Raw genomic sequence first — 72,089 nt, 5'->3', positions numbered from 1 at the left:
GTACCCGTAGTCGTTAGCTAACCCTATCTTAGTTAAAAAGGCCAATGGAAAATACAGGATGTGTATAGATTTTACTGATCTAAACCAAGCCTGCCTTAAAGATTGTTATCCTCTTTCCGATATAAATAAAATGGTCGATTCTACAGCCAGTTTCAATTATATGTCATCCCTTGATGCTATGTCTGGATATCACCAAATTCCTATGGACAAGTCGGATGAAGAGAATACCTCATTTATAACTGAGGATGGGACATACTGTTATAAGGCCATGCCCTTTGGGCTAAAAAATGCAGGGACGACATATCAACTACTGATGAATAAGATCTTTGAAAGCCAGATAAGGAGGAATGTAGAAGTGTACGTCGATGACATGGTGGTAAAGAGCCAAACCTTCCAGCAATACTTGGCTGACCTGAAAGAAGTACAGCAGTACAGAATGAGGCTAAACCCGGCGAAGTATGCCTTCTTTATCAGGAGAGGAAAGTTCTTGGGCTATGTGGTTAGTGGAAAAGGCACTGAGCCGAACCCAGAGAGGGTGGAGGCCATAATGAGAATGCCAGAGCCGACCTGCGTAAGGGATGTGCAGAAGCTAATAGGAAGGGTGGTGGCACTTAATCGATTTATGTCAAAGTCTGCAGAAAGGTGCCTGCCATTCTTCGAGAAACTGAGGAAGGTTCCAAACTTCAAATGGACAGAGGATTGCCAAAAAGCCTTCAAAAACCTCAAGCGATACCTCAGTTCACCATATGTACTCAGCAGTCCTCTAGCCGGGGAAGAACTCTTGATATACTTAGCAGCCTCAAAACAAGCCATAAGTGTTGTGCTGGTGAGAGAGGAAGCAGGGGAGTAGAAGTGATAGAGCATATTTTAGTCCATATTTTCATGATCTTATTGATGTTTATTTGCACCTATTCTATCTAATTTTGTGGTTTTAATCATGTTTTGCAAATATTAGGTGTGAAGAAACAATTTGAAGAAAATGCTCTTAAAAGTGCCAAAGAATGCCCAAAAACAGCCACTTTCGGAAGCACCTTCGGAAGCACTTTCGGAAGCCAAAACTCAACCACTTTCGGGGGCACCTTCGGAAGCACTTTCGGAAGCCGAAAGTCACCCACTTTCGGGGGCACTTTCGGCGGCCTAAAGTCCAGTCCAGAGGCGAAAGTCACCCACCTTCGGGGGCACCTTCGGCCGCCGAACCTTGGCTCCAGAGACGAAAGTCCTGCCCCCGAAACTTAACTTAGGCAGCCGAACTTGCCCCCGAACATGCTCTTCCCTACTTAATGAGCCAAATCTTAAAGATCACATGTTTCCTACATAGTGCTATGCTCATTTAAAATTCAAATCAAGGCTCCACCTTCCTCTTTAGTGCATGAATCTTCTTGGACACACCTTGGACATCAATTAAAAGACCAAAAAGGACTTGCAATTCCACACATGCACAAAGGAGACTCAAGGGCACTATGGGGCAATCACTCAAAGATGCATGGACACTAAAAAGGAAAAAGCAGCCTCTCAAGACCTATTTAAAGGCCTCAAGAAGACCAAGAATCACAATCTTCCATCAAGGGATTGATCAAGGCTCTCCAAAGGCTCCTCCACCTTAGTTCTTCATCTTTTCTTCTTCTTTTCTTTTATTTTCTGTTTTGGTTCAGCCATGAGTGGCTGAAACCCTATTTCTAGTTGAAGTTTGGTTGAAACTAAGGTTGTTTAAAAGGTTGTGAGATCTGAACATAAAGTATTATCTTTGATTTTATTCAATATTCATGCAATTGTGCTTAATTATAAAGATTGCTTTGTTGTTTTGATCAAATTGGCCACTTGATTCTTGATTGCAAAGTTAATTGATTGTTGATTAGGATATTTGTTAGTCCGTAATTGTTGGAAATATTCTGATCTAAGAACACTTGGTGTAAAAACCAAGAAATTGCATGATCTAGCAACATCTCATGCGTTTGAGTAGTTAGGGTTTGGATCTTTCTTGTTCTTCATGCAATTGGCAATTGTTTTGATGCCTATGGCCCAAGGACGTTCCTTGGTAATTTGTTGATTAGTAATTGGTTAGAGGACGTTCCCTAATCAATTTGTTCATAAGGAAAGACATGGTGGTGAGAAGCGTCTTCCACCCCCATAACCAACCTATTGAGTTAATCAAGATTACCATGTTTCAATGATCAACCCAAACAACCAAAGTGGATCCATATCTTCAACTAGACCTTTCTCTTATTGATTTCCTCTTTTTATTTTTATTACTTGCTGTTTTAATTACTTTCATTAGTTGTTAATCAAATCATCTCAAAACCCCCCTTTTTACTTTCCTTGCACTTTACTTTTGTTCTATTTGCAATCACTTGCTTTCACTTGTGCTTTCAATTGGTTTGATTGGTCTTGATTAAGATAAATAAATAGGTAATCAATTCTCTGTGGATACGATCCTTCACCACTGTCTACAGTTGTATTTGTAGGTAACCAAGAAGGTTATTTTTGACCGGCTTCGACAACCGCTCCTGTCAAGAAGCCTATCTTTTATGTTAGCAAAGTGCTCAAGGATGCTAAGGTCAAGTACATGAAAATAGAGAAATTGACATTTGCCTTGTTGCTAGCAGTAAGAAAATTTAGAGTATACCTACAGTGCCATTAAGGAGTTGTAATGATAGACCAACCCTTGAAGAAAATCCTGCACAGACCTGAAACTTCAGGACGGATGCTGTCTTGGTCTGTAAAAATCAGCTAGTACTGTCTCATATACTAACCTTGAATGGCCATCAAAGCCCAAGCCCTAGCTGACTTCATAACATGCTCTTTTAGCTCAGATCAACAAGAACAAAGTGAGGGTTTACTGAGCTCAACTGAAGGAAGGGATGGGGACCAAAAACCGTAGGAGTTCAGTTGGAACTTATTTATAGATAGGGCATCCAGTGCCGAGGGCAATGGAGCAAGAATACTTTTGAAAGGCCTGGAGAGATTCAGGGTCTGCTATGCCCTACGCTTGGAGTTTGCAACATCTAATAACATAGCTGAGTACGAAGCCCTCATAAACAGGATGCAAATAGCATTGGAAGTAGGGGCAACCGACCTCAAAATAAACAATGACTCCCGGCTGGTAATTAATCAAATAACAGGGGCATATCAGGCAAGGGACCCCAGGCAAGGGACCCCATCATGCAAAAGTATATGGCCAGGGTACAAGCTGTGGAAGTCGAGCTCGGTGAACAGAAGATTGCTGTACAATATCAGAGGATATCCAGGGAAGAAAATGAAGAAGCAAACCTGTAATACCCGGCTCGAGTCCGGCATCGGAATTCCTGTAGTCCGGTGGAATCTCGGGTGTCGGAACCCTCGAGAAGGGTAATACATATGTTTTCTAAGGGCATTTCACTTGTTTTCATGTTTTGAAGTGTTCAAAGCATTGAGTTTTGAAAGAAAAGCAACAAGGGAGAAATGCAAAGGTTCGGCCGCCGAAGGTCACTTTCGGCCGCTGAACATTGCATGGTTTCGGCTTCACGTTCGGCTGCCGAAGGTGGTCTGGCCAGCCACCTATAAAAGGGCCAAGGGTCGGTGGAAGGAGGTTATTTCTCCGCCACTTGCAGCCAGAGGTGAGTTCCAGCCTCTCCCACGTTGACTTTCATGTTTTCCATGATTTTCATCAAATCTTTCAAGAGTTTTAAGAGTTTTGGTGACTTTTGAAGGTTTTGAGCAAAAGAACCAAGTTTTGAAGCTTGGAGCTTTGGAAGAGCTTTTCTTCATATCTCCACGTTAGGATCCTTCATCCTCAAGTTGTTTAAGAGGTAAGTGAAGATCCTGAGCTTCTTTGATGATTTTGAAAGGTTTTATGAAGTTTGTATGGGTAGTATGTATGTTTAGGTTTAGGTGAGGTTTTTGGTGATTTGTGGTGTTCAAGCATGTTTAAGTGTTATGTGCTATGTTTGTTTGGGGTTTTAGGGTAGTTTTAGACCCCTTTGTGCATATCTATGTGTATATGCTAGGTGGGAGTAGTTGCTATGCATGTTTGTAGGTTTCTGGGCAAAGGTTGCATGAAACAGAGCAGGGTTCTGCCCTTCGGGCAAAACCAGGTTCGGCCGCCGAAGGAAGGTTCGGCCGCCGAACCCCTTGTGAAGGCAGTTTCGGCTACCAAAACTTGCCCCCGAAAGCTAGGCTTTCGGTTTAGAAAGAGACTTTCGGCCGCCGAAAGAGGGAGTTTGGCCGCCGAAAGTGTGTGAGTTTCGTCTCTAGACGAGACCTTCGGCCGCCGAAGGTGCCGCCGAACATGCATGAGTTTCGTCTCTGGAGTGGGGTTTCGGCCGCCGAACCTACCGCCGAAAGTGCCCTGTCCAGCTTTCTTTTGCATGTTTTATGTGATGGTTTTAGGATCGTGATAAAGCCAAAATTAGACCCATTTTCTATGTTTATATTTATGTCAATTTACACATTTTCTACCTAACTTTGTGGTTTTTGTCTTATTTTGTAGGAAATGGAGCAAAATGGTAATTTGGCAAAAATGGCTCTAAATCTGCCCAAAAGAGAGTAAAGATGCACAAGCATGGTTTGCCCAACTTGTTTGCCCAAACCAAAGTGAAGCTGAGATGAAGAGGAAAAATGATAAGCTGGCTGTCCAGACTGTTTGCCCAAACAGCACTGGGCAAACAGCGAAGCAAGGCAGAATGTAGGCAGAAACTGATCCCAGACAGCCTGTTTGCCCAAACAGCGTCGGGCAAACAGCACCAGCAGGCAGAAACCAGCAGAAATCTGCCAAACTTGCTGACCAGGTCAACACGAATCCCCACGCACTTCAAACACGTGGGACAGCTCAGAAACACCTGTGTACACCTCAGCAAGCTCTCCTACATATTCAGGAAGCCAAGAAATAAAAAGACAAGAATGCCCTTCAAGAATTCAAGACTAAATAGGAAAAAAGAGTCCCAAACTAAAAAGGAAACTTGGGGCAGCCTCTTCAGCTATAAAAAGGGATGCAAACCAGCAAAGAAGACATCCAGAAATTCGGGGGGACTATCCTTGGATCAAGAAACCTTCGGCAGAATCACCACAGCAGCTGCGCCCTTGCGCCAGCCCTTGTTTTCTTTATTTCTTGTTTTCTTTCCTTACTTTTATGTTAGTTTCAGCCATGAGTGGCTGAAACCCTTTAATCTAGTTGAAGTTTGGTGAAACTAAGGTTGTTCAAAGGGTTGTGAGATCTGAACAGAAAGTTTTGTCTTTGATTTTATTCAATATTCATGCAATTGTGCTTAATTCTAAGATTGCTTTGTTGTTTTGATCAAATTGGCCACTTGACTCTTAATTGCAAAGGTAATTGACTGTTGATTAGGATATTTGTTAGTCCGTAATTGCTGGAAATATTCTGATCTAAGAACACTTGGTGTAAAAACCAAGAAATTGCATGATCTAACATCATCTCATACGTTTGAGTAGTTAGGGTTTGGGTCTTTCTTGTTCTTCATGCAATTGGCAATTGTTTTGATGCCTTTGGCCCAAGGACGTTCCTTGGCAATTTGTTGATTAGTAATTGGTTAGAGGACGTTCCCTAATCAATTTGTTCATAAGGAAAGACATGGTGGTGAGAAGCGTCTTCCACCTCCATAACCAACCTATTGAATCAATCAAGGTAACCTTGTTTCAATGATCAACCCAAACAACCAAAGTGGATCCATATCTTCAACTAGACTTTTCTCATATTGATTTCCCTCTTATTTTAGATTACTTGCTGTTCAAATTACTTTTAATAGATATTAGTTGAATCAAATCTTTAAAACCCCCAATTTTACTTTTATTGTTTCTTTATTGTTTCTTTGTTTACTTGGTCTTGATAAGGAGAATAAATAGTATTGATTCCCTGTGGATACGATCCCTTTACCACTATCTACAAGTTATTAAGTTGTTGGTAACCAAAAGGGTTATTTTTGACCGGCCTCGACAACCGACTGTCAAAAATTGGCGCCGTTGCCGGGGAATTCAATTTAACTAATCTATTTTTCTTTCATGACCAGGTCTGGACGCAAGGACATCCAGCCTTACGATCCAGAAATTGAGCGCACATCAAGACAACTAAGAAAGAGGAACCAAGCCTCAAAAGCATCCACATCAGCAGCTGCTGACCAAACCACCGAAGCACAGACAGCCACTGCTGTCAACTCTGCCGAAGACTCTGCTGTGAACAGTACCAAACCAGCAACAGTCTCAGGTCAGTCTGCTTTCCCTGCTACTGCCCAAGCTGCTGTAACAGACCCAGAAATTTTTCCAGCACAGCCAGTTGCTAAACCAGCAACTTCAGATACTCACACTACAGAAACAGCATCTGCTGTTCATACACCAGCAACATCTGAACCTGCCACTATCACACCTATTATTGCTGACCTTACAAAACCAGCAACTACTTTGTCTGCCCAACCATCATCTTCTGTCCAAAAACCAGCAACTGTTCTGTCTGCCCAAACAGGACAGTCACCTGCTGAAATTACTGAAACAGCACAGCCCACTGCTGTGTTTGCCCAAACAGCGGCTGAGATGGCAGAATATAACATACAACCTGCTGCACCTCAACCTGCTGTATATGCTGGAATTCATCCAGAAAATCGGCCAAACTTTGCACCAATGGCTGAACCTCAAGTACCAGCTGCTCCCCATAACGGACATGCTGCCCAAGGCCAAATAATTCAGGAAAATCCAGTAATTAGGCCCCAAGTGCAAAGAGAAAGAACCATGAGAGAATTAGCAACACCTATAGGTGATCCAGCACCTCTCTGCATCACCTATCCACCTCTTACAGTTCCCTTTGAACTCAAGACAGGTTTGATTCACCTTCTTCCTAAATTCAGAGGTAGAGAGGATGAAAATCCACACAAGCACTTGAAAGAATTTAGTATTGTTTGTTCATCCAAGATACCTCAAGGGATCTCTGAAGATCAGGTTAAATTGAGAGCTTTTCCCTTTTCATTAGATGACTATGCTAAAGATTGGTTATTTTATTTGCCACCTGGATCTATAACTTCTTGGGGTGATATGGTCCAAACCTTTTTGGACAAATACTTCCCACCATCTAAATCAATTGGCATAATAAGAGAAATCACTAACATAAGACAAAAACAAAATGAGGACTTATATGATTATTGGGAAAGGTTTGAAAGACTATGTACAGGATGTCCACAACACGATATGTCAGACAAGGCTCTCATACAGTTCTTCTATGGAGGATTGATTCCATCAGAAAGAAAACTCATAAATGTAGCTTGTGGAGGATCCATCCTAGACAAGTCACCAAGGGAGATGAAAGAGCTGATTTCTACTCTTGCAGCCTCTTCTAGGCAGTATGGAGAAGAAAGGCAACTACAAGGGGCCAATGAGGTAAGTTTCCCCACCATGTCTGAACTAACTTCTGTTATGAAAAATTTTGCCATAGAAATAGTTCAACAGATTCAAGCAACCCAGCCATCTAGGCCATGTGGGATCTGCTCATATGTAGGACATCCAACTGATCAATGTCCTGCCCTCCAAGAAGACAATCATCAAGTCAATGCAATTGGGAGATACAACAACCAGCCTAAATATGATCCATATTCAAATGCATACAATCCAAGTTGGAGAGACCACCCCAATTTCAGCTGTGGAAAGGCCAACAATGATCAGAATTACCAAAATTACCAAAGAAATCAAGCCCAACCAGCAACCTCAAGCTCCAATCCGAACCTCGAAAAGATGATGGAGACACTGATAAACACCATGCAAGGCTTGCGACAAGACTTTGGACAAATGGCCACCTCCCTAAATAGGCCGGAAGCCCAAGGTAAGCTCCCTTCTCAAACCGAGGCAAATCCCAAACAAAATGTAAGTGCCATAATGTTGAGAAGTGGAAAAGAACTTCAAGAAGTCGAGGCTGATGATGGAGGTTCGAAATTGCAAAGACATCTAGCTGAAGAAAAACTGCCAGAAACTGAGACAGACTGCTGTTTGCCCAAACAGACTGGGCAAACAAGCAGACAGAATGAAGGCAGAGACAGTCTGCCTAAGCAAACAGAGCATTGTTTGCCCAAACAGACTGGGCAAACAACACCAGCATACCAGCAGCAGAATACGAAACAGCAGCCAAGCTTCAAGATTCCTCCTCCCTTTCCAAAAAGGTTTGAAAAATCACAAAAAGAAAAAGAAGAAAGAGAGATCCTTGAAACCTTTAGGAAGGTGGAGATTAACATACCCTTGCTTGACGCGGTTAAACAAATACCAAGGTACGCAAAATTCTTGAAAGAATTGTGCACCAACCGAAGGAAGCTTGCTGAGAAAGAGAAAGTGAGCGTGGGAGAGGTAGTTACTGCTGTCATAAAAAGAAAAATACCAGCCAAGTGCAAGGATCGAGGAATGTTTGCTATATCTTGCAAAATTGGCAATGTTGGCATAAAGAAAGCCATGTGTGACTTAGGAGCATCAATTAACGTTATGCCTCTTTCTATCTATAACTCTTTGAATGCAGGTACACTTAAAGACACAAGAGTGGTTATTCAATTGGCTGATAGATCCGTGGTATATCCCAAAGGCGTTCTCGAAGATGTTCTAGTCCAAGTGGACCAACTTGTCTTTCCAGCTGATTTCTATGTGATTGACATGGAGGAAGACAATAGCAACACCACTTCAGACATATTGCTTGGACGACCCTTCTTGAGCACGGCCAGAACTAAGATCAATGTGCATGATGGCACATTAACCATGGAATTTGAAGGGGAAGTAATAAAATTCAATGTTTATGATGCTATGAAATATCCCCATGACATGTCCCCCGTTTATGGTTTAGACATCATTGATTGCTTAAGTCAAGAAATTTTTGATATGGATCAAAATGATATGCTAACCAATGATTTTTGTAGGGAAGACAGCCAAGAAGATGAAAGAAGCCAAGTGGAGCTGAACCGGACAGCAATGGACTGCTACATGCAGAAGACAGATTGCTGTCTGCCCAAACAGACTGGACAAACAAGCAGACAGGAGGAAGAAAAGGCATACTGCTGTTTGCCCAAACCGCCAGCAAAGGCAAAGAAGGCAAACCTCTGTTTGCCCAAACAGGTTCAGCAGCCAACTAAGACAGAATGCAGACCACCCAAGTCCATCCAGCAAGAAAAACTCAGCTTGCCCACACCAGTTGCCCAAACAGCAAAAACAGAACACTGTTCACCTGGGAAAACAGCAGAAAAGCAACCAGCAGATCACTGTTTGCCCAAACAGTATGAAAGGGGAGAATCCAGCACAGCAAGATTTCTGGCACAAGTGAGTTGCTGTTTCAGCAAACCACCAGCAGAGGAAAAGGAGGCAGAAGCTTGTTTGCCCAAACAAGCTATGCAGATTGTACAAAAAAATTGCTATTTGCCCAAACAGCAAGAGAAGACAGACTCCTGTTTGCCCAAACAGCATCCAGCAGAACAGAAAGGTGCAGAACCAGATTTGAAACCCCTTCCTGGACACTTGAAATACATGTACCTTGGAGCCAAAAAGACACATCCAGTAATAGTGTCAAATCAATTAAGTCCACATGAAGAAGAGAGCCTCCTACAAGTACTTAGAAAGCATAAAGGAGCCATTGGATGGACCATAGATGACATAAAAGGAATTTCGCCTGCCACATGTATGCATAAGATACACATGGAAGAAGATTGCAAGCCTGTCCGAGATGCTCAACGGAGGCTGAACCCCCCCATGATGGAGGTGGTGAAAAAGGAGATAATCAAGCTCCTTGATGCAGGAATCATCTACCCAATCTCTGATAGCAAATGGGTAAGTCCTGTACATGTAGTCCCGAAGAAAACTGGAATCACCATTGTTCCAAACTCCGAGGGAGAACTCGTTCCAACTCGTGTTCAGAATGGGTGGAGAGTATGCATGGACTATAGGAAGCTAAATGCAGCAACAAGGAAGGACCACTTCCCTTTACCTTTCATTGACCAGATGCTAGAGAGGCTTGCAGGAAAGTCACACTATTGCTGTTTGGATGGGTATTCAGGATTTTATCAGATTCCAGTGGCCCCAGAAGACCAAGAAAAGACTACCTTCACTTGTCCTTTTGGCACCTTTGCATTTAGAAGGATGCCATTCGGACTATGCAATGCACCTGCCACCTTCCAACGCTGTATGATGAGCATATTTTCTGATTATGTGGAGAAAATCATTGAAGTCTTCATGGATGACTTCACGGTGTATGGTAACTCCTTCGAAGAATGCCTTGCCAATCTGGAAAAGATCCTACAGAGATGCCTTGAATCAAATCTTGTGCTTAACTATGAAAAATGCCACTTCATGGTTAACCAAGGGTTGATCCTAGGCCATGTTGTTTCAGCCAAAGGAATTGAAGTGGACAAAGCCAAGGTGGACACCATAAAAAATCTACCTTACCCCACAAATGTTAGAGACATCCGCTCCTTCCTTGGCCATGCAGGATTCTATAGAAGATTTATAAAGGATTTCTCCAAAATCACACAACCATTATGCAGATTGCTCCAACAAGATGTACCATTTGATTTTGATGCAGATTGCAAGACAGCGTTTGATCTGATCAAGGAATTACTGGTGACTGCCCCAATCATTCAAGCACCAGATTGGAACTTGCCCTTTGAAATCATGTGCGATGCAAGCAACTACGCTGTGGGGGCAGTCTTGGGACAACGAGTGGGCAACACACCCCATGTTATTCACTATGCATCCCGAACTCTAGACGCTGCCCAAAGCAACTACTCAACAACAGAAAAGGAGCTCCTAGCCGTTGTCTTTGCTTTAGAAAAATTCAGACCATACCTCCTAGGGACCAAAGTCATAATCTACTCAGATCATGCTGCTTTGAGATACTTGATCAAGAAAAAGGAGGCAAAACCGAGACTCATTCGGTGGATCTTACTATTACAAGAATTCGACCTAGAGATTCGAGACAAAAGAGGGAAGGAAAACCTCGTGGCTGACCACCTAAGCCGAATTCTTGATTCTGAACCTTGTGCAATTAAGGAAGACTTTCCTGACGAACATCTGTTCGCTTAAAAAAAAAAAAAAAAAAAAACCCAGAGATATGTGACCGTTTGCCCAAACTGTCAGGGCAAACAAGCCAGGTGTACAGAAATCAGTGTCATAACTCATTTCCAGGTATTAACTATTTTGCAGGTAAAGGCTAGATACCCAACCTGTTTGCCCACACAAGCTGGGCAAACAGCAGAGATGACTCAGAAAAAGATTGGCAGACTTCCAGACAGCACCACAAAATCACTGTTCGACCAGCCTGTTTGCCCAAACAGACTGGGCAAACACCCAAGGCAGCAAAAGCAACAAAGAAGAAATCCTAAATAGGGCAGTACCTTCTTCATCTTTATTCAATGTTCCATTATGCCCTTCCCATAACAACTCTTCTTCTTCTCAAAACTTCTTGTTGCTGCACAAAATGGACAAAACTTTTGCATTTTCTACTGTCCCACTACATGACAGCATGTTTGGGCATCACACAAACAGCACCAGTGGGCCAATCAACAGCATACCAAGCTGTTTGCCCACACAAGCTGGGCAAACACCTGCGACAGTCCAACACAAGAGCAGCACCCCAGCCTGCCCAGCAAGCCGACCCACAGCACGTCCCACCTCCAGCAACTGAGCACGCAGAGGCAGATCGCTTGAACAGAATCGAGGCCAGGCTCACACACATAGAAAGCATGTTGGAACTACTGGTGCAGCACATTCTGCCACCTGCACGCAGAGACAGCTAGTTCACCCAGCTGTTTGCCCAAACAGCACTGGGCAAACAGCCACACCAGGGAAGTACCAGTTTTTCTTTTTGAACTTTAATTTTTCCATACATTGAGGACAATGCATGAGCTAGGTGTGGGGGTGCACATCTCTGAATTTTGATGCTTCATGCATTCTTTTTGATTTTTTTTTTTTAGTTCATTTATGCTTTAATTTTTAATTAGCACACATTAGGCAAAATTTTTTCATTTTTATGCTTTCAATAATACACACACAACCACAACCAACCTTCTTCTTCTTTTTTTTGGTTTGCTTTACTCAAATACATAGGCTATGTTGGAGGAGCCTTCTTTCCATGACCCCATTGATGTGATGACTCTTTAAACCTAAGTTGAATCACTTGTAGTGAGTTGCATTCATTTTTGGGAATTTCCTTTTGAATTGAATCCTTGAGCTTGCCATGGTGAAAAATATATTGATGACCCTCAATCGATTGAGAAAAAATTAAATTTGTGTGAATGAACTTAATGTGACTTGATTTAGCAATTGGTGTTGATTTGCCCAAATCATTGAGAGAAAGAAAATTCAGCAAAGGCAAAGACCTCAAAAGCACAAATTGAAAATTGTTCTAATGGTCAAAAGACTATGAACAAGGCTAGTGGCCACTTGGATAGGTAATCAACTGAAAATCTAAACCTTCAAATCAAAAATAGGTTGGTGACCTTTCCAAGCAAGATCTAAAGTGCAAAAGCCTGAATAAAGTACTTCAAGGTAAAGGCAAGTCAATCCAAAAGCTAGAAAAAGTCTTAACATATAATGTGCATGATCTCTCTTGAGGAAAACAAATCCTAGCCATGGTAAGTAAAGGGAGACAAGGAAAAGAGGAAAGTAACCTTGGTGCATGCACACTTCACTACAATGCTTCAAAGTAGGGGTATAGGGTATGAGCTTAAGTGGTAATAAGGATCAAGTGGAAAAAGAAGCTTGTTTGACTAAACCTATTTGCTTGAGGACAAGCAAAGGGCTAGGTGTGGGGGTATTTGATAAAGCCAAAATTAGACCCATTTTCTATGTTTATATTTATGTCAATTTACACATTTTCTACCTAACTTTGTGGTTTTTGTCTTATTTTGTAGGAAATGGAGCAAAATGGTAATTTGGCAAAAATGGCTCTAAATCTGCCCAAAAGAGAGTAAAGATGCACAAGCATGGTTTGCCCAACTTGTTTGCCCAAACCAAAGTGAAGCTGAGATGAAGAGGAAAAATGATAAGCTGGCTGTCCAGACTGTTTGCCCAAACAGCACTGGGCAAACAGCGAAGCAAGGCAGAATGTAGGCAGAAACTGATCCCAGACAGCCTGTTTGCCCAAACAGCGTCGGGCAAACAGCACCAGCAGGCAGAAACCAGCAGAAATCTGCCAAACTTGCTGACCAGGTCAACACGAATCCCCACGCACTCCAAACACGTGGGACAGCTCAGAAACACCTGTGTACACCTCAGCAAGCTCTCCTACATATTCAGGAAGCCAAGAAATAAAAAGACAAGAATGCCCTTCAAGAATTCAAGACTAAATAGGAAAAAAGAGTCCCAAACTAAAAAGGAAACTTGGGGCAGCCTCTTCAGCTATAAAAAGGGATGCAAACCAGCAAAGAAGACATCCAGAAATTCGGGGGGACTATCTTTGGATCAAGAAACCTTCGGCAGAATCACCACAGCAGCTGCGCCCTTGCGCCAGCCCTTGTTTTCTTTATTTCTTGTTTTCTTTCCTTACTTTTATGTTAGTTTCAGCCATGAGTGGCTGAAACCCTTTAATCTAGTTGAAGTTTGGTGAAACTAAGGTTGTTCAAAGGGTTGTGAGATCTGAACAGAAAGTTTTGTCTTTGATTTTATTCAATATTCATGCAATTGTGCTTAATTCTAAGATTGCTTTGTTGTTTTGATCAAATTGGCCACTTGACTCTTAATTGCAAAGGTAATTGACTGTTGATTAGGATATTTGTTAGTCCGTAATTGCTGGAAATATTCTGATCTAAGAACACTTGGTGTAAAAACCAAGAAATTGCATGATCTAACATCATCTCATACGTTTGAGTAGTTAGGGTTTGGGTCTTTCTTGTTCTTCATGCAATTGGCAATTGTTTTGATGCCTTTGGCCCAAGGACGTTCCTTGGCAATTTATTGATTAGTAATTGGTTAGAGGACGTTCCCTAATCAATTTGTTCATAAGAAAAGACATGGTGGTGAGAAGCGTCTTCCACCTCCATAACCAACCTATTGAATCAATCAAGGTAACCTTGTTTCAATGATCAACCCAAACAACCAAAGTGGATCCATATCTTCAACTAGACTTTTCTCATATTGATTTCCCTCTTATTTTAGATTACTTGCTGTTCAAATTACTTTTAATAGATATTAGTTGAATCAAATCTTTAAAACCCCCAATTTTACTTTTATTGTTTCTTTATTGTTTCTTTGTTTACTTGGTCTTGATAAGGAGAATAAATAGTATTGATTCCCTGTGGATACGATCCCTTTACCACTATCTACAAGTTATTAAGTTGTTGGTAACCAAAAGGGTTATTTTTGACCGGCCTCGACAACCGACTGTCAGATCGTTTAGAGGGGTTTTGGGGAGTTTCTTAGAGATGTTCTTGAGTAAGTTTGGTCCCTCATTTGAGTCCACCTGTGTAGGTACGGACCAGAGGAATCAGGGAAGTCAACAGTGAGTCCAGTGTCAAAACCTGCAGAGTCAGTTCAGAGATAACTAAAGGTGAGTGGACCTTAACTTAATGTTTTAATATGAGAACTGAATCTTTTATCATGCTTCATGCATCATGAATATGCTATAGGGTGAGTGCATTAGTGTACACGAATATGACGCATTGCATCTATCCTTGTACTTGGCATGGCTCCTTGTACATTGCTTATGTGAGACGGCACGGACTTCGTGAGGATTCATTAGCCCTCAGAGGAAAGACCTGGAACAGCCCTACGGGGACCAGGCACATGGTACTCTGGTACCCCAGATGAGATAGAGGGAGTTTTGATCCGTCCGGCCGAGGTGATGTGATTACTTGTGATGTGATGCATTCCATGAGAGCATGTTTTATCACCTGTTATTTGATTACTATTCTACTCACTGGGCTATAGTAGCTCATCCCTCTCCCCTAACTCCAGTTGTGCAGGTTCAGAGGTCAGAGAGAGGTCAGAAAGAACTCAGCAGGGTACAGGAAGAGTACAGAGTATTGTAATAGCTAGTGTGGACATGTAAATGTAAAGAGATAAGGTTTATGTATAGTGTATAGAATGGTGCTTGACTATAAGAGTTGTAATCCCTTGTTCTTTTCACATGATCAGTTTATGTTTACATATATGTGTTGTATATATGGAAGAACCAGACTTAACATAGATGAGTTGAGCTGCCTTGAGCATAGAGGAGAGCTCTGGCTGGCGTTTTGTAGTACCGTGACAGTATTTGCACAGGTTAAGCCTTGGTATGAGAAAAGTATTCATTTTTACAGAAAATGTTTGATCATGTATGGGATTTCACAGGTACACAGAGTTCATAGCAGGCTTACTACGGGTCCCGGCGACCTTAAGTCGATCTGGATCCTAGTGCCGGTAGCAGTTCGGTTTCCGGGCTGTTACAGATTGGTATCAGAGCCCTAGGTTCACATGGTCGGACCTATAGAGAGAGAGTTGGGCTCATAGAGAGGTTTAGCAGGTCAAGCATCATAGGAAAACATGTCCACGAGGATAGGATGTTAGTCCTGTCTATATACTGATGTGCAATGCCATGATTTCTGCATGTGCATTTTTTTGATGTGTTGCTTATGTGTTCTGTGATTTGTTGTTTTTCCGGCGAGTGAAGATGCGAGGAACTCGTCGATCCGCGAGATTGACTGGAGTCCCACCTGTAAGTGAGGGTACAGCTGCTCGTCCACCTGCCTTGCCAAGGGCAAGATCTCACAGGTCAAGTAGGGAAGGAACGTCACGAGACCCTAGAAGGTCTTCTGACGAGAGTAGGAGAGGAGTAAGCAGAGGGGGAAGGTCAGTAGAAGAAAGAGGTGTGATGGAAGAGGATCAGAGTAGAGATGTAAGCATGGGTGTAGGAAGGTCAGAAGAAGGTATGGGGGAGTCCCAGGGAGGCGCACAGGCCTCGGGGTTTGGCTATCCACCCTTTCCTCAGGGCCCAGAGTATCCGATGGGAGGCACGTCGGATTACTCCAGCTTTGCCCCATATCCACCCTACATGCCATATATGCCCTATCCTTCCTTCTATCCACCATATCACATGTATCCACCCCCACCTGTTCATCCAAGTCCAGTACAACCTGAAGTGAGGGAACCAGTTCCTCCACCACCACCTCCTGAACCAGTAGCCCCTGTTGTGGAAGCACAGCAACCCAGTTCTTCAGGGGGAAGTAAGGTGAAGATGACCGAGTACTTAAAGTTGGATGCTCCTAAATTCAATACAGGAGATGATCCCTTTGAGTATCTCAGTGCAGTCAGAATGATAACAAGTGAGTTGGGAGCAGATGATGGTAGAGCCATTGAGATGGCAGGGTTCACATTAAAGTGCAAGAAAGCTAGAGAATGGTTCAAGAACTATGTGGACCCGAGACTTGAGAGTATGACATGGGAAGAGTTCGCCAACGAATTTGCTGGATGGGCTTTTCTTGACAGTTCCAGGGAACTAAAGGTTGTGGAGTTTGAGTAGTTGCGACAGACGGAGGAGATGAGTGTTGATGAATATACAGATAAGTTCCTGGAATTGTTGCCATATGTCGGTCAGGCATATGATACAGATCAGAAGAAGGCAAAGAGATATGCCACACGGCTTCATCCCAGGTATTTCTCTTTGATTCTTCATGCGGAGAAGGAAAGTTTCCACTCTATTGTGGATGCTGCTAGAAAGATGGAGGCCAGTGCCATAAGTCAGGGAGTAGTCAAGCAAGCAAAGACACAGGCTTCTGGAACGGCAAGTGCGAGTAAGAAGAGATGGGAGAAATTTAGAGGAAAGCGAGGCAAGTTCTGGAACAGGCTGAAGTTGGGTCTGCGAATGAGTAGTGGCTCCAGTTCTGGCGCAGATTTTCCAGTGTGCAAGAGGTGTGGCAAACAGCATAGAGGAGCTTGTGAGTTGGGATCCACAGCCTGCTATAGATGTGGGCAGGAGGGACATTATGCACGGGAATGTCCTCAGGCGACTTTAGTTGCACCATCCCAGCAGATGACCGCAGGTAGTGTTGTCCAGTCTGCAGCTTCAGTTCGACCACCAAGCAGTGGCAGAGGAAGAGGAAGAGGGGCAGCCTCTTCATCAGGGATGGGTTCCCGAGGTGCAGGTCCGTCAGCCCCAGCACGGATTTTCACCCTGACTCAGCAGGAGGCAGACACTTCGAACACGGTGGTGTCAGGTAATCTCATCATTGGGTGTGCAGAGGTGTATGCTTTAATGGACCCCGGTGCTTCTCACTCTTTCATTTCTTCTAGAGCTACAGAGAGGTTGGGTCTGATGGTGTCTGAGTTAGAGTGTCCTCTTTGGGTCAGTGGACCCAAATGTGATCCATCTTTGGCAGAGTCAGTCTGTCGGTTCAGTCCAGTGTGCATAGATGGTAGATACCTTCCAGCTGACCTGGTGGTTCTAGAGTTGACAGATTTTGATGTCATTCTAGGGATGGACTGGTTATCTACGTATGATGCTACCCTGAACTGTAGAGACAAGGTAGTCAGTGTCAGAGACCAGGATGGGTCAGAGTGTGTCTTCAGAGGAGACAGGAGAGGGACACCTAGGGGTTTGATATCAGCCCTCCAGGCTCGTAGGATGTTAAGGAAGGGGTGTCAGGGGTTCCTAGCTTATGTGAGAGAGCTAGACAGTCAGGTTAGGGAACCATCCTCAGTACCAGTTGTTCGAGACTTCCCAGATGTGTTTCCTGAAGAGCTTCCAGGACTACCACCTGATAGGGAAATAGAGTTCGAGATTGAGTTGATGCCCAGTGCCAGACCGATCTCTATTCCTCCCTACAGGATGGCACCAGCAGAGTTGAGAGAGTTGAAAGAGCAGTTACAGGATTTGGTAGCTAAGGGTTTCATCCGCCCGAGTACCTCACCCTGGGGTGCTCCAGTATTATTTGTCAGAAAGAAGGATGGACCTCTGAGACTTTGTGTCGACTACAGACAGTTGAACAAAGTCACTATCAAAAACAAGTATCCTTTACCCAGGATCGATGATCTATTCGACCAGCTGGCAGGAGCAGGTTGTTTTTCTAAAATAGATCTGAGATCCGAATACCACCAGTTGAAGATCAGGGAAGGAGATGTATCCAAGACTGCTTTCAGAACCAGATATGGGCATTATGAGTTCCTTGTGATGCCGTTTGGGTTGACTAACGCCCATGCAGCATTCATGGATCTCATAAACAGGGTTTTCAGGGAGTACTTGGATCGTTTTGTGATCGTCTTTATTGATGATATCTTGGTGTACTCCAGGAATGCAGAGGAGCATGCCCAGCATCTGCGTCTAGTGCTTCAAACCTTGAGAGAGCATGGCTTGTATGCCAAGGTCTCCAAGTGCGAGTTCTGGCTAAGGAGCATTTCCTTTTTGGGACATGTTGTATCAGAGGAAGGTATAGCAGTAGATCCCAAAAAGGTAGAGGCAGTAGCCAACTGGCCTACACCCACTACAGTAACAGAGATCAAGAGTTTTCTGGGTTTGGCAGGCTACTATCGGAGGTTTGTTCAGGACTTCTCGAAGATAGCTGCTCCTATGACCAGACTGACCAGAAAGAATCAGAAGTTTGTGTGGTCAGAGGACTGTGAGGAGAGTTTTGCAGAGTTGAAGAGACGGTTGACTTCAGCACCGGTGTTAGCTCTGCCAATCAGTGATGAAGATTTCACAGTGTTCTGTGATGCATCCCGAGTGGGATTAGGTTGTGTGTTGATGCAGAATGACAGAGTGATAGCTTATGCTTCTAGACAGCTGAAGAAGCACGAGCTGAACTACCCGACACACGATCTTGAGATGGCAGCTGTTATCTTTGCACTTAAGATGTGGAGGCATTACCTCTATGGGGTAAAGTGTGAGATCTATACAGATCATAAGAGCCTACAGCACATCTTAAGTCAGAGAGAGTTAAACTTGAGGCAGAGACGGTGGGTAGAATTGCTCAGTGATTACGATTGTAAGATCCAGTATCATCCGGGCAAGGCTAATGTTGTCGCTGATGCCTTAAGCCGAAAGTCACTTGGCAGTTTATCCCACATTGTAGTAGAGAGAAGACCGGTGGTGAAGGATTTCTACAAGCTCGTGGAAGAAGGGTTACAGTTGCAGTTGTCTGGTACAGGTGCTTTGATCGCACAGATGAAAGTGACACCAGTGTTTCTCGAGCAAGTGGCTCTGAAACAGCACGAAGACCCCGAGTTAGTGAAGATTGCCAGGACTGTTCAGTCTGGCAACAGTGCAGAGTTCAGATTTGATGGTGAGGGGATTCTTCGGCACGGTAAGAGGTTATGTGTACCAGATGATAGCCGTTTGAAGGCAGACATTATGAGGGAAGCTCATAATGCGAGGTATAGCGTTCACCCTGGAGCCACCAAGATGTATCAAGATCTGAGAAGGGTGTATTGGTGGCCAGCAATGAAGAGAGAAGTGGCACAGTTCGTGTCAGCCTGCGAGACATGTCAAAGGGTGAAGCTAGAGCACCAGAAGCCAACTGGAATGCTTAACCCACTGCCGATTCCAGAATGGAAATGGGAGAACATAGCTATGGATTTTGTAGTGGGGTTACCGGCGACGTCTAACAGACTAGACTCTATATGGGTGATTGTGGATAGACTCACTAAATCTGCTCACTTCATTCCAGTCAGGAGTAACTACTCTATGGACAAGTTGGCGCAGGTGTATGTAGACGAGATAGTAAGGTTGCATGGAGTTCCAGTGTCGATAGTCTCAGATCGAGGACCTCAGTTCACCTCCAGGTTTTGGCGGAGTCTGCAGAATGAAATGGGCACAAGGTTGGATTTCAGCACTGCTTTCCATCCACAGACAGACGGTCAGTCAGAGAGGACCATCCAGACCATCGAAGATATGCTGAGAATGTGTGTGTTAGACTTTGGCGGTTCTTGGAGGCAGCATCTACCTCTGGTGAAGTTTGCCTACAACAACAGCCATCATGCTAGAATAGGGATGGCCCCATATGAAGCTTTGTATGGGAGGAAGTGCCGAACACCTGTTTGCTGGGAAGAAGTAGGAGAGAAGACTCTTGCAGGGCCAGAGTTAGTTGAGATCACCAGCAAGTTAGTGCCTATCATCAGAGAGAGGATCAGAACGGCTGTAAGCAGACAGAAAAGCTATGCAGACATCCGTAGGAAGCAGATAGAGTTCCAAGGTTCGGTTTGGAAAGAAGGGTAAACTGGCCCCACGGTACATTGGTCCCTTTGAGATCTTGCAGAAGATCGGGCCTGTGTCGTATAAGCTAGATTTACCGGCTTCTATGGCACGAATTTACCCGGTATTCCATGTTTCTATGTTGAGGAAGTTTGTGTCAGATCCAGAGAAGGTTCTTAGTGAACCTGAGATGGAAATCTTAAGTGATCTCACCTATGTAGAGCAGCCAGTGCAGATCCTTGACACCCAGATCAGAAAGCTGAGAAACAAGGAGATACCAATGGTGAAAGTTCTGTGGAACCACCACAACCTAGAAGAGTGCACCTGGGAGACTCGGGAGTCCATGCTCCAGCAATACCCATATCTGTTTTAAGGTTAGTTTTTCCCCTTTTCTATGTGTTTATGTTGTGTTAGGGACATTCGGGGACGAATGTTCTTAAGGGGGGGAGAATGTAATACCCGGCTCGAGTCCGGCATCGGAATTCCTGTAGTCCGGTGGAATCTCGGGTGTCGGAACCCTCGAGAAGGGTAATACATATGTTTTCTAAGGGCATTTCACTTGTTTTCATGTTTTGAAGTGTTCAAAGCATTGAGTTTTGAAAGAAAAGCAACAAGGGAGAAATGCAAAGGTTCGGCCGCCGAAGGTCACTTTCGGCCGCCGAACATTGCATGGTTTCGGCTTCACGTTCGGCTGCCGAAGGTGGTCTGGCCAGCCACCTATAAAAGGGCCAAGGGTCGGTGGAAGGAGGTTATTTCTCCGCCACTTGCAGCCAGAGGTGAGTTCCAGCCTCTCCCACGTTGACTTTCATGTTTTCCATGATTTTCATCAAATCTTTCAAGAGTTTTAAGAGTTTTGGTGACTTTTGAAGGTTTTGAGCAAAAGAACCAAGTTTTGAAGCTTGGAGCTTTGGAAGAGCTTTTCTTCATATCTCCACGTTAGGATCCTTCATCCTCAAGTTGTTTAAGAGGTAAGTGAAGATCCTGAGCTTCTTTGATGATTTTGAAAGGTTTTATGAAGTTTGTATGGGTAGTATGCATGTTTAGGTTTAGGTGAGGTTTTTGGTGATTTGTGGTGTTCAAGCATGTTTAAGTGTTATGTGCTATGTTTGTTTGGGGTTTTAGGGTAGTTTTAGACCCCTTTGTGCATATCTATGTGTATATGCTAGGTGGGAGTAGTTGCTATGCATGTTTGTAGGTTTTTGGGCAAAGGTTGCATGAAACAGAGCAGGGTTCTGCCCTTCGGGCAAAACCAGGTTCGGCCGCCGAAGGAAGGTTCGGCCGCCGAACCCCTTGTGGAGGCAGTTTCGGCTGCCAAAACTTGCCCCCGAAAGTTAGGCTTTCGGTTTAGAAAGAGACTTTCGGCCGCCGAAAGAGGGAGTTCGGCCGCCGAAAGTGTGTGAGTTTCGTCTCTGGACGAGACCTTCGGCCGCCGAAGGTGCCGCCGAACATGCATGAGTTTCGTCTCTGGAGTGGGGTTTCGGCCGCCGAACCTGCCGCCGAAAGTGCCCTGTCCAGCTTTCTTTTGCATGTTTTATGTGATGGTTTTAGGATCGTTTAGAGGGGTTTTGGGGAGTTTCTTAGAGATGTTCTTGAGTAAGTTTGGTCCCTCATTTGAGTCCACCTGTGTAGGTACGGATCAGAGGAATCAGGGAAGTCAGCAGTGAGTCCAATGTCAGAACCTGCAGAGTCAGTTCAGAGATAACTAAAGGTGAGTGGACCTTAACTTAATGTTTTAATATGAGAATTGAATCTTTTATCATGCTTCATGCATCATGAATATGCTATAGGGTGAGTGCATTAGTGTACATGAATATGACGCATTGCATCTATCCTTGTACTTGGCATGGCTCCTTGTACATTGCTTATGTGAGACGGCACGGACTTCGTGAGGATTCATTAGCCCTCAGAGGAAAGACCTGGAATAGCCCTACGGGGACCAGGCACATGGTACTCTGGTACCCCAGATGAGATAGAGGGAGTTTTGATCCGTCCGGCCGAGGTGATGTGATTACTTGTGATGTGATGCATTCCATGAGAGCATGTTTTATCACCTGTTATTTGATTACTATTCTAATCACTGGGCTATAGTAGCTCATCCCTCTCCCCTAACTCCAGTTGTGCAGGTTCATAGGTCAGAGAGAGGTCAAAGAGAACTCAGCAGGGTACAGGAAGAGTATAGAGTATTGTAATAGCTAGTGTGGACATGTAAATGTAAAGAGATAAGGTTTATGTATAGTGTATAGAATGGTGCTTGACTATAAGAGTTGTAATCCCTTGTTCTTTTCACATGATCAGTTTATGTTTACATATATGTGTTGTATATATGGAAGAACCAGACTTAACATAGATGAGTTGAGCCGCCTTGAGCATAGAGGAGAGCTCTGGCTGGCGTTTTGTAGTACCGTGACAGTATTTGCACAGGTTAAGCCTTGGTATGAGAAAAGTATTCATTTTTACAGAAAATGTTTGATCATGTATGGGATTTCACAGGTACACAGAGTTCATAGCAGGCTTACTACGGGTCCCGGCGACCTTAAGTCGATCTGGATCCTAGTGCCGGTAGCAGTTCGGTTTTCGGGCTGTTACAAAACCTACTCAGCAGATTGTCCGAAGAAGAACTAGAACAGCTCCTAGTCAAAGTGTACATACAGCACATTAATGTCCCTACTTTTGAGATTAAAGTTTTTCACACTCTTTCTCTCTCTATACCTTGAGCCATAGCATTAATTTCTTGAAAGTTTATTTTGAGTTGTAATTAGTTTATGTTTTAAGATTGAGTTAAAGTTGTTGAGTGAATTTATTATAGTGGGTGTGATTTTAAGCAAATGATTGCTCTCGTGAGAAAAAGAGAATTATAAAGAGTAAGCGTTTTGCTCTAGAATTGTAAGAGATTTTAATGTTCACCCAAAGAAGATTTGATAGTGGAGTTGAACTCTCAATGAGTGCCTTAAAGAGAGGATGGAGGCTTGGGATAGTTGAACCTTTATAAATCATTGTGTTCATTATTACTATTCATTTTCTTTTCTTTCTAATCCCTTAATTTGTACTTTTAGCTTTTAATTTTTTATAAACCCAATTCACCCCCCTCTTAAGTTGCTTCAAAGGACAACAAGTGGTATCAGAGTTAGTCTCCTTTTCTAGAAGATTTAATCATTTTGGCGTAAAGATCAAATGGTAACCCTCAATGCTAAAGATGGTCAATTGATTTTGAGACCACCCTTTTTTGATGGGAATGAATTTCTATAATTGAAAATTAGAATGTACCATTTTCTCCAATCGAAAGGAGTTGATTTGTAGGATATTGTAGAGAATGATCCTTTATTTCCAACAAAAGCAGTAGAGGGAAAGTAAGAGCAAAAATCTAAGAGTGAATGAAGTGAACTAGAGAAGAGAATGGTAGCCCATGATAAAACCACTCACATTTTATTGTGTACTCTTAGTAGAAGTGAGTAAAACAAAGTATGCATGAAGTCTACTGTCAAGGAGATTTGGGATGCTTTGATTGTCACTCATAAAGGTACCAATCGAGTCAAAGAAAACAAGATGGAATCTCTCATCTACTAATATAAGTTGTTCTAAATGAAATCCGATGAAACTATTAGCCAAATGTATGATAGGTTCATTGAGATCATTGAAGGGATAAAATCTCTTGGGAAGACATTCACAAATGATGAATTGGTGAAAAAAAAAATCTTAGATTTCTATCTAAGGAATGGCTACCAAAGGTGACCTCCTTAAAGGATGCTAAAGACTTGAGTAAGTACAATTGCATGAACTTTTGGAGAATCTCATTGATTATGAGATGACTCTAAAGAGAGAGCGGATAAAATCTCTTGGAAAGACATTCACAAATGATGAATTGGTGAAAAAAAAAATTCTTAGATTTCTATCTAAGGAATGGCTACCAAAGGTGACCTCCTTAAAGGATGCTAAAGAGTTGAGTAAGTACAATTGGATGAACTTTTGGAGAATCTCATTGATTATGAGATGACTCTAAAGAGAGAGCAAGTGGAGAAACCTAGTAAAGTGGAAAAAAAAAACATTGCTCTAAGGGTATCCTCCGAAGACACTAGTGAAAAAGAAGAAGAACTAAATGAAGAAGAATTAGCCTTGGTGACTAAGAGGATAAGAAAGTTGCTCTTTCAAAATAAAAAGTTCATCCCAAAGAAGAGTTTTAAAAAGGAGAAAGGTGAATCAAGCAAGAAGAAAGTGGTTATTTGTTATGAATATAATAAATCGGGTCACTACAAAGTAGATTGTCCCAAGTTGAAGAATCCCATCAAAAAGTTCAAGAAGAAGGCTTTTAAAGCAACATGGGATGAGTCAAGTGATACTAAAGAGGAGGACGTTAGTGACGAAGTTGTCAACATGTGCTTCATGGCTTTAGAGAAAAGCTCCGATGAGGTAACTACACTTGATGATATTACTATATGTGATTATTTTATTGAATTTTCATATAATGAACTTATTTGTAACGACCCGAAAACCGGACCGCTACCGGCGCTAGGATCCAGATCGACTTAAGGTCGTCGGGACCCATAGCAAGCCTAACATACATCCTGTATACCTGTTAAATCTCATACATGATCATACATATACATAAAAACTTTAAACTTTTTCTTTCATCACCAAGCTTAATCTGTGCATGCACATAACCATAAACATAAAACCCCACACTGGAGCCCTCATCAAATGCTCCAATGGGTACATATCATACATTAAGCTTGGTTTAACATAAAACATCATTAAAACATTACATAAATCATGTATAAAAGGGATTAACTATAACTCTAGGGTCAAGCACAATGCTAATCCTCAAAGACATTATTACATTACATTACATCATGATACTTTACATTACATCATATCTCATGTCCACAACTACTCTATTACATTCTAGACTTTTTTACTCTTGTTGACTTTCTGATCTATCCCGAACCTGCAAACCTGGGGGTTACGGGAAAGGGGTGAGCTACTAGAGCCCAGTGAGCAGAATAGAAAAACATATATTAAATACATGCTTTCATGAAATGCATCACATCACAAACAAATCACATCAAGGATGGACTTGTCACCAATAGCCCTCTACATAGTCCAACTGTGCCAGGGCGTAGAATGGGCCACTAGTCCTTCCCTTAACATAACATAACATAACATTCCAATGTGCTAAGGGCGTAGAATGGGCCTCGACCTGAACTTTCTCTCAACATTGTGCCAGGGGCGTAGAATGGGCCTCGACCTGGACTTCCATACCATACCGCATCATATCATATCATATCATATGAGGGCTAATGGATCATCCAACACCCATCCACATCCACATTATATTATGCAATGCAACATATTCATGAATTCTAATGCAAACAACCTAGTATATCACATGGCATTCGTGATGCATGAACATGCTCAAATTTATTTATTTGCTTTGAAACATAAAGATCCTGTAATACCCGGCTAGACTCCGGTATCGGAATTCCTACCGTCCGGTAGAATCTCGGATGTCGGAAACCTCTAGAAGGATAAAACCATGTTTTTATAAAATGTTTTAATGTATTTTATGGTTTTAAGCAAGAAAGGAAATTGAGTTTTGAATGAAAAAGACCAGGGAGGCATTTCCAGGTTCGGCCGCCGAACATTGGATAGTTTAGGGGGGGCAAGTTAGGCTTCCGAAAGTTTTAAAGGTTCGGCCGCCGAACCTCATGTTCGGCCGCCGAACTTGCATGAGTTTTGGAGGCACTTTAGGCTGCCGAAAGGTGGTCTGGCAGCCCCTATAAAAGGGCTCCATGGCCGAAACGGGCGAGTTTTCTCCCCATTTTTAGCCATGGTGAGTTCCTGCTCTCCCATGGTTGATCTTTGATGTTTTTCCTCCGATCTTTCATGTTTTAACAAGCTTTATGTTGATTTATAGATATTTGAACAAAAAGAGCAAGTTTTGAAGCTTGGAGACCAAAGAGTGGATTTCTCCCCATCTCCGAGCTAGGATCGTCTCTGCTCTCGTTCTTCAAGAGGTAAGAGTAGATCCATAGTTCATTTCATGTTTTAAGCAAGTTTTATGAAGTTTCTTGGGGTAGAAATGCATGTGTAGGTTTATGATGAATTTTTGGTTAAATGTGTGTTATGAACAATGTATGTTGAATATACATGTTTGATGTGTTGTAGTTGGGGTTTGAGATAGTTTGAAGCCCCTAGGAGCTTATATGCTTGAGTATGCATGTTGTAGAATAGGAAAATGCATGATTGAATGAGTTGGGAGGCGTTTATGCATGAGAAAGGCTGGGTTCTGCCACTTTGGGAGGACCCAGGTTCGGCAGCCGAAGGCTCTTTCGGCAGCCGAACCTGCCTGTGGAGGCCAACTTTTGGCTGCCGAACCCTGCCCCCGAAAGTGGACTTTCGGCTCTGGAAGGGACTTTCGGCAGCCGAAGGTGCCGCCGAACATGCATGAGTTTCGTCTCTGGAGGGAACCTTCGGCCGCCGAAAGTGCCGCCAAAGGTGCATGACTTTCGGCTCTGGAGGGACTTTCGGCCGCCGAACCTGCCGCCGAAAGTGCCATATTCAGCCCTCCTTTGCATGATTTCTATGATTGTTTTAAGATGTTTTAGGGGGTTTTTGGGAGTATTTTAGAGTCATGTTTATGTATGTTTGGTCCCTCATTTGAGTCCACCTGTGTAGGTTCGGACCCGAGGAACCGAGGACCCCAGCAGTGAGTCAGCTGCTTCAATGTCTTGTCAGAGCTAGCCAGAGGTGAGTGGAATAACTTTTTATGTTTCAAACAAATAAGGAAAGTTTTAGCATGATTCACGCATCATGAATGCCATGAGATATATTAGGGTGCTTGCATTAGAATTCACGAATATGTGCATTGCATATTATGTTGTTAATGTGGATGAATGTTGAATGATTCATTAGCCCTCATATGTTATGACATGATGATAGGATATGGAAGTCCAGGCGTGCCTGCTCTACGCCCCTGGCACTATGTAAGGGAAAGTCCGAGCGTGCCTGCACTACGCCCCCGGCACTATTGGATATGTATGTTATGATATAGAAGTCCAGGCGTGCCTGCTCTACGCCCTTGGCATGATTAGACTGTATAGAGGGCTAAATGGTGACAAGTTCATCCGTGATGTGAATTGTTTGTGCGGTGATGCATTTCATGATATCACATGTTTTAAATACAATGTTTTATTATTCTGCTCACTGGGCTCTAGTAGCTCACCCCACTCCCTAATTTCCCCAGGTTTGCAGGTACGAGATAGACCAGGAGGTCAGCTAGAGTAAAGTCATGTCTATAATAGTTAGAAGTGGACATGAAAATGATGTAATGTAAAGTATAATTCAGTAATATAATGTAATGATGTTAATGAGGATAGAATTGTGCTTGACCCTAGTATGTTGTTAATCCCTTTTTTATTACATGATCTTTTAATGAAATGTTTTATGATGTTTATGTAAACCAAACTTAATATATGTTGTCACCCCATTGGAGCATTAATGAGGACTCCAAAGAGGGGTTAATGTTTATGAATAGTGCATGCTCAAGTTGAGTTTGGTGAATGAATGAAAAGAAAAGTTCAAAATTTTTATGTATGTGTTGATCATGTATGGGATTAAACAGGTTTACAGGATGTATGTCAGGCTTGCTACGGGTCCCGGCGGCCTTATGCTGATCTGGATCCTAGCGCCGATAGCGATTCAATTTCCAGGTCGTTACAGATCCATTCTACTCATCTCAGGCTGACTCAGAAGCAGCTATCTCACTGCTGGGGTCCTCGGTTCCTCGGGTCCGTTCCTACACAGGTGGACTCAAATGAGGGACCAAACATAGACTAACATGACTCTAAATAACTCCCCAAAAACCCCCTAAAACATCACAAAACATGCATTGAAAACAGGCAAAGGAAGGCTGGACAGGGCACCTTCGGCGGCACCTTCGGCGGCCGAACCCCCCTCCAAATCCGAAAGTCATGCACCTTCGGCGGCCGAAAGTTCCCTCCAGATTCGAAACTCATGCATGTTCGGCGGTAGGTTTGGTGGCCGAAACTCCCCTCCAGAGCCGAAAGTCCAACTTTCGGGGGCAGGGTTCGGCAGCCAAAACATGCCACCACAAGCAGGTTCGGTGGCCAAACATGGCTTCGGCTGCCGAACCTGAGTTCTTCCAGAAATGGCAGAACTCAGCCTTCTATGCATAAATACCTCCCAAACTTTCCAAACTCACATCTAACACTCCCAAATCATGCATACACACATACATAAGCATATAGGGATCTCAAACTAGCCTAAACCCCAACAACAACACATCTAGCAACACATATAACATACATTATCCATAGAACTCACATAAACCCTAACATCATGCATATACTCTAATCATACAATAAACCCTCTTAAAACCCCTCAAAACTTTCATAAAATATACAAGAAGGGTAGGATCTAAGCTTACCTCTTGAAGATCGAGAGGAGATGCGATCCTTAACTTGGAGATGGGAGAAATCTAGCTCCTTGGGTCTCCAAGCTCTAAAACTTGATCTTTAGCTCAAAAACTTCAAACACCAAGTTAAAACTTGTTAAAACTTGAAAGATTTGAAGAAAATCATCAAAACTAACCATGGGAGGGCATGGATTCACCTTGGACCGAAAATAGGGAAGAAAACTCACCCATTTTCGGACATGGGGCCTTTTATAAGTGGCTGGCCAGACCACCTTCGGAGGCCAAAGGTGCTCCCTAAACTGCACCATGTTCGGCGGCCAAACCTGGATTTCCTCCCTTGGTCTTTTTCATTCAAAACTCAATTTCTTTCTTACTTAAAACCATAAAATACATGAAAATATTTTATAAAAACATGGTTTTATCCTTCTAGAGAGTTCCGACATCCGAGATTCCACCGGACGGTAGGAATTCCGATACCGGAGTCTAGCTGGGTATTACATTAGTGCTTTAAAAATGATGAATGATAAACTTGAAAAGAGTCATAATAAAAATAATTTTTTGAAAAGTGAGTTAGTTAGCTTAAAAAAGGAAAGTGAGAACTCACCTAAGGAATCTTTACCCTCAAATAATCATGTACAAAAATTCTTAGATGAGCTCTCATTAGAAAATAAAAATTTTAAAAATGAAATCCTTGAGTTGAAAAATTCTCTTTCAAAAATTTTAAAAGGTAGGGACAAACTTGATGAAATATTAGACTCTCAAAGGTCTCCTAGCATTAAGTATGACATTGTCTATAGTAAATCAACTCAAGTAAATCCCTCTAAAACTATTTTTATTAAAGCTACTAACTTGAATGCACGTAACGTGTCTAACTCAAATGAAAAACATACCTAAAGCTTCTAGTAGTAATGCACCTAAAAAGAATGCATATATACACTAATCCACTAGTCACAATGTTTATATAAGATATACATCTAGGCAATTTTCATATAAAAGAAATTATCATTGTAGAGCACATATTTCTAGTTCACATAATCATCACACTCATCATACCTCTTACTCACATGCTTATAATAGACAAAGGAGAAATAGCTATATGAGAACACAATAACACTCATTCACCTATGGACCTGGAATAAGAAGGTTCAATGGTTATTGTCACCATTGTGGAAAGTTTGGTCAAACCAATTATAGGTTTACTATTAGAAAAGTATATCTTGGATATGGAAGTATATGGAAATCGAAAAATAAAATGACTACCCCCTAAGGACCCAAGTAGATTTGGGTACTTAAAGTTATTTGAATCTCTTTTTTTAGGTGTGCTTGAAATCTTTGAAACTTAAAAGCAAATGGTATTTAGATAGTGAATGTTCAAGGCACATGACCTGAAATTCAAATCACTTCATCTTACTTAAAAAGAAGGATGGTAGTGGTCAAGTAATCTTTGGAGATAATGGAAAAGGTATAATTATGGGAATATATAAGGTTGGTAAGGAAAACTCTCCTATTTTTGATAAAGTTCTCTTAGTCGATGGTTTAGAGTATAATCTGTTAAGTGTAAGTTAATTATGTAATAAAAGTTGTAGAGTCATCTTTGAACCAAAATCATAATTTGTCTCTAGAATGTTAGATAACATAATATTGTTTGTTGGTGAAATAGTTGAAAATATTTATGTTATTGATTTACAAGCTATGTCTAACCAAAATATGAAGTGTTTTGTTTCTATTAGTGATAATTATTGGATTTGGCATAGAAAGCTTTCTCATACTGGTATGGATCTTCTTAAAAATTTGAGCAAAGATGAGCTAGTTGATGGCTTTCCAAAAATTAAATATGAAAATGATAAAGTATGTGATGCATGTCAAATGGGTAAGCAAGTTAAAAGCTCTTTTAAATCCATTAACAAGGTAATCACTTCTAAGTTTTTACAGCTTTTGCATATGAATTTGTTTGGTCTAACTAGAGTAGCTAGTCTTGGTGGCTTGCATTATGGTTTTTTCGCAGTAGATGACTACTCTAGGTATACTAGGATTGTGTTTCTTACTCAGAAGGATGGTTGTTTTGATAGTTTTAAAAGTTTTATAAAGAAATTTCAAAATAAAAAAGGTTTTCAAATTTCTTCAATAAGGAGTGGTCATGATAGAGAATTTGAAAATGAGAAGTTTGAAATTTTGTATAATAAGTTAGAAATCACTCATAATTTTTCATCTCATAGGACTTCTCAACAAAATGGTGTTATTGAAAAAAAAATAGAACCCTTTTAAATATAAAGAGGACTATGTTAAGAGAATATAATTTACCTACCTATTTTTGGGCGAAAGCCATTAATACAGCTTATTATATTTTAAATCGAATTTTAATGAAATCTTTTAAATAAAATTGCCTATAAGCTTTGGAATGGAAGACAACCTAAAATTAGTTATTTTAGAGTTTTTTGTTATAAATACTTTATCTTAAACAAAAAAGATAATTTGGATAAATTTGATGCTAAAATCGATGAATGTATCTTCTTAGTATACTCTACATTAGTAAATCATATAGAGTATTTAATAAGAGAACATTGATAGTTGAAGAGTCAATGCATATTGTTTTTTATGAATCTAATTCCTTTGCTCCTAGAAAGGAGATGGTTTGTGATGATGATCTTGCAGGTAACCTTGATGAGTTGACCATTAAAGATTCTCAACCTCATGGAGATCAAAGTCAACCCAAAGAGAATTCTATGGAGGCAAAGGAAGATAAGATTGGACTCCAAGAGCAACAAATACAAATTACACAAAGCCATGAAGTCCAACATGACTTGCCAAAGGATTGGACCTATAAAAGGGTTCATCCAAAGGATTAAATAATTGGTGATGCATCACAAGGGATATCAATTAGATTCTCTATTAGACATATATCTAATAATATTTTTTATTCATATCTCACATAGAAACCAAGTCCATAGATGAGGCCATTAGTGATGAGAGTTGTGTTATTGCTATGCAAGAAGAACTCAATCAATTTGAAAGGAATAAGGTTTGGATCTTAGTTCCTGTACCTAAACATCACCCTACCACAGGCACCAAATAGGTATTTAGAAATAAGTTTGATGAAGATGCAATATCACTAGGAACAAAACTAGGTTGGTAACTAAAGGCTATAACCAAGAGAAAGGCATAGACTATGATAAGACGTTTGCCTCTGTAGCTAGATTAGAAACCATTAGAATTTTGCTTGCATATACATCTTACATGAATTTTAAGTTTTTTCAAATGGATGTGAAAAGTGCCTTTTTAAATAGTTTTATTGAGGAGGAAATTTATGTTGAGCAACCTTCCAGTTTTGAAAATTATGATTTTTCAAGTTATGTTTTTAAATTTTCAAAAGTTTTATATAGTTTAAGACAAGTTCCAAGAGTTTGGTATGAAAGATCAAATAATTTTCTTTTACAAAATACTTTTTCAAAAGGCAAGTTAGATACAAACCTTTTTATAAAAAATTATGAAAATGATATCCTTGTAGTGCAAATATATGTTGATAATATTATATTTGGTGCTAATAATGTTTGTTTGTATGAAGGGCTTTCAAAAGTAATGAAAAGTGAGTTTGAGATGAGCATGATAGGAGAACTCAAATTTTTTTTTAGACTTCAAATCAAACAAGCTAAGGATAACTTCTTCATTAACCAAGCTAAGTACACAAAGGAGCTAATTAAAAGATTTGAGATGGAGAATAGCAAGCCTAGTAGAACTCCAATGAGCACAAACACCAAGTTTGACAAGGATGAAAAGGGTAAATCAGTTAATGAAAAACTCTATAGAGGTATGATTGAAAGCCTTTTATGTCTCACTGCATCTAGACCGAATATTATGTTTTTCATATGCGTATGTGCATATTTTCAATCATATCCTAAAAAGTTACATTTGTATGCTGTTAAACACATTCTTAAGTATTTGAATGGTACATTGCATTTGGGGTTATGATATCCTAGAAGTGCATTTTTTTATTTGTGTTCTTACTCAGATACCGACTTTGTCGATAGTATTATTGATAGGAAAAGTACCTCAGGTACTTATAAACTTCTAGAACAATCTTTTATTTTTTGGTATAGCAAGAAATAAAATTCGATTGCACTTTCAATCGCTGAAGCTGAATATGTGGTGATGGGTTTTTGTTGTAGTCAAATTCTTTAGATTAAATAATAATTGAGAGATTTTAAAATGTCTCTTGATCACATTCCTATTAAATGTTATAATACAAGTGCAATCCATTTGACTAAAAATCTCATTTAACATTCTAGAACTAAGTATATTGATATTAGACGTCTTTTCATTCGTGATCATGTGTTAAATAATGATATTATTTTTGAGTTTATGGATATAAGCAACCAATTAGCTAATATTTTTATCAAACTTTTAAATGAAGAAAGATTTAATTCATTAAAAGGGAATTGAAAATGTTAGATGGTATTGTCTGTTGAGCATGTAATTTTTTTGGTATTTTTGATGTCTTTATTCGTTTTAGCTTGTCTTAAAGCTTGACAAACGTGTTTGATATCTTTTTTATTATTATAAAATGCGAGATTATCATAGTTTATGTGCTTTAATGAATAGTAGTGTAAATAGTGCTCTACCTTGATAAATTTTTTGTTTTAAGGATTTTGGTTAGTTTTGAAAATATTTTGTCTTTTATCAAGTTTAAACATTATATATAAAATATTACCAAATTATTTTTTTCTAAAATACGAGCTTATTAGGGTTTTTGTATTTGTTGTGAATAATATTGTGAATAGTATTTTAGAATTGTCAAATTTCATTTCAAAGTTTTTGATACAATTTTACTATACTTAAAGTTTTTTCTTAAGATCATTTAATTTATTCTATATATATATATGAAGTTTTTGAAAGTATATTTGGAATAAAACTCTATGTTAAAATACATATTAGTTGAATATCAAAACTTTATAAATAGTATAGTAAATAGTATTTTAAAAATTGATAATTTTGCTTTAAACATTTTGGTTTATTTTTACAAATACCTTGTATTATTTTCAAGTTTATATTGATTATCTCAAATGATTTTAAAGTTAGTATTATTAAAAATAAATAAATAAATGCTTTTTAATTTGAAAAAAGTGAACGATTTTAAATTTTTGAAATGTTGATTTTGCAAAAAAAAATTTAATTTTGGAGACACTTTCGGCCCCTAACTAACTTTTGAAGGCACTTTAAACCCTTTAACTTCAATTTCGGGGCCATTATGAACTATGCAAGAAAATTCAGTTTTTGACATTTTTTGACATTCACATTTGAATACTTTATGTTTTTATCATTTTCTCTTTGTTTTTAGATATCTCTTATAATTTTTTTCTCTTATATTTGAATAATTTTTTAATTTTACTCTTTAATTAAAATTTTTTATTAATATATTTTTTTTACTTCTTCTTTATACCTTTTTGATACTTTTAGTTTTTTATGATGTCAAAAGGTGGATATATACATATTGGTTGATGATTGAGGAGTGAGTTGATACATATACGGTTAATGCTTACTTTGCTCTTTTGACTCTTTTAAGTCATAATATTTTTTTTGTAAACGTTTTTTTATTTTTCTTTTATAGTTATAATTCTCATAGTTCTCCTTGAATTGCTTTATTATATCTTTTTCATAGGTTCATTTATTCATATAGGATCTATTACATCTCATTTCATTGAGTGAAAATCTCCTTTATATGTCTCATAAAATTTTAAATATTGCATAAATTATTTTTGAAAGAGAGAGTAATTTTCTAAAATTCATACATTACACTTATTATTATCTTATCATCCACCAATTATTTGTCATCATAAAAAAAGGGGAGATTGTTAGACATAAGCGTTCTAATCCTTATTTTGATGACTAATAAATAATTGGTGTGCTACTAATTATTTTTAGAAGTGTTCATGTAAGTTTGTAGGTTCTTAATTTAAATAAATAGAATTCCTTCATTTTCAAGAATAAAAGTGTCAGGATTAGAAATATACTACAAGCAAGGGTTCAAAATGTAATTTTTAATTTATGCATTGTGAATATCAATTAATTATGTTGGCTCAAGTTTCTTTTTTAAATTCTAAAACTTATAAATATGGCCAATTTTTAAGAAATTATTTTTGGGATCAAAATAAAATTTGATATATGGAGCCTTTTTGAAAATACTTTTGTATCAAATAAGAGATTTCAAATTATAGGTTATAAAAATTCAAATAGAATAAAAATTGAAAATTTGTAATTTAAGTTTTTATTTCATAACTCTTTGAAAAACTAAAATAAAAATTTTTAAATGGAGTGCTTTTAAAATTATTTTTTATGAAACTAAAAGATTTTAAAATATAAATTACAAGAATTCAAATGGATTGAAAATTATAGTTTTATAGGCTAAGTTATAATTTTTTTAAATATTTAATTAAATAATTTTTGTGCTCCTAAACTCAATATTAAACTTTCAAAAATAAAGAAGGAGAGATAAAACTTTTAATGTTCAACTGCCGAAATCAGAACTATATACTGAAATTTGATTTGGGCTTTAGTTTAAAAAAAATTTAAATAACAGACTTTCAATTCTAATTCTGATTCTTATAAGGAAGTTCCCGAAATGGGAATCGCACACCTCTAGTCCTGAGTGCTACTATAGATTGCTGTTATCCATTATAATTTTATATTAATAAAATTCTTTTCTTATAATCAAGGACTGAATAAAAACTTGTAAGGTTATGTTCCTTAAAATAGCATATCGTACAATATGAAAAATTTTGATCATGTGCAGATATATAAACATCCCATCAATAAAAAAAAATCTCGAACATGCATTTTTATATAAAATTAGTTTTCTTTTGGCACACATATTGCACGTGTATATATGTAATTTTATATATTTATTATTTTAATGATAAAATTTTAATTTTATTTTTTACATGATCGACGAATCTATAAAAATTTATAAAAATAAAAATTTTATTGAATAAAATTTTAAATTATTATTATAAATAAATCGATTTATTAATTATATTAAAATATAATTTATCTTAAAATATAACATCAACGAAGTAAAATGAAAATTATGTAGAAAAAAGTAAATTAAAAGGGTGAGTCCCAAAAATCCAATAGGTAATTCTAAAATGAAATGATAAATTAATTATAGTTGAACATGTTTAAACACATTCCTAAATAAGTGAAACTTAAAAAAATAATTAATTTCGTACATATCTCTTCATCCTATGGAATTACCACATCAACTCAGAATTATATATAGTTGATATTGCTGTGATAGTGTATTAATTTCCATAACCATGCAAGGGTTCATGATCTAGTAATCATGATGTCAGTTCTTAAAAAATCAATAATGATTTGAAACTTAATAAATTCTTTTAAAATTATTGAAAGATATTCAAATTGGTTCAGTGCCCATAATTAAGTTTGAACTTCAAAGTTCAAATGAAGGATTTTTTTAAGAACGTAATTGTTAATACTTATTTTATAGCTAAAATCTTTACAAACTGTAAATAGATAATTGAAAAAAAAATTAAAAAAAAGTGTTAAAAACTATGAAAAATATATATTGATTTATATTAATTATCTCTAGTGATAAATTTAATGATAATAGTAAATCAAGCACTGCACTCAGATTTAGTCCGGTAATAAATGTATTTTAGTCCAATAATAAGTGTATAAATCTAAAAGATATTAGATTTTACTCTCCTAATTCTCCAATCCTCATTTCAAAAAAAATAATAATAATAAACTAAGCCGTCAATTCCTATATATTCTAATTACTTTCCTTTCTGATTCAATATTAAAAAAATTAAAGGGCTGTCCAATGTACTGATAGCCAATAATCCATAACATAACATAATTTTGTATTTTATATTCACTCAGATAAAAAAATAATTAAATTAAACAAACAATTTTATATTTTTAATTAATAGAAATTTTATTATATTTTCTTTACTATTATTATTAGGTCAGCGTCACAATGAAGAAAGTCATTCACTCCTGCATTTACTCAAACGTAACCAAAATTGGTAGGAGAGCTTCTTTTCTGCTACTTTTTCTTCTTGCCTTATTCATCACCCTATACTTTTTCCTTCCTTTTTTCAACCGACTTTTTCTTTTCTAAGAAAATAATGATTTATTGATAAAAGGAGTTGAGGCCCAATACAAGTAGAAGATCTAAAGATTCAATGCTATAAATACATGTCATGGCCGAAACACAAATCTAAACACAGGCTTAGTCTGACTTCATTAGCATAGAGAACAATAATTATAACAGAGAAAAGCAACAAATCTTTCAATAACAGATAGGAAGTCTTTTAACATTTCATTCGTGCCTTCCGAATTATTTAATCCAATGCAAATATAATCAAAATAAATCGGAAAAGAAAATGGAGGCCTAATATAAATCTAATCAACCAAAAGTCTCCGACTAGGTAAAGGCACATTAAGTACGGCCTCCGACAACCAAGCTTCCAGAAGTGGTGGAGAAAGTCTCACACACATATATAACAAAGTTTACATAATCGTGTGCAGTTGAAATTAACTTTTTGCATATATATAATATGATCACTAACAATATTATATGACAAATTTCCGGTGTATGGATAAATGACTCCGTCCATATTTTATATCATTGACAAAGCCAGCATGCATTATTTTTTAATTATTATAAAATTTATTAATTTCCAAATAGATATTTAGAAGCAAAATATACGTAAAACCCTTTTTGTATTTTATTATTTTTTTTACATTTCTTCTTATTTTAATTATAAATCAAATAAATTGGTGCCTTAAGCAAATAGTAAACAAGAGTATTAAAATATAGGGCCTGAACTTTTTAAAAATTTAATAGGATATTTATATAATTTTTATTAATTAAAAAAATTATCATTCCATCTCTAAATTTTTTAAAAAAATTATTAATTTATTCTATTTAAAAATTATTTAATTAAAATATTTTTATATTTTATAAAATAAATTTTTTTATTTTTATAAATTCATTTAATTATATGTATCATTTAATACTTATATATTTAAATATTTATACTATTTATTGTTTTTGATCAAACATAAAATAAGTTAACTAACCAAATTAAACAATTTGATTTAATAAAATACATAAACCTGATTTTGTTTAAAAAAAATACTAAAATTTTTAAAAATTCAGAAATCTAATAATAATTTTTTATAAATAAAATCTCAATACCAATATAATTGAAAAGCAGCTATCCTAATCTATATCTCTTCTCTTTTCTTATCTACTTTTTTTTTATTTAAAAAATTTATATTTAATTTTTGAGAGTTTAATTTCACTACTTAAATTTTTTAAACTATTTATAAGGTAAATTATTCACTAATTAACTTAATATATACGTAGATTTCATAAGAAACTAATCCATTTAATATTTAAAATTATTAAAATTATAATAATTAAATACAAATTAACCATTTATTAAAAAAATACTAAATTGATCACATATATTATTAATTTTGCTTTAAATTTATTAATTGTGTTTTAAATTTTTATGAATTGAAAAAATTAAACTTTAATAATTTATTATTTCGTGAAATTTAGAGCACAATTAACACCACTATTTAGTAAAAATAAAAAATAAATTTAATAATTCACAGTTATATTTTAAATTTAAAAAATCTTAAATATAAATTAAAATATTAAAATTAAATAATATTTTTAATATATAATAGTTTAGACAACTTATATTAAAAAATTCTAATTAATATTTAATGTGAGTAAATTAATTTAATTTATAAAATTTCATACATATGATATTTTTTTCTCTACTTAAAATTAAATTTTATTTTAAAAACTTTATGCATGTAAATAAATATTTTTTATAAATTAAGTGAAATTGAAGTCGTCACTAATAAGTATTTTTACAAATTAAATGTAATTAAAATTATCACTGCAAAAATAAAATTGAGTCGATTTAAATTTCTGCATTCTAGACATATATCAATAAATAAATTATTAATTAAAAAAATAATATATAGTCATACAAAAGATAATTGTTTCATATACTTTAACATAACAGAATTTTCTTTTTTAATTTCAAAGGAAATAATAGTAATATTAATTAAAGATAGTGATAGACATATAAACTAAAGATTTAACATTTACAAATGTAAGGAAAACCAATTGAACACACTGTCGAGGGACCTGAAAGCACGAAATTAACAATAACTCAAATGTCTTCCACTACAACGAAGATTTTATTTTTGGTACTGATTAAAGTTCACAGTTCACACTAGAGGCTCATAAATATATACCACCTTTTAGGAGTAGTAGATTAATAATGGAGCTTAATGAATCGGAGAAGATGGTGGCAATGGAGGCCATTTTCCGAACATGGGGTGGTGGAAAGGCTTCGGAGGAATCTTTGGGAAAGGAGGAAGCTTAGGAAGAGGAGGACATGGCTTCTTGTAAAATGGAGGGATCTTCGGGATAGGAGGGAGTGGCTTATAAAATATTGGTGGTGTTGGCTTGTAGATTGGAACTGGAGGAGGGTTATATATTGGTGGCTTTGGTTCAGGCTTGTACACTGGCACTGGAGGAGGCTCGTATACTGGTGGCTTTGGTTCAGGCTTGTAGACTGGCACTGGAGGAGGCTTGTATACTGGTGGCTTTGGTTCAGGCTTGTAGACTGGCACTGGAGGAGGCTTGTAAACTGGTGGTTTGGGCTTGTAGATTGGAACTGGAGGAGGCTTTGGTTTTGGCTTGTAGATGGGAATAGGAGGATGCTTAAAGATTGGTGGCTTCGGCTTGTAGATAGGAACAGGAGGAGGCTTGAAGATTGGTGGCTTTGGCTTGTAGATGGGAACAGGAGGAGGCTTAAAGACTGGTGGTTTTGGCTTGTAGATTGGGACAGGAGGAGGCTCGAAAACTGGTGGTTTAGGTGGAGGCTTATAAACTGGTACTGGTGGTGGGAGAGGCTTTGGAGGGAAGACCTTTGGTGGGAGTGGATGAAATATCTTAGGAGGTAGAGGAGGAAACACCTTAGGAGGGAATAGAAATGGATGACCATGGCCAAAGCTTTTCAATGGAGGAAGCTTCCATTTAGGCATTGGTGGTAATTTGGGTAGTGGTGGGTGCTTGAAGTGAGGCCACAAGAAAGCTGAAGTGCAAGTTACAGGAGAAACTTTCAGTTTCCCTGCAAGCCCAAATGTTTGTTTTCCGTTGCTTTTGGACTTAAAGATAATCTTGGAAGACTCTAGACCACTGTGAGTAGGGCATGGTGTGGCTGAAGCACTGTGAAGTTGAGCATAGCATTCTTCCTTTAATTTTCCTTCTTCTACAATATCATTAGGAAGGCTTACTTTGAACTTTCCTTCTTCGTCCAGCTCTCCAGTTCCTCTTGTTTTGAACTTCCCATTCTCTGGCTTGCAATCGATTGTCACTCGAAGCCCTGCACAAGCCGATAGTAAGCTTAAGAATTCGAGCCCAGTTATCATCCATGCCAGAGCTTATGATCCTAAAAGGAGCTGACATATAAGAAACAAATGAAAATGAACGTACCCGAAAGTGCCTGGCTGGTCTTAAAGTTGCTTGCTGCGCAGTCTGCACATTCTCCAATCCCAACAACTTCCACTGCGCTGCTCTTATCATCTTCACCAAAGCAAAACGTTGCGTAAAAGAGTAAAGATACATAGAAGCACAGAAGTGCTCCTCGAAAGAGGGGAAGAATCCGCATTGGGAACCACACCAGGGGGCTCCTCAAGATAAGAAAAATCAAGAACACCCAATAAAAAAAGAAAGCTAACTTATTAAAAGCTTAGAGCTTCTACTTTGTGTTGATCTGAGGCATGAAAGAGTGGAGGGTTTATTATATAATGAGGCAAAGGGGAAGTGAAGGCACACAACCGACACCCAATTAAGGGGATCACATGCTGCTGTGGTCATAGAGACCTCTGAGATAAGCTTAGTTTTAAGGGTTTGAAAATGAAAGTAACGTATGGATAGCAGCTGCTTCAAACCAAAGGTGGCATTACCTTTCATTCAATGAGCTTTCAACTGCACAAATCTAGATCTTTCTATGCTCTTCCCACCTGTTAAGCCTACTTACCAGCTGCTCATTAATTATTTTCCTTCATTCTACCATGAAATGCTCGTATTTGAGGCCTGAACAAATGTATACAAATATCGATTGCTCGGTTGCTTCTTCTTTTGGATTATTTATCATATATATCATTTACGTTCAGGTTAAGATTATAAAAGAATTAATACTTTTATGGTCCAACTTTTTAGTAGAGTGATTAGATATGAATATGATTTAATTGTAATTTCATTACTAAGCTATCTCGATTTGAATAAGATTTAATTGTAATTCGGAAATATCGGTAGTTAAAATTAAAAAAAAATTACTAAACTGTAAAATGAATATTTTTATATTAAAATTAAAAATATATATATATATATTTTATAGTTTTATCAATTTTTTATTTTAAAATTTATAATTTAATTTGTATTAAAATAATATTTTATAGCATCATATCGTTAATAAATAATAACTTTTAAATATAATCAGAAAATATTAATATATAAATTATATCACAATATAATATTTTAATATAAATTAAAATTATAAATCTTGAAAGTGAAAATGATGGAAATCATATAATATTTATTTTTAATTTTTTATTTAAAAATATTTAAAATTTTAATTAATAATTATATTTTATTTATTATTTCAATATTTTTTATAGTATTTAGAAATTTATATTACTTACAAGATGTTATTTTAATATAAATTGAATAAATAAAAATGGGTTAAATTATATGTTTTTTTTTAAACTTCCCCTAAAATTAATGTTAAGTTTCATGTTTTATTGCATTGTGTAGTTAGGTAAAAGGAGCTGTTCATGTGAAGCAGACAAGCTAAGATTGATGGGTTAATCGATCACGTCTGCAATCTGCATGCATGATTGATGAGCTTCACAACTTTTAGATCCCTCCACAAATTAATCTCTAAACCTATAAAATTCCAATGTTTGGAATTCACACATTACAACTTTGGCTGCTGCTTTGTTTCACACTAATTAAAGCAAAAGTCCAGCAGAGCTACATTCTAGGTCTAATTATAAGTCTGATAAATAGTTAATTAGAAATCAATAAGGTAAGTTCGAACCGTTGGATTTCATGAATGGCGTAAATATATTTATTAAAATATATATATTATTTTTTAATAAATTAATTTAATACAAAAATGATAAAATTACATATTATATATATATATATATATATATATAAAAATTCCAATTGCAAGAAAGCGACATATATGTAAAACTAAAATGGGAGGTTGTGAACTTGAGAAAATCAAATCAAGGTTAGTGATGTTGATTAGTATAAGAAATTAAGAGCGATTATTAAATGTGTTTTTGCTGTGTATGAGGATGCAATATCTAGACTAAATCTCTTATGTTTCATGTCTTTTTTAATAATAATAATAATAATAATAATAATAATAATAATAATAATAATAATAATAATAATAATAATATTAAAATTTTTTAAATAAATATCTCCATCCAACAACCTTCGAATGGTAATGGCTATAAATGTGTGAGATTTTTTAAATAAATCTCTTATGTTTCATGTCTTTATTCACAACTGTTACCTATTAATTATGATAAAATTTTATATATGATTTATTATAACCAGTTTTTATAATATAATTATTACATATATCACGATTATATTATAATTTTTTTATAATTATTAAATTTGTTTTATCGGTCGTTTATTTATAAAAATTAAAAAATATTTTATAAAATTTATTGGATAAAAATATTAGAAATAATTTAAAATTAAAATTAATAAATTTATTAAAATATTAAAATAATAAAACAACTTGTTTTTTAAAAAAAAAAAAACTTTTAAGAGGGTTTAAAATAATATATTTAAAAAATAATAATTTTGACTGCAGAAAAAAAAAAAAAGAAATTATAATAAATATAAAACAGCATGATTGTGGGATATTTAGTATAGTGTCGTGGAGATAGAGATAGAAGCAAAATTAAGAGACGCTATCATTACCATTATGACGCCGATAATACAGCCTTTTGGCAACTCCATTCATTAATTCATTTCCACAACCGATAAATTCTATTTTATCAAATAAAAAAATATTTATTACATTAATTAATTTTTTATTTTTTAATAATTATTAATTATTATATTATTTATTAATAAAATAGAAAAAATTGGACAACCATTAATACTTGTCATAATTAGTAAGATAGATATAATATAAACTTGATTGTCCTTATATTTATATTTATATTTATTTAAATATTTAATTTAATGATTGCGAAATTATTTTAGAGGAAAAAAGAAAGCCCTTTTTAGGCAATTTCCATGTATAATCATACACCAAATTGCGTGTCACAATGCATTTGATTTCAGAGGGAAATGGATAAATCTGAAAAAATTAACGTATTGATGTCATAAATTTTATTCTATTATAACTCTGTCACTAATTTAATTAAAATAAATTATTCAAAATTAAATAATATTTAGACAGTTCAGAATAATATATGTGCAATAAAATAAATTACTTTAATTTTCACACTATTTTTTTATGTAGAATTACTCACTACAAGTGAACGGGACTTTTCCGACGAAAAATTTCGTCGCTGAAGTTTTTTCTGCGACGTCGCAAAAAGCTTTTGCAATGGATTGGCAATGGTTCTAATCTCGTTCGTGATGTTTTAAGAATTTCTGACAAAATCGATATTCAATGATAAGAGTAGTGATGGAATTCTGATGGAATGCTAAACTTAGCGAAGGTGAAGTTGTGCTGCAAATCCCTAGATAAATGATGAAATTATCACAAATAAATTTTGTTGCTAATATCTAGTAATTTGCACTAAATAATGCTATTCCACCAGAAATCCATCACAAATGATTAAAAAAAAAAAGTATGAATATTCCCTTTATTTTTATACATTTGCCACTTTATTCTTATAAGATTATCAATATAATATCCAATAATAATATTGTCAACAAAAAAAAATAAATTCATATAATTATCTTTATGTTATGTTTAAATAGAAGGATCCATACAAAATATGATGTTAGTGAATAGTTTTTAATTTTACATTTGATAATTTTTTTGGGTGAAGAGTCTGTTGTCATTAAATATAAATATAGACACAAGTTTCTTTCGCACTTCCAATATCTCAACTTTTATTATGACTTGCTTTCCATTTGCTAATTAATTGTAAGGCAAGACAATTATCCTTGTTAAGCAGATGCACTCAAGAAATGAGATAAGTGCAGGTTATGTCCTTGTATAATTTTCCTACTAAATATAACGCAATATCATTTTATTATTGCAATATAATAGATTAAAAATAATATTAATATTAATTTTAATCACTCATTTAATTCTTGCATCACTACTAAATTTTTAAAAAATTTACTAATTTATCTTTATTTTAATAGTTTTATTGTCAACTAAATAATTGAATTTTATCAAATACAAAAATTCTAATTAATAATTAATAATAAAAATAAACTGGTAAACTTCAACAAAATCTAAGGACATAATATTGATTCTCTCTTTTTTTTTAATGTAATTTTTTTCGTTAAAATAATTAACCTCTTTCATCTATCATATTTTCAAATTTGAAAATAATAAAAAATTAATTAGATTAAATTATTATTAATTTTCAATTTTAAACAGAAGAACAAAAACATTTTTTTACTAGTTTGGTCTAAAATAAAAATAGTAGAATGACAATTAAATTAACATCTCAACTCTTGTTACCTCTAAGGATTGGCTAATAACAGTTCAAAATAACATTTGCAACAAAAACTTATAATATGATTATTACAGCTTGAGAAAATTAAAAAGGGAGAGATGGTGATTACAAAACTGACTACTAAATTCAAAAAGCTATAAATTCGGCAGACGCATATCCTCGACAGAGTGTTTGGTTGCTTTCACTTCCCCAAGAAAGCTACGGTGCTTTGGTTTGTTATCCAGTGTCGACCATTCTATTAAAAATTTCATCTACTTCAACGAAAGCAAGTGTAACATGTCATGTCTACTTTTAACATGTATTAGGACCAAAACCAGATTAAAGCCTTTTTGGTGGTGGTGTTAGAACTGGTGAGAAAAACACTTCCTTCAAAAAATATTAAAAAATAATTTAAAATATTATTTGACATAATTTAATTATAAAAACACCAAAATATCAAAAAAGCACTTTTGGAAACATCAAACTCAATGTCAAACGCTCCCCTTAAAACTATTCCTACGTTGTAGCAAACCATAAAAATTAAAAATTAAAAATTAAAAAAAAAAAAAAAAAAGCAAAGTCAGCACATCAAATGAGAAATATATGCAGGTTCAAGAAAATCGTGGCCTTCTTCCTAACTTAAATGGGATTTAGTAATCCTCAACGAGGCTCAACATTCAAAATTCCCGATTCATAAAAAGAATTAAATAAAAAAAAAAAAACAAATTCTTTCACATGCTACAACACCCAAACGTTACTTTCTATCTGGACTAAATTTCAGTAACTTAAATAGATCAACTTATGAATTCTCTTAGAACCTCCATTTGCCTACGCGGGAGTTACAAGTCTGTGCAGTGGCTTGTGTGCAGCTGAGTAGGCCACCAACATATCTACTTCTTTTTCTTTGATTTGCTGGATATTGATTGAGTGTATGCAGTTCCCTAAACATCCAAAAAACAAAAAAGTTGAAAAGCAATTCATTAATCTTTCCTCCTGGATTCAGATCAACTATTGGCTCAAACTGAAGCTAGTTGTATTGAGTGTATTCATAGAAGAGGAGAAGATTTGGGTGGGGGGTTGCATCGCAAATTGAGAGAGCGCATAAAAGCACCGAGAAGCAAAGAACGTAATGATTCTAACCCACGACTCAAAAGTAAGCATGATCAAAATGGAGACCCACAAACCTGAAGCCATTCATCCATTGAGGCATCCCTTGTCCCAGTTCCAATTTCCACCTTTGGAGCCCGCTTTGTTTTCTAACCAAAAGAAAGTAGTGAGTTAGAGGATATCCATGAAGCAAAAAAGGGTAAAAATAAAAATATAAAGAGCATTTATATATGTGGATGAAGATAGCATAACCAAACACAGGCCCACTAAACGAGTCCATCTAAATGATACAACACCTTTTACTATATATTAAAATAACCTTCTCATGATACAAACAACATCATTATAATCAATCCAAACCATGACTTAAAATCTTAGATAATATCAGAAACATTAAAGCAATTATGGCATCAAAGTTCATCTGTATCTTCTTCCACATTTTTCCATTTAACATGTGTTCCAAGGCTTTGCTGCATTGGTTTTGGACTTGGCCTACTGGTCTTGGATTAATTGGGACATGCAATGGTTTTTTTCCCTGGTTATCTTGGATAATATTATTGCTGGCTTATCAGAAAAAGAAATGTGGCATCTGGCCAAGTACCTTAGAAAGGTTCTGTATTTGACCATGAATCCATAGGCCAAGCAGTACAAGAAGTGCAACTCCAAGTGTAACCAGAAAAACTGACTCAACGCTGAGGAAGCCACCAGACTCGACAACTTCAATGGTACCATTGTAGAAGGTGCTCTGGTATGGATGCTGGTCGATCTCATAGAAAATGGTGCCCACAAGATCAAAGTTTCCAGGCTGCATAAAAAATAAGAAAAAGAAAAATATAAGTTCAACTATTTCTCTATAATTCAGTTATGATGTAGAAAAAAAAAATTGAATGTACATAAAAATGAACCGTAAAACCCTCAAGTAGAACATGTACCTGCAAGTACTTGCTGACAGCAAAAACATATGGGAAAGTTGCTTGTGTTGAGGCAGGAACAGTTGCATTGTTGAAGGGCTGCAGTTAAACAACAGTAAACAAAATAGAAACTATGAATCACCTGTATCATATAAAGGCTAGAAAGCAGTGTTTATGCTAATCTTTGAGGCAAATAAAAGGATATACACATTAACAACTTTCAATTCTGAGGAACAATAGAAAAGATGTGTGATGCACCAGAAAATAAATCTTTAATATAATGACTATAAAATATAGTAACTGGTGCATAATGATGGTTTGCGAGATAGGTGTAGCATTCATATCCAAACAGCAGTATAAGTAGCCTTCCCAAATAGCAATCATGCAGATAAACTCCATGTTATAAGCACAAGATAGACATGAAAAGGAAGAGGTGCCCTTTTTCTACATATACAATCAAATGAACAATACAAGAAAAGAAATGGATTCTCCTGCTGGTCAGAAAGGAAAGCGAAAATGGGGAGATAGAGAAGAGGAGATTAAAATGCACCCAAACATTTGGCCTGTGACATTGATAGCCTCAATTGAACCATGAGACTCCTTGAAGATAATTGTAAAATTGTTAAAAAGGCCAAACTGAGCCAACATTATTGAGTACAAACAAAGCAAAAATCTTTCTACTTTTTTGCACACTAGCTTGAAGATTGCTGATGCAAGGCAAAAAATAAAAATTGAATAGAACTTACATATTCTGCTGTATTATACAATTCTTTTAAACTTCGATATTTACAATTAACCACAGAACAATGACATGGATGTAGTCATAGAGAACTGGCAAGTAACTCATTCCTTTTATAATACATATACTTATTCATGGACCACAATTGAACATTTCAAATTGCCAACAGATGGAAAACAAATTAATATGAATATGCTTGCAGATCCAAAGAAAACAAATACGGATAATTCAGTACATACAACGGAAATTATAAAACAGAGTATAATCAACTTGACAATGTCTTCATTCCCAGCCATAGTTGTCAAATTGATTCGAAATAATATTTTTTGAATCAAGACTCAATAACTAAATCATAATATTGGTACAACCTTAGAAAAATCAATTGACAATATATATAAACATCTATATACATTTCCTGTTAACTATATCATATAATATTAAAAATTTAATTGTAATTAATGCATAATACACAAATCATGTACTATAATGATTTTGTCATGGCCATGCTCAAAGTTTCAAACTAGCAAGTTAAAATTTCAAAAACAGAAATAACTAGAAGTATCTTGGGACAACTTTCAGGAAAAAAAAAAGTATCTCAGGACATATGCCCCTTCTTTTTTCACTAATTTGTTGTTCTTCTCTAGGACCCTGTCTTTTTCCCCCTTCTTTCTCTAAATTTGGCCATTTGTTCCACTTTTCTTTCAAAAGCTATGAATCTATCGATTCCTAATGGCTCTCATCATTAGCCTTCAATTCATGTGATTCTTGTCCAATTCATGGCTACTTGCGATTCACCTATCAGTTTATATCATTAGGATAGCGAATCGATATGAACCGTACTATCATATATTCAATAACATGGTCCCAACCTACACTAAACAAGGTACACAAAACAAACCCTTATTATTTGCAAGGAACATTTTTAAGAGCTATTAATATTCCATTTGGTTCAACACCTGCAATTATGAGAAATAGCATAGTAGAAGTTCCTCTGGCTCCTTGGGCAATAGAAAGCAAACAAAAAAGTACTGGGGAAAGCAAACAGGTGCATATTTGATGTAGAAGCACTCATACAAGTCATCACAATGCTAAAGAAGATTTATTGTCAGCAGGGACAAAAAAATCGGTAAATGATAAATTTTGGGCATTCCTACAAATACAATAGTTTCCTCCACCACATTCTTCATTAAGGGAAGAGATTCTCTCCATCCACCAACTAGGCCCTGCTCTTGCCCCATCCCATATTTCAGAAATGGATGTTATCACTTGTTAAACTGGATCTTATCTTTGATCTTAGCCTCTAGTTTAAGGATTCTATGTTCATAATATATGATAACTTCAAAAAAAAACTAGCACTTAGCTCAATGTGCACTCTGTGTTGAAAAGTAACTAGAAAAAGATATTGTTGTATAGTGAAGCATTCTGAGCCACATATACATGTGCGTGCATGCATGAATGTGATTGTGTATGAGATGATAAGAAGAGGGGAAGAAGAGAGGTGAGATTCCCCCCATCTCCATTCTCCAACAAAATGAGATGGACCAGACACAGAGAAGTGCAAACAATCATAGCTACTCATATAATAAATGGAAGTGGAAGATGACAGTTAGATCATGTAATTTGGATTATGCTTGCAAAAATCTACAACTCTACACTAACCTGAGCAGTGAGATTTTGGACCAGCATACGATGATCAAAAGGAAGATGAACACTGGCCTTAATTGCAATTACATTTATGCTTGACTCGCCTGCAAACCCAGCAAATGAGGCATGTCAGCAAATTTCTATCTATAGAATGAAATAACAGCAAAACAAAAGGATAGCATTTTCACCCAGATTAGAATTAGCATCAATCCTATAAGGTAGACAAAAATCATAACCTAGTATTTGGCTTTCATTGCAAGAGTAATCTGATAACAAGTTCAACATACCGTCATTTTTTAGTCCAACAAGTAATTCAGCCTCTTCACCAGCTGGCACCACTGAAACAAAATAAATAAAACAGAATTAGTGCCCATCTTACGGGAAATTCGTTCTTAAATCATAATGGCGAAAAAAAACAAATATTGATGAGAAGTTAGATGAAATTCCTACAGCGTGCACTGTTTTTGGGGAAAACACAGACTGTATCAACTCCAGGAGCAGGGCTATAACTTCCATCACCAAAATACTGGGTATCTTCACCAACAATCCCAAGATCACTGACTTCTTCAGCAGCCTCCATGACTTCCTCTTCAGAATCTGACTGACAATGAGACACTGCAAAAAGAAAGAACTGCCAAGTTAGATGAAGTTGATTAGATACATAAAACCTAAGGAAAATAAATTCTAATGGCAGTTTCCATTAGAAAATCTCTATTAAACTGAGAAACTTGCATGGAATAGGGGGAAAAATCGAATCAAACACAATATCAATCCTATCCACATTTATAACCCTCAAAGCTCCCATTACTTAAATGATGTTAGATCAGTGGCACAGCCATTCCTTTGATTATAAATTTGTTTTTCTTTCTCGTAGCACAACATAAAGATCAATTTCCTTTTTGAAAAGGGAATATGATAAATCACTTCTCCTGCCCCCTTTTCACAGACAAAGAGAATATCAAGTTAAATTTCAATTTCAAAAAACCAAAGTACCAGCAAAATCCCACAAATCAAAATTTCGCTTGTTCGAATATTCCAATACTTGCAAAACAGCAATTCAAAGCCGAAACCCCAAAAGAAACACCACCACAAATCCAATCAGGTTCCATTTCCAAAGAGCAATTCTATCGTAACATAACCGCATAAACATACATGTTCTATCTATCAAGAGTCAATCATCCACAAAAAGTAGGTGTAAGTACAGATCTAGATCTAAAATTGGAAAGAATATACCTTGCAAAAGAGGAGACGCGACCAGGAGGAAAGCGAAAAAGAAAACCCTAATATTGTTCATCGTCGCCTTGTGGAAGGCAGCTTTGCCGGTAATGGTAGAGACAACACGAATCCAATTACAGAGACTAGAATTTGGCCCTCACAGAAATAAATATAAATATATGAGATAATAATAAGGGAGATGGACTTCTATTCGTTAAATAAAACTTAAATGACGTCAAAACGGTGGCGTCTTCCTCGTAACTTTGTAGGAAACAAATTTTGTGAGAGTTTGTAACATACTTTTACAAAATATATTTAAATTTATTACTGTTAGCTAAATTTTTATTTAATATTAAAATAAATTTAAAATAAAATTGTAATAGTGTGAATATATTGCCAACTAAAGCCTAGTTTTAATACATCACAATTTATATAATATACTTTCTCATTTTTAAATATAAAATTACAAATTAAAATTTTATTTAGCTTAACTTATAAGTATTTATATATATATTTTTTTTAAATTGTTAGCACTTAAAAACTATTTTAAGCTTATAAATATTTAAAATTTTATTTAATTAAAATATTTATAAGTGATTAATAAATAATCTTGACCCACAGTTAAATATATAAAATAATAGAGGGAGTTTATAGGAATTTTTAAATGTCTTAATATATTTTAGTTATTTACAATTGAATTTAAAATTTAAAGTGCATAATAATTTTATTATTTAAATTAATTTAAAATTAAGAATTTAAATTTTAGATATACATAAGTACTAAAACATAAAGTTTTAACATAAGTTTATTAAAATAATATACTTAAAATTAAATAATTATAAAAATGTAAATGATAATTTTGATATTATAAAATTATTAGATAATATGAAGTTTTTTTAATTATTAACAAATATACTTAAATTTTAAATTAAAGATTAAATAATTATGGAAAAAATATAAATAATTTGATAATATGAAATTATTAGATAACATGTTGTTGTTTTAATTATGAATAATTATACTTAAATCTTAAAGTAAAAAAAATAGCATTTATTATAAATGAATATTTGAATCTTAGTATATGATAATTAAAAACATAAAAATTGAGATAAGATTAATAAAATAAATTTAGTTTTATAATTTTAAATTATTAGATCATAAATTTAAATTTTAAAAAATATTGTAGAATAATAAATCATGAGGTAATCAGTTTTATGGTAATGACAATTCAATTTTAATAAAAATATTAAAATATTAAAATAATTATTATAAATAACAATTATTAAATTAATAGAATAAGTAATATATATATTGTTAATAATGATATTTAAATTTTAAAGGGGATAACAAAAGATTTTATTATTTTTATTTCAAATTTAAAATTATGAAGTAAAAATCTTTATTTTAATATAATGGATTTTCTATTTAATTTTAAACTCTATACTCTGTGATGAATATAATTTGGTTCTAGTTTTTTTTTTTTTTAAGCTTAAATCCGATTACAGGTTTACTTTTATGTTTGAGATATAAAAAAAAGTTTGATTTTTGTGGTTGGATTAAAAGGCTACTTATAATAATAATAATAATAATTAGTATTATTATTATTATTGTATTAATCTTAATTATAACTTATGTATTAAATGAAAAAATAGTAAATTTGTTTTTTAAAAAAAAAGTGTAATTTGTTTTGTACGATATGTAAACTTATACATATCGTATGTATGTATACAATTTATTAGTATACAAGTATTAACCCAATTAATTAAAAAATAAAATTTAGAATATTTAAAAATATAAAAAGTAGAATTCGAAAGTCAATATATAATAATAAAATAAATTAATGAATTAATAAAATAAATAAATAAATAAAATTTATTATTTATAGTCTATTTTTTTCATCCTCATATCAAATGAAAAAATTATGTGATAAAAAAATGAAAGAGTGCATGGTATCCTATAATTTAATACATTATGTAAATTTATATAATTATTAATATACAAATACAAAATATTAATCTAATTAATTAAAAATAATAATTTAGAATATATAAAACTATTAAAAATATAAAACATTAGCGTCTTAGAATCAAGATATAATAATGGAGAATCAATAGATAAAAATAAAATAAAATAAAATCATAATTTATTATATACACCGTGATTGTAAAAAAATATATAAAATTTTATTTATGATATTAAAGAATTATTTAGATAATGATATGCCTGAAATCCAATTGGGTGTCCACGTGATGACACCTGGACGTAGATTCAATCCAATGAGTTGATTATCGATTTGTGATTGGATTCGTGAGATCCCTCCATACTTGAGTTTCAGGAGGGAGATTTGTAAGATATGAAAAAACGATAAAAGATCCACCAAGGATGTCTTGGTGAAGAACTTCCAACGCTCAAGTTAGATCGAGAATTATCTGAGATTTATTAATTATGAAGAAAAAATAAAATAAATAATAACCAAGTATTCAAAGGAATTCTCCAGAGGACATGTATTTTAAGGGTTCTTCCATGAGTGCATCAGAAAGAATAAGATTCTTCCGCCAATGTGTGATTTATGGAGGATAACTTTTGGTGAGTTGGTCTTTTTAAGGGAGAGAGAGAAAGCTTCTCAGAGTCCCTTGTTTTGGATGGGATCAGTGACATATATATTAGTTTAATCACTTTAAGGGCATTCAATGTCAAATTCCATTAGATCAGGCATGGGTTGCCTTTGACTAGTATGTTTGGTGACTAATAAATCGGTGCAAGTTCAACCCATACTCTGTCTACCGTGTACATCATGTTAGTTAGTCTTTCCACATGCTCATTTAATACTTCGGAGGAGACTAGAGAGGTCGTCCATTATGTAGAAGGTTGTTGTCTCATCTCATCTTGATTTTATCAGGTCATACTTCGTCTGCATGGTCTTTATAGAGGTTGGTAATCTCTGTATTAAGTTCCTGTGGATGGCATGAGTACTAGAGAGACTGGTCTGTTCGTTCTGGGTGTTGGGAAAGTCAGAGGAGCTAAAGGCTTGATTCTCTCAAATTATGTGTACACGTGTCACGATCTCGGTGGGCCTTACTTTTTGCACATTATCAAATGCCCTTTTGCTTCTTCGAGAGTTATTTATGATGGTTGAAAAAGTGAATTTATTTCTTTTGAGCCATTGCGGAGAGTTCTTGATGCCTTTTCTTTCAAAAAACACATCCTAGTTGTTATCGATTCTCGAAAAGGTGCTATTAAATGAAGGATATAATCAGTGGGGAGTTTCCAAAGAATCGCTGCCTGAGATCATTTTTAGGGATTTTGAATTTTAAATTTTGTCTTATAAAAACCTTCATTGACGCTCTAAACCACTTATTCTTTCCTTCCTGCTTCAAACTCCCTCCTTCCTCTGTTCTTCCTTTGAGAAACTTCTTACTTCAGGTACATCTCCTTTTTTCATGACTCCCTTAGGATTTCCCCCTATAGAGGGTTTGCAGTCTAATGTTACTCCAAACAATCTATGAAGAGCCATTCCTGAAGAATTGCTTCGTACGAAGTCTTATCAGATCAGGGCTCCACATTCCTTCGAGAGAATTGCTTTATTCATTTCTCCTTCTCCTCCTTCTGGGCTAGTTGATGCCCAATACAACAAAAAGCTAGTCTTCTTCTTGAAGTAATTCGACTATGACTTGTTTTTTTCCCTTTTCTCATTTCTTTATTGATATCTTTCAGTTCTACCTTGTGTCTCCTCAGATGTTGACCCCCAACTCTATTTTATTTATGCACGCCTTTGAAGCGGTGCGCTGAGGATGGAGATTTAGACCATCTGTGAACCTCTTTAATTCTCCCTTCAAGATTCTCAAATCAAATAATGGGTTTTGGAACTCCAATGGCTGCATAAGTTTGTCTATTTTCACAGGCCATAAGGATTTTATCTGTCATTGGATTAAGAGCTTTTTGTTGTCCGTTTGAGGGGAGAGTGGAGTTGGGGTTTCACCTTATATTGGGAGGATGTTGATTTTGCATGTAATATTTTCCCCTATTTATCTAAATGGGAGCAACTGTATTTTACTCGTTTGACTTTTTTTTTCTTGTAAGTATGACGTTTTTAATTGTCTGTAACTTCCTCTCAGGGGTGATTGTTATGCCGCTAGTTTATATTAACTGATTTATTTCATTTTGTTTGCATCTCCCTTTCTTGACTAAAATTTTCATTTTTATGGTTTGCAGCCTCTAAGGTTCCAATGGGTGAGACTACAATGCCCCAAAAATTTCACATTGTCTAGGGACTTCATCAAACAGGCTGTTGAGTAGTTTACTGTCCGAAAAACCATGGAGGACGTTTACGATGCCCTTGGTCTTGATCCTCATCAAGAGGTGAATGCATGACCTGTGGCAATCATGGGACTTCCCCTAATTATAGCTACTGAGGAGAATATTATGGAAACTGCGAAGGAGATAGGCGCTGGAAAAATAGTTAAAGCAAGGGGTGTCCACTAGGCATCTCATGAAGAGGATAACTCTTGTGGCCCCCTTGATGCCCCTATTATCCATGTTCTCCCATCTGACCCCTCGTCAAAAGGAGAGGATGAGGCTTTAGGTGGCCTAGTGAGGAAGACTCCTCAGGCCGCTTCTCAAAGGTTTGACCTTTTGCTGCCTCAGAAGAAAAGAAGGCTGGTTAAAGGGTCTCAGCTGCCTAAGTCTCCAGGCAGGGGAGTCCCTTCTAGTGGTCGTGCAAAAAGAACCCCTGACATGGTAAAGGGAGATAAGGGGAGCTTGTTTACCGCCATCAGCACAAAGCTGCCTCAAGCTCTAATTCCCCATGAGTCGAGGATTGCTTACACTCCGAACTAGGATTCGACTCCTACTTCTATTGCGAAGCTTCTCTGCAATCATGTTTTTTGGTCTTCTCCTAATATCAATGATCCTCGATTCTTGGGGACTGTTTTTTATCTGGTTAAAATTAGTGTACAACCATAGGCTAGCAACTCAAGGCCTATTGAAGAGCTTTTTACTGACTCTAAAAGATAAGCCCTCTTGGCACCTTCTCTATTTACTTGTTTTACCGACTTCTGTTGTCTTTACTATGTTAAATGCTTGTTTGTGCATGTAAGTCCTTAGTGCCCTTATCGAGTTAGAGAAGAAAATGAAAGGTGCTCAAGGGGCTGCCCGTGCTGAAATTGAGAGAGTTAAGCAAAAGGAGGCTACTTGTGTTTTCACTTTAAAAAGGGAGCACAAGACTAAGGTGAGAGCAGAGAGTCCGGCATCGGAATTCCTGTAGTCCGGTGGAATCTCGGGTGTCGGAACCCTCGAGAAGGGTAATGCATATGTTTTCCAAGGTATTTTCACTTGTTTTCATGTTTTGACATGGTAAAAGACTTGAGTTTTGAAAGAAAAGCAACAAGGGAGAAATGCAAAGGTTCGGCCGCCGAAGGTTACTTTCGGCCGCCGAACATTGCATGGTTGCGGCTTCACGTTCGGCTGTCGAAGGTGGTCTGGCCAGCCACCTATAAAAGGGCCAAGGGTCGGTGGAAGGAGGTTATTTCTCCTCCACTTGCAGCCAGAGGTGAGTTTCAGCCTCTCCACGTTGACTTTCATGTTTTCCATGATTTTCATCAAATCTTTCAAGAGTTTGAAGAGTTTTGGTGACTTATGAAGGTTTTGAGCAAAAGAAACAAGTTTTGAGGCTTGGAGCTTTGGAAGCACTTTTCTTCCTATCTCCACGTTAGGATCCTTCATCCTCAAGTTGTGTAAGAGGTAAGTGAAGATCCTGAGCTTCTTTGATGATTTTGAAAGGTTTTATGAAGTTTGTATGGGTAGTATGCATGTTTAGGTTTAGGTGAGGTTTTGGGTGATTTGAGGTGGTCAAGCATGTTTCAGTGTTATGTGCTATGTTTGTTTGGGGTTTTAGAATAGTTTTAGACCCCTTTATGCATATATATGTGTATATGCTAGTTGGGAGTAGTTGATATGCATGTTTGTAGGTTTTTGGGCAAAGTTTGCATGAAACAGAGCAGGGTTCTGCCCTTCGGGCAAAACCAGGTTCGGCCGCCGAAGGAAGGTTCGGCCGCCGAACCCTTTGTGGAGGCAATTCGGCTGCCAAAGGTTGCCCCCGAAAGCTAGGCTTTCGGTTTAGAAAGAGCCTTTCGGCCGCCGAAAGGGGAAGTTCGGCCGCCGAAAGTGTGTGAGTTTCGTCTCTGGACGAGACCTTCGGCCGCCGAAGGTGCCGCCGAACATGCATGAGTTTCGTCTCTGGAGTGGGGTTTCGGCCGCCGAACCTGCCGCCGAAAGTGCCCTGTCCAGCTTTCTTTTGCATGTTTTCTGTGATGGTTTGAGGATTGTTTAGAGGGGTTTTGGGGAGTTTCTTAGAGATGTTATTGAGTGCGTTTAGTCCCTCATTTGAGTCCACCTGTGTAGGTACGGACCAGAGGAATCAGGGAGGTCAGCAGTGAGTCCAGTGTCAGAACCTGCAGAGTCAGTTCAGAGCTAACCAGGTGAGTGGAATTTAACTTAATGTTTTAATATGAGAACTGAATATTTTATCATGCTTCATGCATCATGAATATGCTATAGGGTGAGTGCATTAGTGTACACAAAGATGATGCATTGCATTTATCCTTGTACTTGGCATTGCTCCTTGTACATTGCTTCTGTGAGACGGCACGGACTTCGTGAGGATTCACTAGCCCTCAGAGGAAAGACCTGGAACAGCCCTACGGGGACCAGGCACATGGTACTTAGGTACCCCAGATGAGATAGAGGGAGTTTTGATCCGTCCGGCCGAGGTTATGTGATTATGTGTTGCATTCCATGAGAGCATGTTTTATCACCTGTTATTTGCCTATTCTACTCACTGGGCTATCGTAGCTCATCCCTCTCCCCTAACTCCAGTTGTGCAGGTTCAGAGGTTCAGAGGTCAGAGAGAACTCAGCAGGGTACAGGAAGAGTACAGAGTATTGTAATAGCTAGTGTGGACATGTAAATGTATAGAGATAATGTATATGTATAGAATGGTGCTTGCTTGATAAGACTTGTAATCCCTTTGTGGAGTCACATGATCAGTTTCTGTATGTTTCCTTATTGTTGTATGTTTATGAGCAAAACCAGGCTTAACATTATGAGTTTGATCCGCCTAGGGCCATGAGGAGCTCTAGTAGGGATTAGTAGAGAACACAGAGAGTGCATGCACAGGTTAAGCCTTGGAATGAAGAAAAGTTTTATGGTTTTACAGCAAATGTATGATCATGTATGGGATTTCACAGGTATACAGACAGGCTAGCAGGCTTACTACGGGTCCCGGCGACCTTAAGTCGATCTGGATCCTAGTGCCGGTGGCAGTTCGGTTTCCGGGCTGTTACAGATTGGTATCAGAGCCCTAGGTTCACATGGTCGGACCTATAGAGAGAGTTGGGCTCATAGAGAGGTTTAGCAGGTCAAGCACCATAGGACAAACATGTCCACTAGGATAGGATGTTAGTCCTATCGCTATATGCTGATGTGCAATGCCATGAGTTATACATGTGCATTTTTTGATGTGTTGCTTATGCGTTATGTGATTTGTTGTTTTCCAGAAAGTGAAGATGCGAGGAACTCGTCGATCCGCGAGATTGACTGGAGTCCCACCTGTAAGTGAGGGTACAGCTACTCGTCCACCTGCCTTGCCAAGGGCAAGATCTCACAGGTCAAGCAGGGAAGGAACGTCACGAGACCCTAGAAGGTCTTCTGACGAGAGCAGGAGAGGAGTAAGCAGAGGGGGAAGGTCAGTAGCAGAAAGAGGTGTGATGGAAGAGGATCAGAGTAGAGATGTAAGCACGGGTGTAGGAAGGTCAGAAGAAGGTATGGGGGAGTCCCAGGGAGGCATGCAGGCCTCGGGGTTTGGCTATCCACCCTTTCCACAGGGCCCAGAGTATCCGATGGGAGGCACGTCGGATTACTCCAGCTTTGCTCCATATCCACCCTACATGCCATATATGCCCTATCCTTCCTTTTATCCACCATATCACATGTATCCACCCCCACCTGTTCATCCAAGTCCAGTACAGCCTGAAGTGAGAGAACCAGTTCCTCCACCACCACCTCCTGAACCAGTAGCCCCTGTTGTGGAAGCACAGCAACCCAGTTCTTCAGTGGGAAGTAAGGTGAAGATGACCGAGTACTTAAAGTTGGATGCTCCTAAATTCAATACAGGAGATGATCCCTTTGAGTATCTCAGTGCAGTGAGAATGATAACAAGTGAGTTGGGAGCAGATGATGGTAGAGCCATTGAGATGGCAGGGTTCACGTTAAAGTGTAAGAAAGCTAGAGAATGGTTCAAGAACTATGTGGACCCGAAACTGGAGAGTATGACATGGGAAGAGTTCGCCAACGAATTTGCTGGATGGGCTTTTCCTGACAGTTCTAGGGAACTAAAGGTTGTGGAGTTTGAGCAGTTGAGACAGACGGAGGAGATGAGCGTTGATGACTATACCGATAAGTTCCTGGAATTGTTGCCATATGTCGGTCAGGCATATGATACAGATCAGAAGAAGGCAAAGAGATATGCCACAAGGCTTCATCCCAGGTATTTCTCTTTGATTCTTCATGCGGAGAAGGAAAGTTTCCACTCTATTGTGGATGCTGCTAGAAAGATGGAGGCCAGTGCTATAAGTCAAGGTGTCGTCAAGGCACAGTCTTCTGGTGTTAAACCAGGTTCCTCCTCACAGGGTACAGTAAGTGCAAGTAAGAAGAGATGGGAGAAATTCAGAGGAAAGAGAGGCAAGTTCTGGAACAGGCTTAAGTCGGGTCTGGGAATGAGTAGTGGCTCCAGTTCTGGCGCAGATTTTCCAGTGTGCAAGAGGTGTGGCAAACAGCATAGAGGAGCTTGTCAGTTGGGATCCACAGCCTGCTATAGATGTGGGCAGGAGGGACATTATGCACGGGAATGTCCTCAGGCGACTTTGGTTGCACCATCCCAGCAGATGAGTTCGGGCAGTGTAGTACAGCCAGTAGCTTCAGCCATACCACCAAGCAGTGGTAGAGGAAGAGGAAGAGGGGCAGCCTCTTCATCAGGGATGGGTTCCCGAGGTGCAGGTCCGTCAGCCCCAGCACGGATTTTCACCCTGACTCAGCAGGAGGCAGACACGTCGAACACGGTGGTGTCAGGTAATCTCATCATTGGGTGTTCTGAGGTGTATGCTTTAATGGACCCCGGTGCTTCTCACTCTTTCATTTCTTCTAGAGCTGCAGAGAGGTTGGGTCTGATGGTGTCTGAGTTAGAGTGTCCTCTATGGGTCAGTGGACCCAAATGTGATCCATCTTTGGCAGAGTCAGTCTGTCGGTTCAGTCCAGTGTGCATAGAGGGTAGATACCTTCCAGCTGACCTGGTGGTTCTAGAGTTGATAGATTTTGATGTCATTCTAGGGATGGATTGGTTATCTACGTATGATGCTACCCTGAACTGTAGAGACAAGGTAGTCAGTGTCAGAAACCAGGATGGGTCAGAGTGTGTCTTCAGAGGAGACAGGAGAGGGACACCTAGGGGTTTGATATCAGCCCTCCAGGCTCGTAGAATGTTAAGGAAGGGGTGTCAGGGGTTCCTAGCTTATGTGAGAGAGCTAGACAGTCAGGTTAGGGAACCATCCTCAGTACCAGTTGTTAGAGACTTCCCAGATTTGTTTCCTGAAGAGCTTCCAGGGTTGCCACCGGATAGGGAAATAGAGTTCGAGATTGAGTTGATGCCCAATGCTAGACCGATCTCTATTCCTCCCTACAGAATGGCACCAGCAGAGTTGCGAGAGTTGAAAGAGCAGTTACAGGATTTGGTAGCTAAGGGTTTCATCCGTCCGAGTACCTCACCCTGGGGTGCTCCAGTATTATTTGTCAGAAAGAAGGATGGACCTCTTAGACTTTGTGTCGACTACAGACAGTTGAACAAAGTCACTATCAAAAATAAGTATCCTTTACCTAGGATCGATGATCTATTCGACCAGTTGGCAGGAGCAGGTTGTTTTTCTAAAATAGATCTGAGATCCGGATATCATCAGTTGAAGATCAGGGAAGGAGATGTATCCAAGACTGCTTTCAGCACCAGATATGGGCATTATGAGTTCCTTGTGATGCGGTTCGGGTTGACTAACGCCCCTGCAGCATTCATGGATCTCATGAACAGGGTGTTCAGGGAGTACTTGGATCGTTTTGTGATCGTCTTTATTGATGATATCTTGGTGTACTCCAGGAATGCAGAGGACCATGCCCAGCATCTGAGGATAGTGTTGCAAACCTTGAGAGAGCATGGCTTGTATGCCAAGTTCTCCAAGTGCGAGTTCTGGCTAAGGAGCATTTCCTTTTTGGGCCATGTAATATCAGAGGAAGGTATAGCAGTTGATCCCACAAAGGTAGAGGCAGTAGCCAATTGGCCTACACCCACTACAGTGACCGAGATCAAGAGTTTTCTGGGTTTGGCAGGCTACTATCGGAGGTTCGTTCAGGACTTCTCGAAGATAGCTGCTCCTATGACCAGACTGACCAAAAAGAATCAGAAGTTTGTGTGGTCAGAGGAATGTGAGGAGAGTTTTGCAGAGTTGAAGAGACGGTTAACTTCAGCACCGGTGTTAGCGCTGCCGATCAGTGATGAAGATTTCACAGTGTTCTGTGATGCATCCCGAGTGGGATTAGGTTGTGTGTTGATGCAGAATGACAGAGTAATAGCTTATAGTTCTAGACAGCTGAAGAAGCACGAGCGGAACTATCCGACACACGATCTGGAGATGGCAGCTGTTATCTTTGCACTTAAGATGTGGCGGCATTACCTCTATGGGGTAAAATGTGAGATCTATACGGATCATAAGAGCCTGCAGCACATCTTAAGTCAGAGAGAGTTAAACTTGAGGCAGAGACGGTGGGTCGAATTGCTCAGTGATTATGATTGTAAGATCCAGTATCATCTAGGCAAGGCTAATGTTGTAGCTGATGCCTTAAGTCGAAAGTCACTTGGCAGTTTATCCCACATTGCAGTAGAGAGAAGATCGGTGGTGAAGGATTTCTACAAGCTCGTGGAAGAAGGGTTGCAGTTGCAGTTATCTGGTACAGGTGCTTTGATCGCACAGATGAGAGTGACACCAGTGTTTCTAGAGCAAGTGGCTCTGAAACAGCATGAAGATCCCGAGTTAGTGAAGATTGCCAGGACTGTTCAGTCTGGTAACAGTTCAGAGTTCAGATTTGACGGTGAGGGGATTCTTCGGCACGGTACGAGGTTATGTGTACCAGATGATAGCAGTTTGAAGGCCGACATTATGAGGGAAGCTCATAATGCGCGGTATAGCATTCACCCGGGAGCCACCAAGATGTATCAAGATCTAAGAAGAGTGTATTGGTGGCCCGCAATGAAGAGAGAAGTGGCACAGTTCGTGTCAGCCTGCGAGACATGTCAAAGGGTGAAGCTAGAGCACCAGAAGCCGGCTGGAATGCTTAACCCACTGCCGATTCCAGAATGGAAATGGGAGAACATAGCGATGGATTTTGTAGTGGGATTACCGGCGACGTCTAACAGACTAGACTCCATATGGGTGATTGTGGATAGACTCACTAAATCTGCTCACTTCATTCCAGTCAGGAGTAACTACTCTGTGGACAAGTTGGCGCAGGTGTATGTTGACGAGATAGTAAGGTTGCATGGAGTTCCAGTGTCGATAGTATCAGATCGAGGACCTCAGTTCACCTCCAGGTTTTGGCGGAGTCTGCAAAATGAAATGGGCACAAGGTTGGATTTCAGCACTGCTTTCCATCCACAGACAGACGGTCAGTCAGAGAGGACCATCCAAACCATTGAAGATATGCTGAGAATGTGTGTGTTAGATTTTGGCGGTTCTTGGAGGCAGCATCTACCTCTGGTGGAGTTTGCCTACAACAACAGCCATCATGCTAGCATAGGGATGGCTCCTTATGAAGCTTTGTATGGGAGGAAGTGCCGAACACCTGTTTGCTGGGAAGAGGTAGGAGAGAAAACTCTTGCAGGGCCAGAGTTAGTTGAGATAACCAGCAAGTTAGTGCCTATCATCAGAGAAAGGATCAGAACAGCGGTAAGCAGACAGAAAAGTTATGCAGATATCCGTAGGAGGCAGATAGAGTTCTAGGAGGGGGATATGGTATTGCTTAAAGTGTCTCCGATGAAGGGAGTGGTTCGGTTTGGAAAGAAGGGTAAACTGGCCCCACGGTACATTGGTCCCTTTGAGATCTTGCAGAAGATCGGGCCTGTGTCGTATAAGCTAGATTTACCGGCTTTTATGGAAAGAATTCACCCGGTATTCCATGTTTCTATGTTGAGGAAGTTTGTGTCAGATCCAGAGAAGGTTCTTAGTGAACCTGAGGTGGAAATCTTAAGTGACCTCACCTATGTAGAGCAACCAGTGCGGATCCTTGACACCCAGATCAGAAAGCTGAGAAACAAGGAGATACCAATGGTGAAAGTTCTGTGGAACCACCACAACCTAGAAGAGTGCACTTGGGAGACTCGGGAGTCCATGCTCCAGCAATACCCATATCTGTTTTAAGGTTAGTTTTCCCCTTTTCTATGTGTTTATGTTGTGTTAGGGACATTCGGGGACGAATGTTCTTAAGGGGGGAAGAATGTAATACCCGGCTCGAGTCCGGCATCGGAATTCCTGTAGTCCGGTGGAATCTCGGGTGTCGGAACCCTCGAGAAGGGTAATGCATATGTTTTCCAAGGTATTTTCACTTGTTTTCATGTTTTGACATGGTAAAAGACTTGAGTTTTGAAAGAAAAGCAACAAGGGAGAAATGCAAAGGTTCGGCCGCCGAAGGTTACTTTCGGCCGCCGAACATTGCATGGTTGCGGCTTCACGTTCGGCTGCCGAAGGTGGTCTGGCCAGCCACCTATAAAAGGGCCAAGGGTCGGTGGAAGGAGGTTATTTCTCCTCCACTTGCAGCCAGAGGTGAGTTTCAGCCTCTCCACGTTGACTTTCATGTTTTCCATGATTTTCATCAAATCTTTCAAGAGTTTTAAGAGTTTTGGTGACTTATGAAGGTTTTGAGCAAAAGAAACAAGTTTTGAGGCTTGGAGCTTTGGAAGCACTTTTCTTCCTATCTCCACGTTAGGATCCTTCATCCTCAAGTTGTGTAAGAGGTAAGTGAAGATCCTGAGCTTCTTTGATGATTTTGAAAGGTTTTATGAAGTTTGTATGGGTAGTATGCATGTTTAGGTTTAGGTGAGGTTTTGGGTGATTTGAGGTGGTCAAGCATGTTTCAGTGTTATGTGCTATGTTTGTTTGGGGTTTTAGAATAGTTTTAGACCCCTTTGTGCATATATATGTGTATATGCTAGTTGGGAGTAGTTGATATGCATGTTTGTAGGTTTTTGGGCAAAGTTTGCATGAAACAGAGCAGGGTTCTGCCCTTCGGGCAAAACCAGGTTCGGCCGCCGAAGGAAGGTTCGGCCGCCAAACCCTTTGTGGAGGCAGTTCGGCTGCCAAAGGTTGCCCCCGAAAGCTAGGCTTTCGGTTTAGAAAGAGCCTTTCGGCCGCCGAAAGGGGAAGTTCGGCCGCCGAAAGTGTGTGAGTTTCGTCTCTGGACGAGACCTTCGGCCGCCGAAGGTGCCGCCGAACATGCATGAGTTTCGTCTCTGGAGTGGGGTTTCGGCCGCCGAACCTGCCGCCGAAAGTGCCCTGTCCAGCTTTCTTTTGCATGTTTTCTGTGATGGTTTGAGGATTGTTTAGAGGGGTTTTGGGGAGTTTCTTAGAGATGTTATTGAGTGCGTTTAGTCCCTCATTTGAGTCCACCTGTGTAGGTACGGACCAGAGGAATCAGGGAGGTCAGCAGTGAGTCCAGTGTCAGAACCTGCAGAGTCAGTTCAGAGCTAACCAGGTGGGTGGAATTTAACTTAATGTTTTAATATGAGAACTGAATATTTTATCATGCTTCATGCATCATGAATATGCTATAGGGTGAGTGCATTAGTGTACACAAAGATGATGCATTGCATTTATCCTTGTACTTGGCATTGCTCCTTGTACATTGCTTCTGTGAGACGGCACGGACTTCGTGAGGATTCACTAGCCCTCAGAGGAAAGACCTGGAACAGCCCTACGGGGACCAGGCACATATATAAAGACCTGGAACAGCCCTACGGGGACCAGGCACATGGTACTTAGGTACCCCAGATGAGATAGAGGGAGTTTTGATCCGTCCGGCCGAGGTTATGTGATTATGTGTTGCATTCCATGAGAGCATGTTTTATCACCTGTTATTTGCCTATTCTACTCACTGGGCTATCGTAGCTCATCCCTCTCCCCTAACTCCAGTTGTGCAGGTTCAGAGGTTTAGAGGTCAGAGAGAACTCAGCAGGGTACAGGAAGAGTACAGAGTATTGTAATAGCTAGTGTGGACATGTAAATGTATAGAGATAATGTATATGTATAGAATGGTGCTTGCTTGATAAGACTTGTAATCCCTTTGTGGAGTCACATGATCAGTTTCTGTATGTTTCCTTATTGTTGTATGTTTATGAGCAAAACCAGGCTTAACATTATGAGTTTGATCCGCCTAGGGCCATGAGGAGCTCTAGTAGGGATTAGTAGAGAACACAGAGAGTGCATGCACAGGTTAAGCCTTGGAATGAAGAAAAGTTTTATGGTTTTACAGCAAATGTATGATCATGTATGGGATTTCACAGGTATACAGACAGGCTAGCAGGCTTACTACGGGTCCCGGCGACCTTAAGTCGATCTGGATCCTAGTGCCGGTGGCAGTTCGGTTTCCGGGCTGTTACAAGAGCCGTCTTCAGAATGATCGTGCTGCCTAACTGGAGAGTCAATTAATTAAGGAGCGATCTGAAGCAATAGCTCGGTTGTCCTAGGTTCAAATTGATGCGGAGTTAAAAGTTAGGGCTTTCTTTCGCGTACTTAGGGTGAGCTTTTGAAGATGTCTAAAGATTTGAAGCAAGCTCATCATCACTTAGAGAAGTCTTGAGAGGATGCTCACGCCAGTGAAGCTGTGAAGAATCAATATAAACTGGAGGTAACTGAGCTCTCTGCCCGTTGCAAAGAATATGAGGTGGCCATAGTGGATATACACAAGAAGACTGAGGGCATCGTTAGGACCATGTATTGGAAATATTTGCAGTCCGATGAGCATAAGTATATGATTCTCAATTTTGCTGTGTGTTTTTATGCTAGCGACTATAATTTGGGGCTAAAGGCTGGTCGTGATGAGCTGAGCAAGCCCCTTAGTTCTCTCCGACTAGCTGAGTGCGGCTTCGATGGTGAGGATGTGCAGTATAGTCCTGATGACTTGCCGGTTAAAAAACCTGCTAAAACCCTTGTAACATTCCAAAAAAAAAAAAGAGAGAAAGAAATTAAAAATTAAACTAAGGACACGTGGCTTAATACTAGCCACATAAACCCAATGACTTTTCTAAAAAAATGAAAAAAAAAACCATCTTTTTCATTTTTTCTTCTTCTTGCTATGAACTAAGAGGAAGACCCCATCTTCTCCTTCTTCTTTTTTTCTACACTAAAATTCTTTAAATTTCCACCTCCAATCAATTACCCATTTTCTCCCAATACCTTTCCAAGATAGAACTTAAAGAAAAGAAGAGAAATCAAAGAGAAAATTCAAGGTTGAGGGAGAGTGAATAGTAACCAAGTGTTGGAAAATTTAAAGGTATGTTAAGCGTTTTGATGTAGGAATATTTTTTTATCATTTTTATGTGAATATTTATGAGAGATACTACATTAATATGATTTATTTGTTTATATTTCATGAAGAAAAAGTGGAAGGAAAGAGTTAAAACTCCAAAAGGAAAGGAAAGGAAAGGAAAGGAAGAATAGAAAATTTAAGTTTGTGGAAGATTTTGGAAGGTTTAAGATTTGTGTTCAACTTTATTTGCATAAAGTTAAGAATTTGTAAATTATATTCTATTTGAAAATTTTACTATCTTAGTAGAATTAAATCAAGTGAATAATATTTTAGTTACATTACATGATCAAAGTTTGAAGAAATAATAGATTTGATAGATAGAAAATTTTGAAATTAATATATAATTTGACCAAAACTCAAGTTATGGACCAAGTGGAATGTCTCTACTTTCTTTGATAGAAATGTAATTCGGCTAAAATATAGTAACAAGAAAATTTATTAGACTAAAAATAAGAGAAAATTTGAAAGAGGAAGATTTATTCGGTTAAAAAAAAGTGTTAAAATTGGACCAAATAAGGAATACTACTTTTTCTATGTTAAATGTTGTAAATTGATTAAATTAGGGTTAAAAGAAAGTTATTTGATAAAAATAAAAAAATGAAAATGAAAGTGTGTAGTGGGTTAGATATTTGGTTGAAAGTATACTAAGGACTAAATTAGAAATAAGTCTATGTAATTTAAAAAGTTATGTAATTAAAAGTAATTTTTCAAGGACTTGAATGAATATAATTAAATGTTGTAGGAGCTATTGGTTTAATTATAAAATTAAGATAAAAATAGAAATTAAAAGAAAAAGAGAAACAAGATATTGTGTAATGTGATAAATAGAAAAAGATATTAGATTAAATGATAAAAAAATGATAATAATAATAATAATAATAGTTAATTAATTAAGGATTAAATTATGAATTTATAATTTATGTAGTTGAGTTAAATTAATAGATTTACGTGATATGATAATGTTTAAAAGCAGAATTGTAATATGATAAAGTATTATGGATTGAATAATTTAAAATTACACTATATTAAAATTTTTGTCCTCATGTTTAAATGTATAAATTATTTAAAGTCTGACCCTAATAAGTCAGTTACACTGATTTTTGGGATATAATGAGGTATCCTATAGGTACGGCTGATATACTCTACCGCTACAGACTCGGATTTTGAACCATACAGTTATTTGGCATTTTATGCCCTATAAATATAACTCTCTTATCTGATTTAACAGTTCCATTTAAATTTATAGGGATAAAAAAATAAAAAAAAAATAAAAGTATTAAGAGAAAATAAAACTTTTTACATGATGAAAAAACTATGAAATTAAAATCTATATATATATATATATGATTTAGAATTATTTCAAATTATTTGCTATATAGTTTATTGTCATTTATTTGATTTATTATTGACAAATAAATTTTAATTTAAATATTTTATTTAAAAAAAAATGTTGAGCACCACTAAACAATTTTGTTAGCGTGTAGGAATTTATTTTTCCTTGCGCAGGAATTTATTTTTTCTCGCACAGGAATTTATTTTTCCTTGCGCAGATTATAGTTCCAAGGAGCAGTATATCAAGATCCGCATCAACCCAACCAGAGTTACATCATTAACTATCTTGGGGTATATTTTGCAAATTTTATATAAAGTTGATTTTGGAAATATGGTATGTACATAAAGTTTTAGATATGAAATTGTAAATGGTTGTGAATTAGTTGTATTTGAAGATTTTAATTTTGGTGTAAATATTGGTTATTAGCATAAGTTTTTATGTTGACATTAATGAGATAGTTTATGAAGTGCTTGAATTGAATTTAAATTGTGTTGATGTTGAAAGAAGTCTTGGGGTTAAGGATGAAGTTTGTAGAAGTATGATTTTACTATTTACAGGTGGAATTAAGCTTACATTTTAGAGAAAACTTTGTCGGATTTTCGGTAAAAAAAAATGATCATGAATTATATGTTATAAATTACAGAAAAAAAAGAGAACTATCACAAAATATGATGTCTCCAGCTCGACTAATTAAGTAACCGGGTAGGGGGTGTTACAACTCCTGTCTCGAAGACCTCGTGTAACAGCCCGGAATCGGTACCCCTGTAATACCCGGCTAGACTCCGGTATCGGAATTCCTACCGTCCGATGGAATCTCGGATGTCGGAAGCCTCTAGTAGGGTAGAAACATGTTTTCATAAAATGTTTTAATGTATTCCATGGTTTTAAGTAAAAAGGAAAATGAGTTTTGTATGAAAATAACCTTGGAGGAAAACCCAGGTTCGGCCGCCGAACATGCAGGCATTTCGGGTGTGCCTTAGGCCCCCGAAGGCATAAGTGAGGGAAGTCCAGGTTCGGCCGCCGAACCTCAAGTTCGGCCGCCGAACATTGCATGCATGCGGAGGCACGTTCGGCCCCCGAACGTGGCCTGGCCAGCCACTATAAAAGGGTCCCTTAGCCGAAATGGGCGAGCTTTTCTCCCCATTCTCGGCCAAGGTGAGCTCTCCGCCGTCCCTCACCAATCTTTGAGTTCTTCCTTCAAATCTTTCACGATTTTCACAAGTTTTCATCTTGTTTTGAAGATTTTCAAGTTTTGAGCAAGTTTTGAGCTTGGAGACCCAAGGAAGTTGAAAATCTCCCATCTCCAAGATTAGGTCGTCTCTCTCTCGATCTTCAAGAGGTAAGAGCCGATCTTAAGCTCATTGCATGTTTTAAGTAAGTTTTATGAAGATCTATGGGGTAGAATGCATGTTTAGCTTATGGTTAGGTTTATGAGTTTATGATGTGTTTTTGAACAATGTGGCTTGCAAATGCATGTTTGATGTGTTGTAGATGGGGTTTTAGATAGTTTGAAGCCCCTAGGAGCTTGTATGCTTGTGTATGTGTGTTGTAGAATAGGTTTATGCATGTTTGGATGGAATGGGAGGCGTATATGCATAGAAGAGCTGAGTTTCTGCCACTAAGGGAGAAACCAGGTTCGGCAGCCGAAGGAACTTTCGGCCGCCGAACATGCTTGTGGAAGCAGCCTTCGGCTGCCGAAGCTTGCCCCCGAAAGGAGACTTTCGTCTCTGTCTGGGAATTTCGGCCGCCGAAAGTACCGCCGAACATGCATGAGTTTCGCCTCTGTCTGGGAGTTTCGGCCGCCGAAGGTGCCGCCGAACCTGCCTGACTTTCGGCTCTGGAGGGACTTTCGGCCGCCGAACCTGCCGCCGCAAGTGCCCTGTCCAGCCTTCCTTTGCATGTTCTTGCATGAATGTTTTGAGGTGTTTTAGAGGGTTTTTGGGGAATGTTTTCAGAGTCATGTTATTGTATGTTGGTCCCTCATTTGAGTCCACCTGTGTAGGTTCGGACCCAAGGAACCGAGGACCTCAGCAGTGAGTCAGCTGCTTCAGTCAGTGTCAGAGCTAGCCAGAGGTGAGTAGAATAACTCTTTATGTTTCAAGTAAATAAATCAGTTTTGAGCATGTTCATGCATCACGGATGCCATGTGATATTTTAGGTTGTTTGCATTAGAAATCACGAATATGTTGCATTGCATAATATGTTGTTGATGTGGATGAATGTTGAATGATCCATTAGCCCTCATATGTTATGACGTGATGATATGATATGGAAGTCCAGGTGTGGCCTGCACTACGCCCCTGGCACTATGTAAGAGAAAGACCGGATGTGGCCTGCACTACGCCCCCGGCACTATTGGATATGTATGTTATGTTATGTATAAGAGAAAGACCAGGTGTGGCCTGCACTACGCCCCTGGCATGATTGGAATATGTAGAGGGCTAAATGGTGACAAGTTCATCCTTGATATGATTAGTTGTGATGTGATGCATTTCATGATAGCATGTGTTTTAAATGCTTTATTATTCTGCTCACTAGGCTCTTGTAGCTCACCCCTTCCCCTTTATCCCCCAGGTTTGCAGGTACAGGGTAGACCAGGAGGTCAACAAGAGTAAAGTCTATTTTTATGTAATAGTTAGAAGTTGTGGACATGATGAAATTGTAATGTAATGTTTTATGTAGTCATGATATGTAAAATGATATTGAGGATTAGAGGTTGTGCTTGACCCTATGTGTATGGTATCCCTTTTTAATGCATGATCACTATTATTATTGATGAGATGAGTAATCAAGCTTAATGTATGTTATTGATACCCCATTGGAGCATGTGATGAGGGCTCCAGTGTGAGGTTTATGGTTATGTTAGTGTGCATGCACAGGTTAAGCTTGATTTATGAAAGAAAAGTTCAAATTTTTATGTATGTTGTTGATCATGTATGGGATTAAACAGGTTTACAGGTGGTATGTCAGGCTTGCTACGGGTCCCGGCGGCCTTAAGCCGACCTGGATCCTAGCGCCGGTAGCGGTCCAATTTTCGGGTCGTTACAACCCCTCTGTAACGGTCCAAACTGCCACCGGCGCTAGGATCCAGATCGGCTTAAGGCCGCCGGGACCCGTAGCAAGCCTGCTAAACTCTCTGTACATCTGGAATAATCCCATACATGATTACTATTTTCATAAAACTTTGGACTTTTTCCATATCTCAAGCCTACCCTGAGTATGGACTGAAATAAAAAACTTTTCTTTTCTTTCCAAGCTTAACTCGTGCATGCACATACTCATAACTTAACCCCCACTCTGGAGTCCACAAGGGCTGCTCCAATGGAGTAACTCCTCATTAAGCTTGGCTAGCATGAAAACATCATGAAAACATTATCTTATAACATTTCATGAAGATCATGTATAAACCAAGGGATTAACCAACACTAGGGCCAAGCACAACTCTAAACATCACATGACATTACTTGACTTTTCTTAACATATCATAGCTTTTCTTTACATCATAACCATATCTATACATCATCTCCATTAACTCATTACACTATACATTTACTTTAAACACCTTTTTTCTTTACAATCATGTCCACTACTAAACTTCTATTACAAACATAACAAAGCATCACCAAAGCCGACTCAGACATGGAACTCTTCTGTCTCCCCATACTCTGACTTAACAGACTTACTCTGGCTTATCTCTGGCCCTGCAAAACTGGGGGGTGAGGGAGGGGGTGAGCTACTAGAGCCCAGTGAGTAGAAACCATAAAACAGTTCATAAATCATATGCTCTCATGAAATGAGTCATAGCACAAACAATTCATATCACGGATTGGACATGACCTCAAAACTCCTTCTGTCAGTACCCGGCCCCCAAAGGAGCTCACACAGGCACTATCCAAAACTAATGTCCCGGCCCCCCTGAAGGAGCTCACACAAGACATGGAATCATGACAGATCTATGGGCTATTGATGTCGCCTTGGTCCATCCACATCAACAGTAAATGATGCAATGCCTCATATTCGTAAAACTAATGCAATCAACCTATTGCATATAATCATGATGCATGAAACATGCTAAAAACATTTGGTTTCTCAATTAAAAGGATTAAGTTTAGTTCTACTCACTTGGAACAACTGCTGGACTAACACTGCTGGGCCAACTAAAACTGAAGCTAGACACCTCGATCCCTCAGGTCCGATCCTACATAGATGGACTCAGATGAGGTACTAAACATACTTGAACATAACTCTAAACATCTCCCCAAAACCCCTCTAAAACATCATAAGCATGCATAAAAAAACATGCAAAGGAAGGCTAAACAGGGCACCTTCGGCTGCAGGTTCGGCGGCCGAAAGGCTACTTCAGAGACGAAACTCATGCATGTTCGGCAGCACCTTCGGCGGCTGAAAGTCCCCTCCAGAGACGAAAGTTGTAATACCCGGCTAGACTCCGGTATCGGAATTCCTACCGTCCGGTGGAATCTCGGATGTCGGAGGCCTCTAGGAGGGTAAAATCATGTTTTCATAAAATGTTTTAATATGTTTTATGTTTTAATCAAGAAAGAAAATGAGTTTTTTGCATGAAAATAGCCTTGGAGGAAGACCCAGGTTCGGCCGCCGAATCCCAAGTTCGGCCGCCGAACATGCATGCACTTCGGGAGTGCTTTAGGCCCCCGAAAGCATAAGTGAGGGAAGTCCAGGTTCGGCCGCCGAACCTCATGTTCGGCCGCCGAACATGGTATGCATGCGGAGGCACGTTCGGCCCCCGAACGTGGCCTGGCCAGCCACCTATAAAAGGGTCCCTTAGCCGAAATGGGCGAGCTTTTTCTCCCCATTGTCGGCCAAGGTGAGCTCTCCGCCATCCCTCACCGATTTTAAGTTTCTTCCTTCAGATCTTTCAAGATTTTCATGAGTTTTCACTTTGTTTTGAAGATTTTGAGCATTTGAGCAAGTTTTGAAGCTTGGAAGGCACAGGAGCTCCTTTCCTTTGATTTCCAATTTTAGATCGTCTTTCTCTCGATCTTCAAGAGGTAAGAGCCGATCTTGAGCTCATTGCATGTTTTAAGTAAGTTTTAAGTAGATCTATGGGGTAGAAATGCATGTTTAGGTTATTGTTAGGTTTATGGGTTATGTATGTTTATGAACAATGTGAGTTGTTTGATGTGTTGTAGTTGGGGTTT

General features: G+C 37.9%; 2 protein-coding genes across 2 annotated transcripts; both read right to left on the bottom strand.

The window, feature by feature from the left end:
• Nucleotides 1-38,622: 38,622 nt before the first annotated feature.
• On the bottom strand, nt 38,623-40,418 carry LOC110625542 (proline-rich protein 4). The gene is made up of 2 exons (XM_021771169.2): nt 40,066-40,418; nt 38,623-39,955 (listed from the first exon to the last, which is right to left on the bottom strand). Exons 1-2 carry the CDS (start codon nt 40,238-40,240, stop codon nt 38,853-38,855), a joined length of 1,278 nt encoding a protein of 425 aa, XP_021626861.1. The 5' UTR covers nt 40,241-40,418; the 3' UTR covers nt 38,623-38,852.
• A 4,477-nt stretch (nt 40,419-44,895) lies between these two features.
• On the bottom strand, nt 44,896-50,090 carry LOC110625462 (translocon-associated protein subunit alpha). Its single transcript, XM_021771060.2, has 8 exons — nt 49,926-50,090; nt 49,143-49,307; nt 48,980-49,030; nt 48,708-48,796; nt 46,331-46,408; nt 46,000-46,203; nt 45,476-45,547; nt 44,896-45,232 (listed from the first exon to the last, which is right to left on the bottom strand). Exons 1-8 carry the CDS (start codon nt 49,984-49,986, stop codon nt 45,182-45,184), a joined length of 771 nt encoding a protein of 256 aa, XP_021626752.1. The 5' UTR covers nt 49,987-50,090; the 3' UTR covers nt 44,896-45,181.
• Between the last annotated feature and the right edge of the window lie 21,999 nt (nt 50,091-72,089).

Source organism: Manihot esculenta, chromosome 11 (genome assembly GCF_001659605.2).
Source record: "Manihot esculenta cultivar AM560-2 chromosome 11, M.esculenta_v8, whole genome shotgun sequence".
Classification (NCBI taxonomy): domain Eukaryota; kingdom Viridiplantae; phylum Streptophyta; class Magnoliopsida; order Malpighiales; family Euphorbiaceae; genus Manihot; species Manihot esculenta.
The sequence above is the reverse complement of the archived record's forward strand: the minus strand, read 5'-3'. Positions and strand labels throughout refer to the sequence as shown.

Bases quoted from the DNA above. Each gene is read 5' to 3' on its own strand.
- LOC110625462 (XM_021771060.2), bottom strand. From the start codon at position 49,986: ATGAACAATATTAGGGTTTTCTTTTTCGCTTTCCTCCTGGTCGCGTCT. The intron at 45,548-45,999 runs GTACTTGGCCAG...TCTTTTGGTTAG, and splicing joins AAATACAGAACCTTTCTAAG to AAAACAAAGCGGGCTCCAAA. The intron at 45,233-45,475 runs GTTTGTGGGTCT...TTGGATGTTTAG, and splicing joins CAATGGATGAATGGCTTCAG to GGAACTGCATACACTCAATC.
- LOC110625542 (XM_021771169.2), bottom strand. From the start codon at position 40,240: ATGCGGATTCTTCCCCTCTTTCGAGGAGCACTTCTGTGCTTCTATGTA. The intron at 39,956-40,065 runs GTACGTTCATTT...CGGCTTGTGCAG, and splicing joins GACCAGCCAGGCACTTTCGG to GGCTTCGAGTGACAATCGAT.